The following is a 72,089-nucleotide window of genomic DNA, read 5'->3' on the forward strand; positions in this document are numbered from 1 at the left end:
TTCTGACAGCCTCTTTGACTGACAGGCAGCTGTAGCTGCTAGCTGTCTGCTAGTCTTCACCTCAGCTAATTGGAGTCCCTGACCTGGAGCTCTGGACCGTGTTTGTGCTGTTGGAGCCTTTTTTAATGGAATTATCTGACCAATAATCTGGCTGCTGTGAGATTAATTAAACTAAGAGACCATCAAAGCAGTCTGAGCTCCAGTTTTGGGACTTTATTTAGATTCTACTGAGCGTTAAATCATCAGGTATGTGTGTCTGTTTGATGCTCCCATACAGTCTGTAGGTTAGGCAGCAGTCAAAATGCTAAGTCGAGTCTTCAAAATGAACAGCCCCTAAACAGTGGGTGGCATCATGGTGACAACATCAATCCATTTATATGCAGTCTATGACCGTGATCTATATTTAGCCCCCACTGTGTTGACTTTTACCTCTCTTCTACCCGCGTGGAGCCATTTCTGCCCTCGTTTCAGGAGGGATTTACATAGAGTTGTAAGGTGATAGGTTGCAACTATCAGTCACTAGTTATTAAATGACTTTTGTCTTAGTTTTTCACATGTCTGTGGGTCAGAGGTGGATTGTGAGTAAGTTGTCACTCAGGTTGTTTGAATTTTCTCACGCCGAACTGTAATCTGCACCACAAAGAACTGAAGACTATTTATAGAGCAGCTCTGCTCGAGTTTATATTAGGAGGTGCAGCCAGGTCTGTACAGCCTGTACATTATCACACACACACACACAAGTGCGCGTGCGCTGGTTCATGTGTGGAATGCGGCCCTGTGTGTATTTTTAGCGTGTCGTCGTCTCTTTGGCAGACGGCGGAGCAGCAGTTGTTGTTCTCAGCGTCAGGATAACTTTCCATCCAACAACAGCTGCTTCACTCTGCGCCATCTTCTCAGGCTCCGCCCATCAGAGACAGCACCGCAGACTGCCTCCATCGCTCGCCATCAAACACCTGAACACCAGCGAAACACATTTCTAAGACCCGGTGTCTGAGAAAGGCTCACAATCACATCTAACAACGTAAAAATAATTTCATGCCTCTCTGTGACCTCTGATTATGAGTTTACCAACAGGTAAACGATACCTGAGGTCCTGACTTGTCCCTCCTCAGTCTGGAAAAGCTTCAGGAGGAGCTGGAAAATATTGCACAGCTGCTAAACTCCTGAGTTGGCTTCCACTGAGCTTCCACATAAACAAACAACAAACGTTAAGTAAAGAGACTTTGTTACGTTTAGGGAAGATATCACAGTTTTTTAATATCTGAAGCATAAAACACGTTTTAAATACAGTTTAAATGCGAGGCTTGTTAAGCCACACCTTACAAACATCACCAAGACAGCAGCACAGACTGTGTGTCTCTGCGCACCTATTCATCTGTGATGGACAGAATGCTGTTCAACTTGTCTCTGAGTCTTACAGAAAACATGATCAGTCAATAACATTATTTCAGTTTGATCTGCAGACAACCTGAAGCGATTTCCACGTCTCCTTTACCAGGTTGTCGGACAGAAGGCTTGAATGTTTAAATGGATCCAGTTTGAGCGCACTTTTTTGAATTAACATGTTTATTGCTCTGTGCACTAAATCACCATATTAATGAGTTTCTGCAGCATTAATCTCTGATGTTATTTATTGTTATATTTTTGTGTTCCCTGTGAGTCACTCATAGTCACATGACGCACAAAACCTGCTTTTTACTTGAACGTGCTCAGAGCCTAAAGGGTCAGGTTCTAGTGTCAGAAGTTGAGGGACTCGAGTTAAACTACATTTGACCACCCATCACGGGTGGAGCCATGTGACACTGGTGCATCTGTATGTGGTCACATAAGAGAGGGGAACTGGTTATGGAAAAAAAATGGACAAAGACACCTATGGACCACAAAAAGAAACAAACAACTTCTAAAAGTGGTCGATTTGATCTTAAAGTATACTCAGACATGTGGTGATGACTCATTTAAGAAGGTTGTTATTAAAAGCCACCGTAAAGACGTCACACAACCAGAGTGACCTGAGCCTATCATTAACCAGCTTCTTGTCATGTAAATCAGTGAGTTAGTTAACTTTGCCTGCTTCCTGTGGATGTGAGATTATAAAGATCTGTTAAACAGGTCCTGTCATTTGTTTTCAGCAGCATCATCTGAGCTTCCTGTTTCTAGTGATTCTATTAAGAGCTTAATGCTGATTGGCTGAGATCATAGTTAGTGAGGCTGTTAATCTGAGCCGGATTAGATTAACCGTGTGTCCAGGTGTCTACCTACTGGCATTTTAAGATGTAGGCAAACAAAATTATTTTAAAAACGTATCTTTATTTAACACAGCCCTGCCATGAGAATCCTGATTTTGTCAGTGACTTTGAATAAGGTCATAGAAAAACTTCAGTTCACCATAAAAAGTACAAATTTTCTATAAAGAGGGCCGAAATTAAAAAAAGGTGTCACGATAGCGTACGATTACACTCAGGTATGATTGTGCTAACAACAATTTAGGAAAAAAGCAGCTACACTGCATCAATTCAGTGATCTTGTTTCAGAAAGTCAAAACATTAGCTGAAAGAGAAATTTAAAAATGTCAATTTAAGTTACCAGATCCAGAATTTACATGTATTTGCCGACCATCTCCAGAAAGTATTTTGCTACCTGAGACAACTTATATAGAGTTTGCTAACGTTAGCCAGATAAAAAGACACCTCAGGGACGAACGGGATGTTGACGACCAAATGATCCCATCATGTCCTGAATGTCCTGCTGATGTTGACCACCTAAGGTCCCCAGCCTGGTTGGCTTCATTACATAAAAATAGATATTTTGCTGGCTAGCATTAGCTAACATTAGTTTACTTACTGACAGAGCTAATCATAGCTAGCTTGCTCGCTAATGTTGTTTCTAGAGCTGCAACTATTCATTGAGTAATTCAAATAATTTGATTTGACACAAATTCTTGACTTCAATGATTTGTTTAATGCACAGCTCTGCAGCATGGCGATGTGTTAAATGATGTAAATGGGAGTGCTTCAGACACGTTTATGACTAAAAACAGACCCGCAGTACAAATGTATTTAGGAGCAGCGTGTGAATAAAAACTCAGATATCAATAAGGCCACACAGCTCTCAGTTTAAAACAAAAATACTGAAACAAAAACACCTAACACAACAGCAGCAGTGATGATGACGCTGGCACCTTTTAACATAGAGGCGGAGTCTATTTACACACCACAAAGGGCAAAGAGTGAGGTCAGGCAGAGTGAAAACAAACAGCAGCTCTGTTCCTGTGATCAACATTAAAACACTTTATTGGGAAAAAGCTGCGGGAGTCCTTCATCAAAGCACCTGATCAACAAACTCCGACAACTAGAAAAGTGAAATTTGTAGCTGCTCCATCCACCGCCATTTGTCTTACATGGCAGAAGAATCTGCAGTAAAGCTCCACGGAAAAAACAGAATCCAATGAGTCGTTTATTGTAAAAGACCTGTGTTTTTTCTCTTTTGAATGTTTATGATTGCTCATTAATAAGACAAAAGTATTTTTTATCCGTTTACTAGATTAATCGATGGAATAATCGATAGATTACTTGATTACTGAAATAATCTATAGTTACAGCCCTACTTGTCCATTCGTCCATCCTTCGCTACCGCTTATCCTTTTCAGGGTCGCGGGGGGTGCTGGAGCCAATCCCAGCTGTCATAGGGCGAGAGGCGCGGTACACCCTGGACAGGTCGCCAGTCTGTCGCAGGGCTAACACACAAGGACAGACAATCATTCATACTCACATTCACTCGCACATTCACACATCCAGACCTGATTGTGTTATTGTCTTTTTCCCTGCCATGTTCTGAATCACTGACTTCACGTGTTTCACGTGTTTGAGTTGAACAAGAATGACTCAGGAAGTTCAGAAGATAAAGGAGGACATGAGGAAATAAGGGAACACTGGAAACTTACTGTTATTTTTTGATTTCATTATATTCAGGATATGTTTTTAGAGTTGGTGCTGAGGACTTTTTCTTTTTCTGATATCTGGAGAAAAAGATGGCCCACAAGTTCAAGGACCCATAAAGTATGATATCAAAACCTGTAATTATTAAAATGGGATTCTCTTTGGTCACATTTAAAGCTCAAAAGTGTTTTAACAGAAACACACAGCTGGCACATGTCCTAAGTGAGTTTCAGAGCTTTACAAGCTTTGCGTTTTGCTCGTATAATGGTCATAAAACAGGAGCAGGGTTTCACTGCCGAGCTGCAGTTAAACCCCAAAAACCTCATCCAGCCAAACAGCCGCTGACTCTCTGAATTTAGGCTTTTTGTAATCTCTAACAGAAATACATCCACTCCTGTAGACCAGGTTACCACCAAATATATGGTCTTATTTGCTTTGATGACTAAAATAAACACATTATACAAAATTTAGTGTTGTGTTAGTTGGAAAAAGGAATTTGGAAAGCTAGCTAACTAGCATTCCCATTCAGATGTGATTTTTGTAGCTATAATGTTAGCAAGCGACATGGTCAGGCAGCTAGCTGTAACTTAGTTATGCTGCGCAATTATACTGATAATTATTTTGCACCACTAGCTGATAAAGAATTTCAAAAATATTTACTAGCAGTTTAAGTGAATGACTGTCTCTACTTTAAATGTGTTTACCTAGTTAAAATAGTTAGAACTAGTCCTCATTTGTGTCATTATCAAGAAAATGGGTGAGGTAATTTGGAAAATTAGCCAACTAGCATTACCTCTCTGATATGATTTTGCTAGTGATAAAGCTTGCAATCAAGTTATACTTAGCCCACTAGCTGTATTTTTCTATGCTAGTCTGATGGCTATAATAATACTAACTGATGATGTAATTTATCAGCTTCCAGGATTGATAAGTTCTCATATCAGGGCAGCGAGTTTGGATAAGTTGGTATTTGATTGTATCCACTAAAACCAGCCATTTAAAATGACACAGACTGCCATTTGTCTGTGTTAGCAGGCATGCTAGTGCTTGCTAATATAGAACTAGTTAGACCAGCGGTCCCCAACCCCAGTACCAGTCCATGAGTCGTTTGGTACCAGGCCGCGAGAGTTGAGCTCGGGTGTGAAATTTATGGTTTTCGGGGTTTTAATCAGTTTTTATAGTTATTTTTCTTAATCGTTTTTATTGTTAACCGGTTTCCCTGGGTCTTTTCCCATGTGTCTGGTTTTATTTTGTTGTATTTATCTGTGACACCTTAAAGGCCTGTCTGTGAAACTATTGACGGACATAAACCAGCCCGTGGCGCAAAGAAGGTTGGAGACTGCTGAGTTAGACCAGCTGACTAACCTTAGCTTGTACTGTAATGTTGTCTCTGTTTAAACCCTGTATGAAGACATGTGAGTGTTGGTTTTTGTCCTCGTGTCGCACCTGGGTTGTGCTTGTTTAGTGAAGTTATTGATATTTGATTTCTAAGCTAAAATTAGCTAGCATTGCTCACTGTTTTCTTCTCCTATGTTTATCTCATACCTCAGTGATAAACTCATAAGTAAAAACATATGTCAGTGTGGAACAATAAAGCATTGTGTAAGTAGCATGCACTATGCTGGTTATATATTTTTATTTTGAATAACTGTGAATGATCTGAGAAGTTTTTCCTGATCACACCAATAACATCATCTTCCTAAACCCTAAAGAGAGTCAGACTTAGCATTTACATACCTCACACACACACACACACACACACACACACACACACACACACACACACACACACACACACACACACACCCTTGACCATGACATCAGCTGATAGAAATGCTGTAATTCAAGCAGACACCACCCTGAAAGCTCAGCTGCGGGTCAGAGCAGTGACAGTATTGACACTATTGCTGCAGCTGACAATAAGATGACAGTAGTTGACATGGACGAGTAGGGAAAGTCTCCTTGTTAATGACTACAAGGGCCTGCAGAAGATACTACTGTATCTGCAGTCATCTGGACACAGCTTAACCACAGACTGTAGGTAAAGGAAGGACTTTGTGACATCATCAGTGCAAACAGTGCAGAGGTCCACTTCAGCTGAGGTGAAGCCGAGCAGGCCACGCCCCCACCCTCATTAGCTAGTCCCATCTTCTTTGTCGTTCACTTCGTACATCTCAAATTTTCTGTGTAACACAGATGTCAGAAGGCTGGACAGGCTAACGCACAAGGCTGGTCAGAATCTGAAGCAGTCAGTGAAAGTCAGGACTCAGGAGGTCATTATGAAGAACCAGTCTCAGCTGCACCACTCCACAGAGGCAGCAGAGCTCCTTCTCCACAGACTGATTCAGTCCCACTGATCATTCCTGCTCTTCTCTGTCTATTTTATAGCCTGTGGCACATTTAAACATCATAAGTTGACTTAAAGTTATTCAAAGGAGGCACATTTACATTCCATCTCTTTCTAAAAAAAAAAAAAAGTTCAATATACACGATAAGCTAAAAGGAAATAAAAAAAATGGCACTGGTCTTTAGATTGTATTCAGAATTTTCAAATGGATGATGATTTATGAATCATGACACACTGCTCTCCCCTACACCTTCCTTTGTAGAGTAAAATTACTGGTATTCTATTGGTATCTGAAATACTGGCCCTGTATTTGCTTGGTATTTGGACAGATACCAAAATAGTGGATGAATGGTAAAAAGATGTTTGATATTATATTGTCTTTATCTAACTTATCAAGATGACTTCTGATAAAAAACCTTTCTAACTAATCTAGGTTTCTCTGGCAGCAGATAACGTTTATAACTTAACACCATTGCAAAGATTAAATACAATAAAAAAGTTATTTGCGCTACATTAATTTACCGTGACTAACTAAATATTTACTTTTATCTGACACCTTTCTGCGTGAAACTCTGCAGCTCGTGAACCAAAATAGCCGTTTGTGTGAATTTTCCACCTGGAAATTATTATTATTATTATTATGTTTAAATTATTATTATTTTGACATCCACAGTAACATATTCTACATACTTTTTTTTCAAGATGTGAAGTAATTTAAGGTCCAGAGGGCGTTTCAGAGCCATTACACCCTCACTTTATGTTGAAATTCAGATTACTCATAGATTATCTGGTGCTCTCAGATTAATTTTGTTGTGTAGGAGTTTCCTCAGGATGAAATAAACCGCTGAGCGGGGGGTGGGGGTTAAGGCCTTACACACGAGTTTTCTGCATTACCATAACGGTTCCCATAGACAATAGAGTCGCTACTGCGCATGTCACAGTTTTGATATGCGGCTACTTTCAAACGCTGTGGGAAAATAGAACTGCGATGCTACAGCCGTGACAGGAGTGTGAAAGATTTCTGAAGTCTTACAAGCTGGTATTAAAGTGATGTGTAAATTTACTGTCCAGACTTTAGTACAGTGTGGAGGAAATGCAGTCTGAAGATTTATGTTCTTACTGTTCAGATGTGAAGCTGGACTTATTTGCAAGAATAATATTATATGAAAACAAAATAAAATGTTATCCACTGAATAAAATAAATAATAAAATATATTAGATTTATATATTATTTATATTCTATATAGATAATAAATATATTCGTTTTGGGATGTTTTGGGATTTTTGACCTTTTCAGAAATTTGGATGTAACAGAAAATAAGTCCGAATGCTAAATTGTTGTAAACAATGTAGTGTCTGAATTCTTTTGCCTTCTGAGTGGAGAAAATTATTTTTCTTTTTTGTGTGTAGTCAAATGTTAATTTGAATAGTGGAGGTGGGAAAAAAGTTCGGACATTTCCCTTTTTTTAAAGAGATGATTGTGGAAAGAGTTCCTGATTGTCCCTGAAGGCAGCAAAGGTAAGCCCTGCCCTCCTAGCCGGCTGCTGTAGCGGTGCGTTCATGCGACTTTTTCCGGAGTGTTTGAAAGTTGTCAACAGAGAAGCAGAAGAAGGAGCAGGAGATCAGCGGCTTTAACGGGACTGCGGAGCTCGGAGGAGGAGGAATGGGCTGCACTCAGAGCAAGGTGAGACACACGGCCAGGAGACACTCGCGGACCCCGCCGGCACAGCTCTGCTTTGTCTTCTGTTTTTCTGCCGCCGGAGGTTCATTAACAGGCGGTCGGCGGCGGCGAGACGTGCCGGGAATGAGCGGCGGGGAGCGGACTGTATGTTTGCGGCACAGGCATCGTCTTTACCCAAGTTTAACCGAGTCACAAACACGGCGGCAAGTGGAGATTTGGCGCTAAAATGTGGGGAAAAACAGCGTTTTCCTCGTCCTGAACATCTGTTTCTAATCTTGAGTTTGAGTTTTCCCACGATGCTCCTTTCTAAGAAGTGACCTCAGACACATTCATTTAGAAACTTCTCTGAAATCCTCCAGTGTGCAGATAAAGTGAGTTTATTTACGAGCTTAAAGCAGCTTTAAGCTTTTAGCACCAAAACGTGCTGCAGTGAGCTCGACTTCCCTCTGTGAGCCTCACTCAGCTGAGAGGTTTGATTTAAAAGGAGAAGTTCTCATCAGTTTAAACCAGCTGTGCTCACGGGCCACAAACGGTGGCTCAATCCAGCACAAACCAGAGCACAAAATGCTAAAAACACCTTTCTGCTCATGGTTTTATCGCTGCACTCTGATAGAATTGCTCTGCATCACTCACAGTTCAATTTAATGCTTATTTATCACTCCCTGGGCCTCTGAATTCATCCTTTCTTCTGATTGGCTGCCCCTCATAAGCAAAAAGTTTGAAGAGTTGGAGTGGGACTAATGTGCCTGAGATGACCACATTGGTCATAAGATGATACTTCTTACAGGAAATGGCAGTGAAAACTCCAAACATTGTTCCGTCTTTCTTTGCAGAACCTTTGTTCGGGTCGTGTCGGACTCTCGGTCGGGATGTTTCTGAGTTTGCGGCTGCAGTTTTTACACTTTCTGAGCTGTCGACCTGTTCACCTCCATGTGCGGCTCAGCTGTTGGTGCTTAATACGTCTCTGCTCTGTGTGTGAATCTGCGGAGTTCGCCCGTCTTGTGGCTGTAATTCTGCCCCACTCAGGGGTAAAAGTGAAGTTTGCCAGCTGTTGTCTTCCACTGGTTATTGATAGAAAGTGACAGCGCCACTAAAACTTCACACAGTGCCCGAAAGGAGGTCCGGGGCCTCTTGTTGTCCCGCCGGCTTGGACTTTGATATCACTGAAGCTGAATCCTCTCTGATCCTTTCAGCGAGCAGGTTGCAGCATTTTTCTGAAACTGAGAGAAAGTTTATCAGCATTTTGCTTTCTGCAGAGATTCAGAGAAAAAGGTTTCCAGCTCCGTACTTTTGATTTTGGACTGTGTTAGAGTAACTTTGCACAATTTAAAGTTACCCTTATTTATCCTATACTGGCCCTTGATGCATCCTTTACTTCGGGTAAAGGATGCATCAAGGGCAAGATGTTTTAGCTCCTCCCCTTTAAGGATTGACTCAATTTATGTGGCACAATGATGTTAACTGCTAATTCTGAGATGGGACATGCACATTTTTTTGTCACATGTCACATATGCCCGTCTTTTATTTACAGTCTGTGCTCATGTCCACCTACAATCGTAGAAACGCCGACACTTTTTATAGCATCGAGTAATCAACAGGAAATGTGATGACATCATATATTTCCCAAACTTCATGTGGTATCTGCTAATGTGGGGACCACCGGACCGCCCCAGCTGCTGTTGGACAGTACAGATGTTTTGGCTTTATCTACCTTTGCATTTTGTGTTTAGTGTGACTGATTGACCAGCTGAGACATTTAGACTTTTCCATCCGATTGATCCGGCTAATGGAGCTCCTGGTATCGACGAGCTGCAGCTGAAGCCTTCGGTTGGAGCTTCAGAGTGATAACGCTGAAGTTGATGGATAATTTGATGTTGATCCTGGTTTAAATACCTGCCTCGGGCACATTGCTCCATCACAGAGGCGGCTGAAGATGCTGTTGCATAACACAAAGCCGAGTAAATCTTTGATTAGCTCAGAATAGAAAGAGGCGTGTCAGAGAGGCTCGGAGCCTGAGAAGGAAATCCACACTCACACTGACGGCTTTAATAGCATTTCAGATTAAAGTAGACTTATTTACACTGCTGCTCAAATACCACCTTCCCCACTAACATCCACAATGATTTATGAATGATTCCTATAACTGTTGTCAGTCGCAACATTTCTGCTTATTTTAATATTTTTTTTAAATAAAAATGAAATGGATTTTCTATCAGCAGTTAAAATTGTGAACACACACAGCAAAATCTCCAGTGTTAAATTAACACTAGAGAGTGTCTATATGGGTCCACACCTCTGAGTGTTAAATTAACACTTTTGACAGTGTTATATGTTTAAAAGTAACCTAGTCAGATTTGAAGATAAACAATGGCTAACACTGAGCAGTGCTGATTTTCTAACACTGGAAAATAACTCAAAATGTTAGAAATATTTCAGTGTTAGAAAATCAGCACTGCTCAGTGTTAGGAGATGTTTCTAAAGAAGTTGGATACAAAGTAACCACTGAGCCTTTTAATCGACTCGTTGTAGCCTCGGACACAGAGAAGAGATCTGATGCATGTAAAGGTGGCTGATTAAACCAGAGTGCTTCTGCCTGACAACAGTAAAGTTGAATGTGTTTATTGGTTTGTGATGGGTGGTGGAGGGAAACAGCTGAAAGGACATTTTTCTGGACCTTTGAGCTTGTTGATCAGGTGATTTTGATTATTTATTTATTTATTTTCTTTGACCTGTAAAGGTTTTTATAACAGTAATGAGTGCCGCTCCTCGCTGTGGGTCAGAGAGGCTTCTCAGACTGAATCTTATAAAATCTTTAATCCTAAACACGCGTGAAGGCCTCGTGGTGAATCCACAGCTGTGATTGTTGGAAACATGTCAGTAGCTGTTGCAGCTCTATTCAAATATATTCAAACCTCTGACTATTAACGCCGCTCGTGTTGCTGCTCTGCTTGCGTGCAGTTTGTTTCTCACCTTTGGTCTTCTCGTTCGCACCCGTCCAGTTGTTTCTACCAACAGATGGTGTGGCGGTTCTCAGAGGTTACAGTTTTCCACCGTCTGGACTCCAGACAGAGCAGACGGTCTGTTTTAAAGATGACAGGAGAAGAGTAACGTGGGTGGAGGAAGATGTTTTGGAAATAAGAGTTGGCAGGACTCGAAGCTTAAAACTCGAATACCTGAACGGACTTCTGCTTGTTCGGTTTCTGCTCCCCCTCTGTGTAACCTCTGTGCAGTAAAACTATCAGTTCACCACATGAGTTAAAATAACAGGAACTAATGAATACTGATGAATTCAGCTTTGAACCACTGGTAGAAATGTCAGAAGGAATAACAAATATCTGGATTCTGTTTTTATCTACACAGAATTTAAACATCTTCTCTTTTTCCCAGAAAACCCCACAAAATAAACCGTTATAAGTGATCTAAAAAGAATTTTGTGAAGTTACGAAATACTCTGGCTGTGTCTTAATTGGATGAGTTGTTGTCACTTCTGTCTCTCAAAACAGATGCTGCGCTTTAGTAGCGTGTTACCGCGGTGCTCTGTAAGAAAAAGCCGATAGAGGGCAGTATGTACGGGAAGTAGTAAACAAAGTATAACTAGTAAACTGTTCAGGAGTACTTTGAGGTGTGGGGTCCAGGTTTTAGGAGGCACCTCTGAACTCCTCTCCCTGTTTCTAAACTACGCCAACCGCCAGAGGAAGTTGATGTCATCTGCTTTCATCCACAACCTCATTCTCCTGGTTACTACCAGTGACATCAAACCTGCATCACTGCTAACACTGCAACCACCTGCCGCTCCACCTCTCGCTGTGTGAGCAGGAGCAGCTCCATCCTGACCTCCAGCTGACTTATCTTTTAAATGGAGACCTTTCATCTGCTCTCACTTGTTCTAAGCACACACCACGCTACACCGCCACGTGGTGATGAAAGTTTACCCAGAATGCACTTTTTAAAGTTTGCTCCAGTGATTTATCAGAGATCAGATCAAACACCCTGCTCTGATGGATCCTTCGTGCTGATGCTCAGAGTCGGTGTCAAAAAACAGAAACCAGGTTTAGTGTTTAGAGTGGACGTGAACCTGGTTTTAGCAGAGCTTAAATGTGTTCTAGTCTTATAAATATCATGTAGGCTTCTTTAGTCTCAGGGAGGCTAAACAAAAAAGCTTTAAAAAGTGTGAAACTTTGAAAGTCTTCACAGCGAGAAGGTAAAGTTTTGCTCGGCTTCACTGAATAAACTAAAATTCGTTTTTAGAAAACAGCTGATTCTGAGGATGTCCGGTGGGATTGTTCATGGCACAGAGACCATTTCAGCATTTCATCGTTTACTCGCTCGGCTGTTCAGTTGCTGCAGTTTAACCCAAACTTGTTAATCAGTGTTTTTTCCTCGCGGTGGAGGTTTCGGGAGCAGAGTCTGGTCTCTGCTCCGTGAAACCAGGCCTCTGTTTCTCTGCAGGCAGGTTTTTCTCCGAGGTGAAGTGTTGTTTAAACACAGGAGAGGAATCTCGCTTCTGATTTATGGCCATTTTAAAAAGTGAGGGCCTCCACAACGCCTGCAGGAACATATGCTTCTCCTCACCACCACCTTCCTCCTCCTCCTCAGGTTGAGTCCACGTCGACGTGTTTGAGCCAGAGATATTTATTGTTTCTGCTCCGAGTTTAAATAAAGAGGGTGTCCAGTTTGCAGAGCAGAGTTTGAAGTGTTTATATAGCGTGTGTGTGTGTGTGTTTGTGTTAGGGCGTGATTGTTTGGCCTCAGTGTTTGAGCAATAAGATGGTGTGAGGCAATACAGTAAGCATTTCAGTGTGTGTTTGGATACACGCCTAACTTATGCAAGAGTTTGTTTGTGTGTGTGTGTTGCTGGGATTGAACAATGCTGGTTAAGTAATGAGTTGCGTGTATCCTGATCGATATTTTTCTTTCTTTAATGGGATAAACGAGTTTTCGGCGTTCCTTTTTTTCCCCTCTCGCTGAAGTGATGCTGGCTTCCTGTGAGCTGCTGAAAGATTTACGGCGGTTTACGTTGACAGATCCAGTGATGACTGTCATACAGATGCTGCGGGAAAACAGGGGTTCAGTATTTGCATACAGATGCTTCAAAACAGGGAAAGTCTTTTTAATGGACCTTAAGAAAAAAAACAAAGATTTACAGCCAGATTGTGAAGGCACACATGCACCTTCACCTGCAGGTGACTGTTTCCACAGTTCATGCTGGACGTGATGTCACAGCGTGTCTTCCTCCCATCACCACTGGGTCGTGGCAGATGGCCGCCCCTCCCTTCTGCCAGAGTATTCTTCCTGTTGTAAGGGAGTTTTTCCTTCCCGCTGTCGCCAAAATGCTTGGTCAGGGCGGACGTCTGATTGTTGGGGCTTTCTCTGTTTCTCTGTATTATTGTAGAGTCTTTACCTCATAAAGCGCCCTAAGGCAGCTGTTGTGAATTGAATTTCTCAAGTTGCGCGTTTCTGCGATCGCCATCCAAAAACCAAATGTGATTGCGAAGGCTGGCTCTGACTGTTAGCTAATGACTGGTGATGAGTACTTGGTGTTTCCATACCACAGATAATCTTGTATTTTGAAACGGGTTTAAACAAGATTTACAAAACGTATATATTTTTTTAAAATTCAGTATGACTTGAAACGAGTGGCGGAGTCCGTAAACTCAGCAGGGGCGTGTTTACAGAGTCTGTCGCCATCTGGTGGCCTTCAGATAAAAAGCATGTTTAAGTCACTTCTACGCTGGCTTCTTTTTTCCCATCTAGAAGCAACATCTGTTTTTTTTTTTTATTTTTATTTATTACATCTTTGCTCCTCTCGCTGTAAACCCAGACTCACTTGGCCCCACCGCCACTCTCCCTCTGAAGCCCCTCCCACAACCTTCCTGCACCCCAGCCCGGCTCTCAAAGCTCTCCTCTAGTATGGAGGGAGACATTGAAATTAGAATAATAACTTGAAGTTTAGTCGTAATAATAATGGGCAGAAGAACAGCTAGAAGCTTGTCAGTGTAATTATTCCATAGTCAGAACATGCGTTTATCTATTTTATATCAGCTTATGTCTTGTTGGATTAAGCTCTACTTCAGTTATCTTAAGTGCGTAATAAAAGCCTTTATTGTCCTCTCATGGTTTCATACTTCAGAGGGTAGAACAGTCAAACTGGTTTAAGTTAGATTATGTTCTTTTTAAGAAGTTTTTAAGAAGGCTTTCAGTAAATCACTTGATCCTTTTGTTTGTCTGCTCCACCTTTTCCAGGTGCAGCTGCAGGTTTTTACATTAAAAGCACTTCATTCGTGTTAATGTTGAATCGTTTGTTATATTTTTGTAGCTCCTCACCCAACACCTTGTCACAATCTGAAGTCTTTTTAATCTTTCTTTTGGGATTCAGACCTGCCCCAGGTGGTGGATCGTCTCTGTGCAGGCCCCGAGCGGCTGCAGGTCGTTTGGTTTTCAGCAGCAGGAACAGCCGTCTGTTGTCCTGCAGCAGCTGAAGTTATGTAACACACAAAGAAAAGAGGGAAAGTTTCAGCGCCAGTCATGTGGACACTAACGAGACGCTTTCATAACAAACTCCCTGCTCCAGTTAGTTACCTGGACTCGGTCAGATCGTAACACTTCACTTCATGTCTAATTATTATGGGATGTTATCAAAGCTCATCTCTGGACAGGTGGTAGTGTACATCAAAAGCTCAAACCTTCCCTGACTCGGGTTTCTTTAAACTCAAAGTGTTTCAGATCTTCCTTTCTCATGAGTTGCTCAGCATTTCTCTTCCACCTCACCATCATGTGGTCAGAGGCGTTCACACCAGTGACCTGCTGGAGGTCATTTTGTAGCTCTGGCGGTGCTCATTAGGGCTGAAGGATTATGGAAAATAATCTAATTGCGATTTTTTTGCCCCAATATTGCGATTGCGATGCGATTATTTTTTAAGGTCTTTGTCTTCTGTATTATTAAACAAAGACAAGCAATACATCATATAGTATGGCCAATACTATATTACATTAATTTTAAACTGTTCTTTCCTGGAAGACAGACCTCTGTTATGATGACATGAGGTGATGCATGAATTGATGACTGACATTTTTATTTAACTTCTTCAATCACAACAGTATATTTGAACATACACAATAGTTTATTTTTAGCTTACAAACATCTGAGCATAAAGTGCTGACAAGGAACCCTGGTGTAAACATTAAAATGAAAGTCAGTACAATGTGCAGATTGCAGAAATATACATAAAAAAAATCAGTGGCTTTACCACACTCAGTTTTTCGACATCTGTGAACTACTAGACAGTCATTCAATTAAAAAAATAATATTAAATAAATAAAACTAATAAATAAAAAATACACACATCTTACTGATCTCTGTAGTCAGTAACATTACACATAAAGTGCAAACATAATAGCAATTGTATAAACACACACACAAACACGCCTTTAAAATTTAAAGGCGTGAAATTGGACGGTCTAGTTCTGATTAGCGTCACCGCTGTCTCGGTGGAGTTTAATAAACTCGGCCGTCTGCTTCTTGCTATCTAAAATATAACCAGACACTGGTGTAAATTCTCGACTGTCTCATACTTCTGTTTAATAAGTTTTCTGTTTGACGTTTAGTCAGCTGTGTGAAAACCAAGGAGGAACCCACCCGGGGGATTAATAAAGTTTTATTTTATCTAATCTAATAACTTTAATCTCAGCCAAACCGATTTACTCACGAACAAACAAAACACTGAAAAAAGCCCAACAATAACATTTTTAGGTTGTCTAAGTGACTTATATATTACGTTTAACCCGAGCAGCGAAACTCCGCGGTGATCTGAAAATGATGTGCCGGGAGTTGTGCCGTTCTCGGCCGCATCAGTAACCCTCGAGCTCCCGGCTAGCTGTCGAGCTGGTGGGTAGCAGACGCCTCTGAAAACGTCGAAGCACTTTTGCAAATATGGGATATCTTGATAAACCGAGCAGATATTCGATGTTTACACAACTACTTTCTCGCCTGAAAATATGTTAAAAGTTTATTTTGTGACCCAGAAAGATTAGTATGAGTAATTTTAAAACTTAGTAGCGGCCGCCATTGCTGGAAACTGGAGTTTGGCTGGGCCGCGCTATGAATTCTGGGATATGGTAGTAATTTGGACAGCCTTCGGTGCGTCGCTGTGACGTAATCGGTCTACAAATGCGGCCTCAGGAGGATGCAGCCCATGAATTTGGACATGTCCAGAGTATAATCGCAGCCTTTGCGGTTAGAAAATTGCACTTGATCATGTCGCGATATTATCGCAAATGCGATATATTGTTCAGCCCTAGTGCTCATCCTGTTGCTCCTCGCACAAAGGAGACATGAGCCCTGCTGATGGGTTTAGGACCTTCTGCCGCTCCTGAGACTGTGCTGGGAGGCACACCTGTTAATGACATGTGGAGATGGACTACCTGTGTAACCCCTGCAGGGTGCAGGTATCGCCTCATGCTATCAGTAGCTACACTGACACTTCCCAAATGCAAAACTAGGGGAAAAGAAGTCACACAATGTTAGCTGGGAGAAGATGTGAGTGGGCTCCAGCTGTGAAATCATTCCTGTTTTGGGGGTTCCCGTTCTTGCCCGTCTAGTGCAGCTGAAACTGCTACTTAAGTCAGTATCCCAGAGGTTTGATGCCATTCTCTGATTATTTTTAATAATACATGTTCATTAAGAGGAATTTGAACCTCTGTTTATTTACTGCAACGTCTCCTTTTTGTCTTATCAGAAGAAAAGCAAAGGCAAGAAAGGAGAGAAGACTCAGAAGGCGAACATCCGCCAGGATGATGAAGGTGAGTATATTTTGTGCTGCAGACTGGTTTCCTCTTCACTCTTCTTTCGCTTCCTGTTTGCTTCTCTTGTTTTTCTGAACCTAATGTCATGAGAATCAGTCTGACTGATGATGAGAGGTTTCACTTTCACTCTGCTGTAATGTGGCTGTGGTTGCGTAGTCATACTTCATATTTTAGTAGTACAGAGACTCCTTTTTTTCTGAGGAAAAAGGCCCGACCTCTTCCTCTCTGAGTGATGTCACAGAATTGTTTCTATAGAAGTTCTCGTTTCTGTTTTTGGTGGGATAAATGCATGTGTGATAATTACAGCGTGTTCTTCTCCGTAAATGGGCTGGTATTTAGATGGTGACACAGATTTTTGTAATTCTGCTTCTGTACACTTCCAGTGAAAATAAGCAGCTGATATATGACTGGTTTCATCCTCTTTTTTTTCTAAAAAAATAAATAAGGTTCGCTTAGAAAGAGGGTGAGGAACTTGGTCATTCGGGAGGAGGTCAGAGTAGATCCCATGCTCACCTGTACTGCGCGGTGTTTTGGGCTTGTCCCCAGGCCACAGCCAGGACACTCCTGGAACGGGAAAACCTTCGAGTCACCTCAGAACTTGCTGGAAAAGAGCTCTGACCATTTCATACATAACAAACTGCCATCTTAGTTTATGCTAAGGCTTTTTTTAATGAGCCATCAAGCTGCCAGGCGCTGCAGACGAAAATGAGCCTGTGCGCAGATAAATCTGTTGCATGACAGACGAAAGAAGTCATGCTTCCTGGCCTTTCCTAAATAAACAGAAACTGAAGTGACATCATCACCAGAACGTTACAGGTGTCTGTTCACACCTGTTAGGACACCTTTATCTCCCTCTAACAGAACACGTCTTACAGTTTTACCTGTTCAGGTTTTTTACCTGACAGTTTAAAGGTCGAATGCTAACGGAGCCTTTAGCATAGCATTGATTTTATGCTACTGTGTTTCTTTTTCCTTATTTGGGTCGAAGGTTTAGGCTAGTTCTGTTTATGCAGGACAGATGTCTCCACCTCAGACACATCCATCAGTTGGAGCAGATTATTAACATTTTTCTTGCTTTCGCTGCCTCGTAGCCGGACACTTAGCCTGTTAGTCTTAGCCTCGCGTTTATTTTATGTAAGCGTTATTATACGCTTCAGTAACAGGGAATCTAAACATGCTTGTCACCAATGAAAAAAGCATCCATAAAACAAGTTCATGGATGTTTTTTTTTTTTTTTATATAAGAGTTTTCAAAAAGTTCTCTTTAAACCCAGACTTATTGTCAGTCATCTATTTTCTTCCATTTATCCAGTTCAGGGTTCAGGGAGATCCCATCATAGGGCAAGAAGTTGGGTACACCCTGGAGTACATTGCAGATCAGCAGTGAGAATTTATCTGATAGCACTTTTAACGCAGAGTTCAGAGGGCTAAACAACAATTTAAAGTAAATTAAAAAGAAGAAAAGTCATTCACAAATTTAAAATACTTACATGGACAAAAGAGTACATCAAATTTAATTAAAAACAATCCGCTAGTAAAGAAAAAACCCCAAAATAAATAGAATAAAGACAGTTTGCCCAATATATTCACCAATATTAAGTCTTGCCGTATCAGTTTTAATAATGGCTGATGAATGAAAATGAAAAATGTAAGTAGAGACTGTAGAAACACCCTTCAAAACCTGTTACAAGTGATGCTGCATAGTTTGGAGCAAACAACAACCAGCTGGTTGGAGTAAACAAGTAATCCACAATTTCTTTAAACTGCATTACCATTTTATATTAAGGGCTTACAAATGATTACACATAACAAATATGTTTTATGCTAAATATTGGCCCATATATCTGACTTTGAATGAGTTAAATATTATTGGTACTAGCCTTAAAAATCCTGCATCGGTCAGCCAGATAAAATGTCACAAAAAAGGCAGAATCATCTTAAATAGAATCAAATCCATAGAAATGGATGTAATAATGCAGTAACAGGAAAAAAGTGACCTTTTTAACAGAAAAATGAAATTAATCTACGTCAAATAACAAAGCTCGACTTATTCATTATTCTTGTTTTAGGTTTATTAAATATTTTTATGTTATTAATGAAAAGATTTAAAACTATGAAATGGAATAAAACTACAGAGTTTAACATGACGTAGTGCCATATGTCTCATGTTTCAGTTCAGCTTTCCAGTGTGTGGCTTTACTCAGCCAAATCATGTGACGGTCCTATGAAAACAGACAATATTCACATTTTTACGAGCTCCAGTTTCCCAGCAGTGACAAACGAGCTCTGAACGATCATCCTCACACTGTTTTTATCAGAGTGACTGAATCAAGCAGCTGCTTTGAAGGTTTGACTCACCGCTGACGCTCGCTGCACCCTCATTTCCTCCTGTTTACGAGCCGCTCGTTTAAACTGCAGCGATGGAGGAAGACGTGTCGTCATCCTGTGAATCACTAGCTGGAAGTTCACCTTAAAAACAGCATATTTGCACATTTATTCATTCATTCATTTATTCATGTTTTTTTTTGTTGTTGAAAATTTCACTGTTTCAGCTCTCTGAGTTTTAGTTTAAATCTTCTCTTCCTCTCATGTTAAATTATCTCCACGTGGATTTTAAAGCTTTAAAAATGCGACTTTATTGCTCTGAACTCCGTCGGGTCTCATTTTTCTGTGTTTACATGCTGCTGCAGGACCTTGTGAATAAACTCAAATCAAAGTAAAGCTGGTCTTTGTCTAAACATCAGACAGGCTCCGACCTGTTTGCGCCTGAATTTGAACTGGGATTATTAGAAAAATACAGATATTAAGTAAGGCCTGAAAGCCCCGTTGGCTCCTGGTATTAAAATATGTGGCAGCTTGTTTTTGACTGTTTTGTTAATGATAACCTTCGTTGTGTTTGTGACAGCTGAAATGTGATCGGGTTTATCCAAACTGAAGACGTCACTGAAACTGAATGAACAGATCGTGTGTCTGCACGTCCGTGCTGTAATCAACGGGTTGAAATAAGAATTGTAGTGAGAAACACTTCCTGCATACAGGTGTGATTCATGACCGTGTGTTCTTGCAAGGATGAACTTCAGCTTTAGACCTTGAGAGAACATTTTTTCATGATTCCCACGGTCATTAAAAAGTATGAAATTAAAGTCAAGAAAAGTGAAGTTTAGAAGGCCTGAAAAACGTTACAATATTTTTCATAAAAACAAATTTGCAAAGTGCTTCACAGCTTCAGTAACACATTAACAAACAGGACATACAAACTATGAACTTAGTGTGGCTTTTCCAACGCAGATTCTGATTAATCGTAAGGAGATTGATAGGTAAAAATAGTAGAAACGAAAAAAAATTTCTTCAGTCTTTCTATTGAAATATTTTTTTTAATATAAAATTCATCATAAAAGCTGGGAAAATGCTGTCACGGCAGCCAAAACATTAGTCAACCTATAATGCCTGTAGTTCCGCTCTCTGCCTGAAGAGGGCGGTGTGTTTTTAGTTCCACTCTCTACCTGAACATGGTGGTGTGTCTGTAGTTCCACTCTCTGCCTGAAGAGGGCGGTGTGCTTCATCTACTACTTTGCGTTTGTGTGGGAGCCCCGTCAAAACCCTGTCCATTAAGCTAGCAGTGTCCAAGCATTCTTTTTTTTCTTTTTTTTTTCTTTTCATACCGCGCCCCCCTGCAATGACTGCGCTCCCCCCCCCTCCCTAGGGGGCGGGCCCCACACTTTGGGAACCTCTGCTCTAAAGCATGTTTGTAACTTAAGGTCATGTTTTTGTGTCGGTTGGCAGGTAAACGTGCGTCAGGTGAGCCGGACGTCTGTCTGGAGAAGCAGTTGGAGCGGTTTGAGTGGCAGCTGAGGATTTTAAGGGAGGCCAATCGGAACCCAGAGAGGGTGGAGTTACTGAAAGACCATGGTGATGAAGAACTGTGTGGCCTCGTACTGAGCATCCTCGATAAGGTGAGATGTTCTTCTGATTACTGACCTGATTATCTGGAATCACTGATTTTCATTGTTGATTGAAAATAAACAGTGTTCTCTGTTTTGGGTTGTTTTTTTTTTTTTTTTTTTTTTTTACCATCCAGAAATTAACAGCCGAAGAGGTTTTTCAGTGAGTAGGAACTCTTAGGTACAGCAGGTAGTACTGTCATCTGCATACAGAGTGATACTGAATATGGTGCTTATGAAATATAGACTCAAAGTGTTGTGATGCTGAAAATAATGAGGACCAAAAATAGTGCCTTGAGGGATGCCATCTTTAATAAGGTGGCATCCCTCAAGAACACGTTTCTGTGTTCTGCCAAAGAAGATTTTAAAAAAGAAGAAAACTAGTGAATAGACTTTTTAAAAAGATGTCAGTGATTAAAAGAGCACAGAAACCAGTCAAGTTTCTTTGTAAAACACAGCAGGTTTTTGGGACTTCATGTGTCCTGTTTTATTGACGCCTGCCCTCCAACTGTCTCATTATTTTCCTCTTTATTAAACTGAATCTGTCCTGACTTCCAGGTGAAAACGGAGACGACGGCCGATTTGAACATCCTGCATGAACAGAAGAGTAAATCTGCTACTGAGGAGCACGAGAGGCACGTGGAAGGTAATGCACAGCAGATGGCTGGAGAGTCAACACTTATATCTGCTGTATTTGTTTAACGAGTTGTGATTATGGGACCACAGACTTCCCCTCCTGCAGAGAGACCCCCAGGATCAAAGAAGCGGGAAATGACTAAGAAGCAGACTGGATTCTCTTTTCTTTTGTCACCCTGAAGTCATTTTTAGTCTCCTTTTGGTCATTTTATGTGTCTTTGTGGTTGTTTTTGTCTCTTTTTTCTTGTCTAATTAGAATATCTGTTATAGATAAAAGAACCCGACAAACACAAGTGAAGCCACTTTTAAAAAGTAATCCTGTATGAGTCTTGTTAGATGTTAAAAACATTTCGCCAAACTTCTTAGCTATGGTCTACATGTGCCTGTTTGAGGTCATGTGATGCTGGGACTATAAACCGAGTTTGTGTTGTTTCCTGCAGAGCTGCAGAGGAGAAACGAGCACGAGAAAAATCAACTGACAGAAAAGTTTCAGGCGGCTGAAAACGTTCTCAAGGTAAACGTGGAAACGACGAGCAGTGTTTTTGTGTCTGTTAATACAGTCTGAAAATCAGCCGAGAATGTAAATGAAATTCTGTATTTAACGACTAGATTTAATTTCATTCTTGATTTATCTCACAAAGTCTGCGTTTCCTGTTTGTGTGTGAGTAATTTTGTTTTGTTTTACCCATTAATTATTAAGTGTTAGTGAAGCTCTTATAACAGTCTACATTTTAAAAGATATGGTTCCCACAGTTGATGCACTTGGTAAAAGCGGTAATTGTAATTTCAAGTATTTGTAGCTGATGAAAAGAACAAATATGTGAAGTAACGGTGAGAGCGGAGATCGTTTGTATGATACAGACCTCAGTTTCACTAATTCGAGCTTAAAGTTAAAGACGTAGCCTGTATATAAAAGATTCCATGTTTGTCTGTATATATTAGACTCTGTGTTTGGAAGCCTCGGTATGAGCTTAGCTTTTAGTGCTAAGTCATCAAATAACGTCAGTTAGCTTGGTTATTAAACTGCATAAACTGTATGGGAGAACCACACAGGCACCTGCTAATGGCAATGAGCTGAATGAGTGTTTTTATTTGATTTTTTTAAAACACTGAATCCAGTTTGTTCTAGGGGGAAAAAAGAGAAACAGCAGTAAATTACAACAGTAATAATCTGTTTAATAATTCTGGTGATCCTTTTAAATTGTGTGAATTTGAGGCTTCAAAGGTTTTGCATGGACATATTTGAGTATATTTTGCCCCTTCTGGGACTGAAGGTATTGAATTAGTTTCTGTAAGCAGCAGTGTTAAACATACCTACAGAAACCCTCGGAGAACTCCAGTAGGGGGCGCTGTTCTGGATGTTAGCGTGTTGATGTTTCATGTATTCAGTAACCAGGAAGAAGCTGAATTAAGTGTTTTTGTTTTGTTTTTGCAGGCTAAAGTGGAGGAGCTGAAGGCAGAGCTGCAGGTTTACAACGAGCTGAAGAGACGAGTCGAAGAATCGATGTTTAAGAAGGACCTGCAGAGGAATATACAGGTGTGTGTGTGTGTGTTTACATAAAATTAAAGTTAAACTTGTGTTTGAAGTTAAATCAATTTAAACCACCTGTAACTACAATATTAAAACTCTTTAATATCCTGTTTAGGCTCACGGGAGCCCAGGTGCATTCTGGGAGTCTGAGCAGGAGTCCCTGGTGTTTGTGATTGAGATGAAGAGTGAGCGCGTGCAGGAGCAGAACAGGAAGCTGCAGCAGATGGACACGCTGGTACGTGATGATGTTTAAAGAGTTTCTGCAGGCGTGAAGCTTTTACGTCACCTGTCCGTACGATGACGCCGAAGCTGATGTGGACGTGATGAAGCTACAGACACCAGATACATGCTGAGTGTTAGAGCGAGCTGTGTTTCATGGGAAATGATCTGAGTTTTCTCAGATGTGCAGGAGCTGCTCTTCTTTTTTATTGTCAGCTATAGTTTTTGTATCCGTTCAGAAGGTTTTATATAAAATATATAATAGCAGCTGAAAGCTGCAGGCTTTAGAGAGGCCTGTGGATATCAGAGAAAACCATTTACCTTAAATCTTTAAGTTCTAGACCCATGCTGTTTAAAAACAACTCTGAATAATTAATTAATGCACCTCCTCAGTAAGATAATCGGTAAATGAGCTTTTTAAAATCCTGAGTCCAGAGTTTGCAGAGAAAATGCAAAAAAACTTTTAGTACAAAGACATCTCTTTGTAGTAACTGTGATGTTACAAGACTTTAAAAGTTTGACTTCATGTGCTGAACACTGCAGAAAACCTGAACTTTGACCTCAAACTCCATTTCATTCCTGTTCAGTTACATTTAATGTCTTTACGTTTCCTTGTGTTTGTGGGGCTCGTTCTTTCCGCGACGTTCTTCGTCTTCATGCTCGTCTCATGATTTTCAGGTGGAGAAGAATTTGGCTTTGGAGGACCAGATCGTTCACACCATGCAGCAGAACGAGGACCTGAGGGTCCGGATAGACAACTGCCAGACTCTCATTCAGTACGTGCCTGAATATTTAATAGAGTGAAGAAAGCAGAGCAGAGGCATGAGTGTGCTGCCACCTGCTGGACGGAACATCTTCCTGCAGGAGCGCTTCAGTCAAAATGGGCTGGTGTTAGAACAGTTTAATATAAGGAGGTGCATTTCTTGAAGCTAAAGGAGCAACACATTTTGATTTAGTGATAGTAACTGATCTAACTTCAGATTCAACCCTCAGAAAAACCTCATTAATATTAGAGAAGAGTAATTTCTTATAAAACCAGACAAACCTGAGCAAAGTTCCCACCTGACCCTCTCAGAATCAGCTGATCTCTGTTTACATTAACTTTACTTTATGCTGAAGTACTGCAGGTTTCAGCTTTCAGAGCTACGAAATGTGTTTACATCCACTCCAAGTGTCACAAGCTAAAGAAGATTTGTTCTAAAAACAACTTTGAGCACCAGTTTAAAATCTGTGAGGCAGAGCAGCCGAAACAAATCAGTATCCTTGGATCAGTGCAGTCTGTTGCTCCGTTTTCTAGGAAACATAAAGACGTAACAGAGGTCCCCAACCACCTTGTCCTTTCTCAAATAATTTTCCCTTTCCTCCTGTTCTCAGGCAGCTATCGAAGGAGCAGCAAGACCTGAAGGTGGCGCTGGAGAGGCAGGTAGCATCCAACCAGAAGCTTTCTCAGGAAAAAGAGCAGCTGATGTTCAAGCTGAGACACAGGGACTCGTGCCCGCCCATCCACCTGCCCACCGTGATGCCGGAGGTCACGCCAAGATGACCGACTGCGAGTCTGACCCTGGATCTTTTTCCGACTAGCAGCCCGTCTGGTTTCATTAACTGAGCAAAAGAGTCAAACAGAAAGAGTGGCCAACCCTCCGAGTTCACGTTAGAGACTCTGGAGCTCTGACTCTGCCTACATTAATGCTGATCAACGAGAACATCAGTTTCACTGCAGCCAGCGGATCTTCTGCAGTCGATGAGGTTTACTGAACAACTCTGGATCCTCTGAGATCACAGAAAGCTTTGAGCGTTTACCGCTGTATGCACGAACTGTTTGGAGCCAGAGAGACATGTTTATTTTTGTTTTTCTGGCATTTTCTAATGACGATCATCGGTTTGATGGCGGTTTAAATGCTACAGAAAGCATGAAACTGAGATACTAGGAACAGAGTTTTATTTTATTGCAGAGCAAAAACGGACTGATGAGCGTGGCAGCACAGAAATGCTCGTTCTGTCCGTAACATCACGTTATCAGTTAACTTCACTCCACTACTTGACTCAATCTTGAGTTCAAGTCCAAGAACTCCTGGTGGCACCATAAAACCTGCATCATATGCTGCGATGCTTCGTCAGGTGTGCCTTTTCAGGTCTAGGCCTTCAGCTATTAATGACTTTCCTTTTTGAATTAAACCTTCAGCCCATTATCAGTCTAGAATTTATTTCATAAATTACATCCAATAACAGGCAATTTTCGTGTGACAAAAGCCATAAAACTTGACTAATTTGATTTCTTTTGCTGACTAACTATTACTCCAGTCACTGTATCCGTAGGTATTACGGTTCTGGAAATTCCAAATGCCAATGCCAAAGTGCCTCCCATCAGGACGCCGAAGTGCTGATCAAAGATCTCATGAGCGTCTTTGCTGAAGTTGGAGCCTTGCTGAGTTGAACAGTATTTGATGCACGTGAAGTAGCTGAAGGTTCAAATGTATTAAACTTTCTCCAAGGACTCTGCTGGGAACCAGGTTTGTTGATGGTACCAGAAAGTCTGAGACCTCTGAGGTTTCAAGGGTTGTAACAAAGGCCTGTTTTACTTGGATGGTTAATGCATTTGATGAGCTTCCTGAGGATCCTAAAGAAAAAATATGACTAGTACTTGATAGCTTTCCAGTTTATTAGTGTTTTAGCATTTACCTTTGTGCCTTTTCTAACTGCAGGGACTGTTTTTCCACTTCTTTTATCCTTTTTGTTTCCAACTTGCTCCTTTCACTAATAGTCCACAAAATTAAAAAACAAAAACAAAAACAGGGATATCTCTAGAAACAACAGACCTGCTGGCTCTGTCTGGAATTATTTTTTTCTTTTCACGTAAATCACCCCAGTTTCTACTGGTAACTTTCGGCTGTGGGTTATTTTTCACGAGGTAGTATTTTATAACACCAGTAGTAAACATAAAAGTGAGCAGAGGTTTAAACCCTGAAAGGACTAGTACAGTTATCGATGTAGGGTGGAGCAATGGAAATAGAAAGGTAAATACTGACACCAGTTCACACCTACCCTGTGCTGGAACAGTCCTTAGTGCTTTGTAGGGAAGTCTTTCAGGTTTTTCTCTCATTACAAACTTCTGCTTGAAGGTTCAGATCTTTTTTTTTTTTTTTTTTTACACTGTAGTTGGTTCTCTCAGTTCTTTCCAAGCACTTCTATTTTTTTTGATGTTCAATTGAGATCACACTTTTCATTGTACAGCATCAGTAATTGAGTATTTAGGAGCCAAAAAACAAACTGCATTAAAGGTTATTAAAGCATTAAATGGGCTTTCAGATCAACAGCCATAGTTTTATTCGTTAAAAAAAAATTACACGCTATATATGGTACGCTAACATAATATCTCTTGCTATTGTCTTTTGGTTGGAAAGCGTTGCAATAATATTAAGATATGTTAGCTGAATGTTAAAACCTAGCACCAGAGCTTCAGTGAACACCTCTGTAAGAGCTATCAGTGCTGGTTGTTATTGTCAATTAGGGATTAGCAGTAAATTATTAGCATGTTAGTCGTGTGTTTACCCGTTAGTATATTAATATCCCCAGGAAAAAAGGTACATGCCAGAGTGCTAGCACACAATACTTAATAAAACACACATTCATATCTTAACCTTAGCAAGCAGAATGGTTTAAAGGGTGAGGTTTATTTTATTTTATTTTTTTCAACCAACTGACTCTGCTCTATTAGTCCGTGAGCTATTGTGGCAGGTAGGCTAACTGCTAACATGTTGGCTGGCTCCAGTAATTAGCTGTGTAGGCTTAGCCAGATTGTTCTGGTTGTGTTCATAATATATTAGAGTGAGCATGCTTATCATGTTCTTGATATATTTACTGCTTTTATATAACCATTTTATCATGTGTATTTGTTAAAGCAGTTTAACCACAGAACATCAGTACTTTTCCTTTCTACATCTCTTTGTTAGTCAGTTAATCTATCCTTTTAGCTGTGTTATCTAATATGCAAGCTAGCCACAGTAGCTCACAAATATTAGCAGACAGGCTGTTTGGGTGTTTATTGTTTTAAGTTATTCAGTGATGTGATGTAAACATTGAGCTAAATTCTGCGACCACTTAAAATAGTTATCTAAATCACATAAATCTGAAGTGTCCTTTTCCATGCATCTTTGTGAAGCTGTTAGTCATTTAGCAGACAACGAAATGCTAACATGCTGGCATCTGCCATTTTGCAGGATTCCTAAAATGTCTATTTCAGTAACAGGCACATTTAAAGCTTGAAAAGTTTAATTTTCACAAGTAAATACTTAAGAACAGTCACAGAAATCTAATCACTGCATACAGTCTTTGAGTCAGTTGATGAATTTTTTTTTCCTTTGTAAGATTTGAAAAATATTGTTATCTTGTCCTTTTTTTTTCTCCTTTTTTTTTTTTTTTTTTTTGCATGATGTAAGTTTGTATTGCCAAAAAACAATGTCAGTGTTGTTACAGCTCTGTATTTTGCACCAGCACTTTGACCGCTATTTTTACCAGGCATTTATAGAGATTTACATATTGTACAGTTTAGAATTTTTTTCTTCTCTTTCCTACATGTAAAGAAAAAAAGTAGTATGTCTTTTTGCAGTCAAATGGAAGTCAAGCGGTTTGCTTTCACAGCGTGATGTAAATACACTCAAATGTTTTCTTTGTTTTGTTTTTGACTTGTTGAAATAAAAATCTGTAACTGAGTTTGACTGCTGTTAATAATTTCATCTGAGATTACATTTTTACTTACATTTGGATTTGATCAAGATGTAATATCGTACAGAGAATGAAAATACTTTAAAAAACAGTTTGTATGTAATGTTAAACTCCCTAATAAACTTAAAGATAAAGTATAAATTCCTAATCTTAAATATTAAGAAGAAAATGGGCAGGGGGAGGGGGGGACTTTCAGTGGGTAACAGGAATATTATATATATTTTAGTGAGGAATTTGAACTAAAATTCTTAAGTACACAATAAAAATAACAAAAAAGACACTAAGAACAAGGAGAACGAGCAGAAAATTGTTACTAAATGATAAAGATTGAGTTGTGTAATGCTGATCTGTGACCACGAGGGGGCAGCAGAAACCAGCCACTGGAATACAACCTGTGAATGTGATCACCACCACAGGCTTTCCCAAAGACATTACATCACTAGCTGATGTCACTGGGAGCTAATGCTAACATTAAACTAATGCTCAGCAGAGGACCATATACTAAACAGTCTTATTCTGAACTGAGAGATCCTTGGCTGCTTTCAGGACGTTTACATATTTAAGTCATAAGAATATTCCAGGAAATATAATTCACAAATAGGAGCTGTATTTAGCTGTACACTGGAGTTGTACTTGGAGGCACCTTGGCTATGGGTTAAAAAAATAGTTCCTGCAGTGTTGGTTTTTTTTATTTGTTTTTTTTTTTAATTATTAACTGGTCTCTGGATATCACATCTGTAGCAATGTTATATACAAATATAGGGTATATCTTTTGTTTATTTTTGCAAATAAATCTTGTTTCTTCATAGTGTTTTCATTTGCCTTTTCTTTGTTGCTTTAAAGAAAAACCTAAAATTTCCACCAACATCTTTTTCTAATCACTTCCTTGATGATAAATTAGATTAAGGAAAGATGTGAAGGAGAATTCAAAACCCTATGTGTTCTTAACATGTTGTTTTATAAATGTTGGAGAACTCTGATAAATAATCTCGACATCCTTCAGTTTATTTTAATGAAACACATTCTCTTTATTTGTGAAGCCACATTACAGAAAGTGCTTCATACAGGAAAAAACTTTATAACAAGCAGATTTGAATAAAGTTTTGGGTTTAAGAAACTGTTACTGAAGCTTTAGTAATTTACATGATGATCAGCTTCACTTGTTGGTTGATCATTTCGTTTGATTGCACATAACTATGGACTGTTGAATGGCATTATCTCCTTTTATACCAGCTCTTATTATGGCTACAGGTACTTCAGGGTCATCAAAGGGTTGTTTTTTTTTTAACCTCTAGCCTGGTTTTCCATTTGTGAGCATTAACTGGGGATGTCGCTAACCAGTGTTTCCGGACCAACCCAGGTCATTGTCTCTCACAGTCAAGTTTAGATGTGTTTTAGTTTATAAGTTGAGGAAATACAGAGATAAGAGCTGCCATCTTTACGAGAAGACGAGAGGAAATGTTTTCATGTCCTCTAAGTCTTTTAGCTAAGCTCTGGATGGCTTTGATCAGTCTTTCAGTGATCGGGGCTGTAAGAAATCCTAAATCCAGTAACCGTGCATCATCTTAGACAGCAGGTCAATAAACTGCTACGGTACAAGTCAACCAGCACACCTCAGCCAGTGTCCACCAGGGTTAGCATTTGGTTTCAGCCACAAGCTAAAAGATTCTCAAACTAGAAGTCTCCTTTCAAATCAAATCTCTCACATGCATTCTGTCATAAAATGCCAATAATGATCTAGTTACAGCCTAACCCTGAGCCTGCACTGGTGGACAGCAACCTGAGGGATGGTGAGAGATCAACAGTCCTCACAAAAAGGCGTCCTCACATGTGAGAAATCCACAACATGGTGCCGAGTCAATCAGAAATCGAACGAACTTAAAAAGAGCAACTTGCGTGGCTGAAAATCCACCGACCACAGGTATGGATCCAGGTTAGTTTGTGATATATTTATGAAAACATCAAGAACACATCTCACACATATTTATGAGAATATGAGATCAGGGTCAACTCCAAAAGTTGTAAGTTGGGCCAAGAATACTGCTCATATAAATATTTTTATTAAACCTTAACAAAACTGGTAATACTGATTAAAAAAAGCAACAACTAGAAAACGGTCTGAACAAACCATAAAACCCCCTCGATGACGGGAGAAATTAAAAGCCACCAAAACCAATGGCGTGTCCAGCGGGGTGGCCTGGGGGGGCACAGGCCACCCCCCAAACCAGACTGGCCACCCCAGGTGCCACCCCAAAGGCAAAACAATAAAATTCAATCAAATATGAAATGTCCGATTATGTTTTCACGGTGACGCTCAGATATCCGAGTGTAAGTGAATGCAGCATCGCTTCTGCGCTATGCGCATCACGTTAGCAAAGGTAGGAGAGCCAAGCGCGAAAGACGGCACTGCAGGAAACAATTTTTCGGTGAAAGAAAATGAGGACAGAATAAATGTCCCGGTAAGTAATATCAAGTTTGTTGAGTTTAGTAAACTTCGGTGAAATTAGAATCCCAAGGAAAAAAATAACACTTAAAGAATTATTGCAGCTGTGGAATATTTCAGACAGTATGCTACTGAGGGCAGCTAACATAAGAGTTATGAGTTATAAGATATAATCTAAGTCGTAACATTGCTGTATGGAGCTGCAGATTTGGTTGCAGGTTAACATAGCTGGACTGGCCATCGGGCATACCGGGCATATCCCCAGTGACTTATTTTTTTATTTTTTTTGTAATGGCATGAACAATGAGAGGTGGTGGATTGGCCAGATGCAGGTCGATGTGTAGAAATAACTCCGTTGTTTGGTGGTGGCTATGACGGGGCTTCCACAGAGGCAACAGGTGGATGAGGGAAGGGGAGGCAGGAGGAGAGACCCGAAGCAGCCACCAGTCCGAGTGTCAGGTGAACTGAACTTCAGGTAAGAAGTTATGACCTGCAGTCTATCTGGGTCAGATATAAACCAAGTTTAGGTGGAGTTTATTTTCATGTTGCTGACTTTTTACTGTCAGTTGCAATAACTCATACTGCGTTCTAGCCAGTTTGACGGAGTTTTTATACAGCTGGGTGGGTGCTATGATGTTACTGATAGTGAACTTTATTTTATTCATAAGGTTAGTAGAGTTGCCAACGGCTCCTTAAAAAAATGGAATGGTCCCTCATTCAGAGAAAATATTACACGTTTCGTATTGAGCTGAGAAGAGACGCAGTTTGTCCCGGACTTTAGCTAGAATGGAAAAAAGACACAAAGCTGGATTTATTCTGTCTTTATGCTGCACAGCTGCCTCTTCTTCTCTCATTCTCTCCCCTCTCCCTCTCCTGTTTCTACTTCAATCATGAAACTGATCAATGATCAGCTGATCGGCTTTTCTCTCTTGTTTATCGCCCACTTTGCGCCAGAAAGAGGAAACCAGCGGATATTGCGCTAAACAACAGCAGCACGTTTAAGCTTGATCAGCTGTTGTTAGAATTTATTTAATATTAATTTCTAGTATCAGCTGATGTTTGCTGGAGCCACAGCTGTAAAGCTGCTGGTCATGATGTCTGTTTAGATATGTGGTGAGAGGGAAACATGAAGATGAAACCAGGAGATGTCCTTACTGAACCATCAGAGCTGAACAGGTGATGGAGAAACAGGTTTACCTTTTAGGTGACATGAATGAGTTGAAGTTATCAACTGTTTCTGAGAGATAAATAACACCAGGATCCTTTTTTATGTAGCTGACAGCTGGTAACTGTGCAGGGGCGGGTCTAGCAAAGTTTTGCCAGGGGGCCAGGTAGGGCATTAACAGGGAAAGGTGGGCACAAAGAAATACTTTTCTTTCTTATTCTCATTTAAAATACCTAGTTTTTATTAAATAATTATCTAAATCTTACAACCAAAGTTTTTATCTAACGTAAAATGTATAGAAATCATACATATACCAACAAGACTGTACATCACTGTCACAACAGCATTTGTTTTCATTCAAAGTCTTTATGGCTTTAATACCTGGTGGGTCGGTCTGTAGTAAAAATGCCCAATTTTTTTGTCCCAGTCCAGCCCTGCAGGTTAATACTGGCAGTGTCACCATGCCAGCTGACTGTATTTTATCATCAGCCAGTGTTGTTCTTTATCAATATTACCAAAGTTTACCATAAGGCAGCATAGAAAGTATTTACTTGCTTTCAGGTTTTATTCAAATGTTAGTCTTTTCATTTGTTTCCCCACTTTTTTCCTGTTTCAAAATCAAACACCAGTTTGTGAGAAGATTATCTTCTTTTTTTAACAGGCAGATAAAGTTTTGCATTGGCATTGGCTAATTTGTCAATTGTTTGTTACAAATGTTCGTATTTTAATTTTCAAAAATGTTTTTGCCCAAAACATATGTGCACTATATGTCAGTAAAAATACTATGCAAATATTGATGTCCTTGAATGCTGAGTAAGCACTGACAAAGCACTGATTGTATCTCTTGTACTTTATCAACGCAGTATCTAAAAACTTTGCACCGTAGTGGTTAAAATCTCATTCTAATAAGAGTTAAAAGTGCATTTGGTTATTAGGTTTATAGGATTATTGAATTATGGTTAAGGGTTGGTAGAATTTTTTTTTAAACATTATCTGCCAATTAAATATGCCACCCTTCTCCAAATCTGTGCCCCTACCTGGCCCCCCCAACAAAAATTTTCTAGACACGCCACTGACCAAAACCGCTAACACTGACGGAAAAAATAAACTCCAGCTGACCACTCATACTCAAATCTGCCTGTAGGGGGCAGCAGTCAGGTGAGCCACAGACGTCACTTCATACACGAATTTATGTTTGTTTGTTTAGAAAGTCCTTGTCTTCCTGATGACATCACGCAGGTCATGAAAGACAATGCGCTGTGATTGGTTGGGGACTGGCCTGCTGTCTGTCTCTCTATGTTGAGGCCCAGGAAGATGGAGACCTTTGACCTGCAGAGAGCGTGAAGTGCTGAACGGATGTGAAGGGATCAGCGTGTCAGTGGCTGTTTGATGAGCTGAGACAAAACCTGAAACCTGCAGGTCGACACCCCCAAAAGCACCCCCACCCCTCCAACCACAGAGTGTGTGCGCTTCTTTTGCTGACATTATGGGGACCCTGTTTTTGGGGAGCAACAGCAGGTCCCCATGAGGTAGATTTGATTCTGAAGGCTTGGTTTAAGGTTGTTTAGGTGCATCTACAGTAAATGAGTCCATGTAAAATCCTCTGCAAAGATGAAAACACACCTGTGCCTGTGTGTGTGTCAGCTACGGGTCACAGACTCTGCTGCCATGTCACAGGTTTCCCATGACACCTCACCGCCACCTGGGAACACCTGGAGCCCAGGGCAAAGTGTGTGAAGAGGAGTTTTATAGAAAAGGGAAAAGGATGAAGAAGTGTTAGTCAGCTCAGACAGTAAAAACACAGGTTGTAATAATAAATATAACAAGGAAAATACACATTTAACACCTTCATCTGACTTAAGAGCTGAAAAAAACTACATCAGACTATGAGAGACAGATTTTAACAGCTCTCACATGGGAACAAAGGGACTATACTCAGATCCCCAACAGCCACAGTTCATCCATCGCCTCTGTTTTTGGCAGTTTTAATTACTTACAAATCTTAATTGTATCAATATGAATAGTAGCTAAATTTCCAGTCTGTCCTGTGGGAAAAGCCTTTGTCAAAATACAGGTAAATAATATTAATCTGGTCAGAAAATATTCACCAGTGTGTCAATCTGTCCTCATTTTATTTAAAACCTAATTAGTCCTCTAATTAGGTTTTAAATAAAAATTCTGCCACCAACTTTTTTACCAGTCAGTTCTCCGAAATTTTAAAAACTGTCCCATGATATGTTCAAATAAGTTTCATTAAACGAGAGAGTTTTAAAAAATCTCTTCCTTAATGTTTTAATCAGTCCTGGCCCCAGACTGTCAGTGGTGTTCTGTCTGGGCAAGCAAGTCGAGCACCGCTTGCCCAGTGAAAGCTGAAAATAATTATCAATCAAAACCAAAGTGAAATGGCCTCACTCTTTCCATCTCTAACACCATTCTCTTATTAAAAATTCCTTGCCTGTTTGCCTGTACACACTCAAAACGTTCAATTCCGCTGTAATTTTTAAATTGATATATTTTAATGTACTTTTTAAATCAAGCTATTTGTCTGTTTCTGCATTCATTAAACCTGTTCATTGAAAGGACAGTCACTACAAACATTTTTTATAAAATATTTCCAGTTTTATAGAACAACAGTTGCATCAAGATGATCACAAGTTAAAGACCGAACAATAATACAGAGAAAACATCTACTGAGCTAAACCTTGAACATCTGCAGCAGTAAAACTGATCCATACATAACTCTGAAAAATAAAAGTATTCTGCAGAAAAATGTTCCCAATCAAACTTTATATATAACCTGCCAATAAATCAATTTGAATGTGTAGTTGAAGCGTCTTTATAGTGTTTTGCAAAAGGAAAGGTTCTTAAAAATTCATCCACCACTCATCAAGTATAGAAATAAAGATGTTTCACAGTTCTTTAGGAGTCCATCGAGCGGACAATCCTGTCAGCATGTAACAAAAGGCATGAAGAACAAAATCATACAATGGTATGTTTTAATCAGGTCCTATAAAAGCTGCTGCACACCACTGTTTCCATGTATCATCAGACGCATTATATGCCGTCTGAAGTTTGTCAGCCATTTTTTTTTGCAGTTTTCTTTTTCAGACTACTTCGTGCTCTGTGGCGTTCTTAAGAACCACCTCAGCCATGTTCGACGGTCCTGCAGCTGCTCCTCCTCGCCCAATTAAACCTGATGAAAGTGACAGGCATCAGCAGGACAACTGTATCATCGCTGTTTGGCCACGTCGCTTGCACTCCACTTTCCCTCTTTTACATTTTTTAAGTGTCCTTTTCATGCGGGTCATGAACAGGAACGATTAAAAGTGGAGAAAAAGAAATTTGCAGTTATTTCCTGTTAATATCTTTCCCTTGTTGGGGTCTAATGAGAGGAGTCGCCCCTTCACTTTCAAGAGGGCTTAGCAGCAGTTAGCTGGCTCCAGGCTGCGGGGACAATAATCACACTTTAACTCAGCCTCACAATGACTCACACCACTTAATTCCCTCTTTCAGAGCCGGCGATAAAACGCCAGAGGCAAAATTAATAGATGCTAATGGCCGCCTTCAATCAAAGCCGAGCGGGATCCAAATCTGCCAGTAAGGCCTATTAATTAACATGTGGAGCGGGTGGGGGGAGCACGGGGAGGCGGAGGCTGCCATACTGAGGCAGGATGGGGAGGAAAAAGGGGCTCTGCGGTTCACACGGGCCTCTGCAGGGCAGCCCATTGAAGGTGGAGGCAGGGGGGCTTTGTGGAGCTTCCCGGGCCACAATTAGAGCCTCCTGAATGGGCTGGCATTTGTCCTCCAGGTCCCAAAGCTGCACAGGAAAGGCCGAGTCTGGGCCACATGGGTCGAACCAGGCGTGCAAGTGGTGTCCGAGGCTGAGGACACGAGGCACGAAAACACACCCTTTCTTCTTCTATTTTTTGTAAATGCAAGATCAGTCCTCCTCCTCCTTTAAACTGCAACAATATGTTTGCCATAAATTTCATGTTTTCAGCTGTTAAAACTTCATTATGATCATCAAAAACCTTTGAAACCCTCTAATGATTCATTACAACTGATAAACTTCATATACTAACGGTAGCTTAGAATATTTGAATATTTCCATTAACCACAGAAAAATTATTTGTTCTCACAGAATTTAAAAAATCAAGCTTTACCCTTAAAACTGATTAACCCAGTGACGTTCCAGAAGGTAACATGTAGGCATCACTGTAATGGACTCCCCCGACATGTTTAAGTGCAAGTTTTCACAAAGCGTGAACATTTTAATTTGCTTTTGATGGTAATGAGCAGGATCAGGGAGAACCTGTGGTGTTCAATATTGGCAAAGTTAAACTCTGGAATAAAACTGAATGTGAAATAGAAAAGCCTGTATGAGACCACTTCACAAAGGTGGCCTGAGCATACAGAGTATTAGGATGTTTGCCAGAAGTGGATCAAGAATGTTAACCAAAGGATTTTGTCCCCAGTAACAGCACTGATGAGATTTGTTGGTTTATATGCACCTGCCTAGTATAGGCTCGTTTTATAATACATTTTTAACGTATTAAAAATGTATTATTGTCATTATCTGAATATATTACAAAATAATGGACGGATTTCTGCGAGAAGGTAACACCAGCTAACACTAACTGGCTAGCTACTATTAGCTTAGAAATACAGTCCACTTATCTCTAACATCCCCAAATGACTGGCTCGACACAGATTACAACAGAAACTACACATGACAACAGAAACTAACCCTGATGTGGCTTCAGATTTTATTCTACTTATGATATCATGAGCAAGCAAGGCACATTTTATGAAACCTGACAATATTTTTTCTGACATTCAGTCAAACCGGATGCAGCTCAAAAAGATAATAAAAAACCAAAACCAATTATAATCAACATTAACTTGCCTGCTAATATGGACAAACTGTAACTTACCTACAAAGCAAAATACAGGTTTAAGCTGATGACGATGGCTAATTTATCTAAATCCCCAAGGCTAATCTGGTAAGCTAGCACGTCACTTTCACATTACTTTCTAAGCTAACATTATAAACAGCAGCTAGCTGGCTGTCATCACTATTAAAATAATATCTGAATGGAAAAGCTAGTCTGCTAGATTGCCTGAATACCTTACAATCTAATGTAATCCATGTCACTCAACTTATACATAACAGTCTTATTTTAGCTATCAGTAAATCTGGTTTGAAGCAAAGCAAAGATAAATAATATTTACTTTGTACTGTAACAATCAACGTGGGAGCATTTAGTCAACTAACTGCAACTTTGGCAGAATAGTTAACTTAGTCAGTCCTGCCTGACTAAGCCTTAATTATGCTTCTGTGTTGAATCTACAATGTAAATCATGCAAAAGGCCAATGTCATTAGCAGCGCTTATACTTGTGTGGCCTGTATTGGTCCACGTCAGGTTACAACGTGGGGTATTCAGACGTTTCTGTGGCTACGAGGGATTCATACAGAAAAGTATAAATCTAGTGTTAGCACGTAGCTGCTACAGTATTCGTAGCGCCATGAGAAGCCAGAACACGCAAATCAGTTGTTGTAGTGATCTAGTTGCAGCCTACTTAAAAAAACTGAAATTCTGAATCTTACATTTTCTAACGATTTAAGATTCGAATAAAAATACAACAGAAGTGACGGATTTCCTTGAAATATTTATTTAAAAAAACACAAACAACACAGGCTGTTAGCTATAAATAGCTAATGCTACCCAGTCACATGCAAAGTGTTAAGGCAGTGCAAAGAATAATATCACATTTCCTTTTACTTTTTTTTAAAATTAATAAATACATTTATATAAATATACGGTATAACTGGAGATACTTGTAATTTCAAACTGTTATTACTATGGGCCACACTTTGGGAATCACTGATCTAGCCTGTATATCAATGACTTGTTTAATAAATTTTTTTTATCCCAAAACTGTTTATTATTTGTCTTATATTTTCATGTTGGAGTAATTTACATTACACATACAGTCAATGGCTCAGGTGTCGTCTTCACTTGACGTGATTTTCCAGGGTTTTTTTTGCTCTCTACAAAATTAAGCTCAGCACTATATTGCTATGAATCATTAGAAAAACAAACATTTCATTTATTTACTTTATAAAAATTCATCTCCAGGTGTTACTAACGATGGAAAAAGCAGATCTCTGTGTAGTCATTTAACTGATTTTTATTCTGTTATTTTTTACTTTATGTGATTTTTCTTTTTAAATAGTTTAATTTACATAAAATAAAACTTCAGCTGAATAAATGTCCAATCAGCTGATGAGCATACACTTCCCATCATGCACTGCATTAAGGCGATGATACCAGAGATCCCTCGATTTCACTGAATTTTGATTTTGATGGACGTGTTTATCGCCTCGGTCACAACATGAGAGCAGAGGACGTCTCGCTGCCTGCAGGACAAAACACATAAAAGAGGGAGTTTTCCTCTGACCTTTGACCTCCAGGGTCAATTGTCTTGTTCTGAGTCAATTAAAGTGTCACTCAGAGACACAGGGAGACCTGTGTTTTCATCACTTCAGAGGACATCACACTGGCTTTTATTCACTTCCTGGAGACTCACCTCACAATAAAATGTAATGACTGAAGTTCAGAACCCGAGTGTGTGCGAACACACTTCAGTGTGTGAGTGACGCACAAAGCAGTGAGGTCCACGGTCACGCTTCACAGTTTGGACCTGAAGCTCTTTGTTCGTGGTCACAGAGAATACTGTGAAATTAGCGTCAAAGGTGTTCTTACGCCAGAAAAAAAGGAACTTTGGGGGAATTTTTCAATTCTTTTTATGGATTTCAGGAAACTAAACCTAAACATATGACAACAAATCATTGACAAAAATACACACAAGCTAGTTTTTAGAATAGAATAGAATAGAATAGAATTCAACTTTATTGTCATTGCACATGCACAGGTACAGGGCAACGAAATTATACAATCTCAGAACAAATCAGGGGCGTTTATGCAGCAGCATATAGATGCGCCATGTTGACAGGAAGTTGTAATAAACTCACAGTTGTTACTGTGACTTCACATCATACACATTCAGGTAGATCAGCAGGTGGCTGCCACCCCGAAGCCCCTCAATAGAAACAGTTTTAGACTAATTTTTAATTTTTCTCTTCCTCCTCATCAAAAAATAAAAACAGAGGCACGGAACAGCTAAAGTAGCCACAAATAGTCTTCAGAGTTTAAATATTGTCTCATTCCTTCATTTAATTAGTTTTGTGTCCTCGTTTATGTCACTATATAAACAGAAAGAGACAAAAATAATTAGAGAGATGGACAAAACGGCTCCACGGGCCTCTTTAGCCTCATTTTCTGTCTTATTTATTCGTTTTTTTTCTTTTTGTTTGCTTCAAAAATTAAAAATAATTACTAAGATGCGCAAACTGTCTCTTAATCCGCCCACACACACCGGGGTCAACTGTTTGTCACATTTCCACGATAAATAAATTTCTTTAAGCACATTTCCCTCTCACTAAACGAACATTAGAAGATAACCAGATGATGATTTTTAATTAGACAGCTCATATTAATCATCTCTGCTATGACCTCATCACTCTCATCATCATCCTCCTCTTAATCATCCTCTTCATCACTGTCAGTCATTATCATCATCACCTTTAACATTCCTCCTCCTCCTCACCGTCATCCTCTCCATCAACAAAATGGCTGTCGGGGCGGCTGCCTGTGCGCATGCTCGGCGCACACCTCTGGCAGAGAGGGCAGGTATCAGTGCCGAGGCTCCTGACTGACTGACACTCCCGGCTCGACTCACACATCAGCGCGCGGCGGCACGAGGCAGGAGGACACGCGGCCGAGGATCACCCGGAGCCTCTGAGCCTCTGAGCACTATCACCCCGACAGCGGAGCCCACCCCGGGCACAGGTGAGAGGAAACTTCGGCCCCTTCCCGGTGCGGAGTGTCCGGATTTGCGCTTTTACGCACAGCGGAGAGTCACCATGGGGGGAGTGGGAGTGTGAGCTCCCCGAGTCCGCGGACCTGGACTGACTGGACGGCGGGTCGTTGAAGAGTTGAGCGCTCGGTCTGCAGCGGTGCTCACGATGTTCCAGCACGGCGGAAACAAGAAGTGCTTCACCATCGAGTCTCTGGTCGGGAAGGACGGAAGCAATCACGGCGGCGGCTCCGGGGAGGAGCCCATCCGGCCCACGGCGCTGCGCTTCCCGGACTCCCTGCACCCGGCCGCTGCCGCCGGAGTGTTCGGCTCCTGCTTCCAGGGGAGCAACGGGAGGACTTTGTTCCCGGACATGGTGCTGCAGGAGCCCGGCACACACGCACAGGGCCCCGGCGGGCTGCCGCTGCACCCGCTGCAGATCCCCCCGCAGAGCTTCTTCAGCCCGCAGCACCGGGACGCGCTCAGCTTCTACCCGTGGGTGCTGCGGAGCCGGTACCTGGGACACCGCTTCCAAGGTAAGCCGGGAGGAGGAAGGGTGGCGGGACCCTCGCACTTACTCCCGTGGTTTCTGTCGCGTTTTAAACGCTTCCAGGCTCTTTTGGGGTCACACCCGGTCTCTCCACACTCCGTGGGTCTTTTCTCTAACGTGAGCGCGTGCGCTGTCTTAAAATAAACGGGTTCAGTGAGCAGAGAGCGCACCAAACTCTCTGAGTCTTCCTCTTAGTTTGACATTTAATTGTTCTCTGGTATTATTATTATTATTATTATTATTATTATTTTAAACGGTAGTTTTGATTGGTTTAATTTCAGTTTGGGTTGAGAAAGAAATACTCTGCACTCTGCAGATTCAGAGCTAACAGGATTTTGTAGTAACAGACTGAGTCACTGTCAGAGTTCAGAATAACACACACAATAATTTGATGTCATTTGGATGTTTTCCAGACTCTAAAAACCAAAAAAGTATCGATGAACTTTCACTGTTTCCCCTCACACACACACACACACACACACACACACACACACACACACACACACACACACACACACACACACTATAAATCAGAATTTGCTCCTGTGTAAGTATGAAACTCCCACCTGTAATATCAATAATGTTATTATTTAATTATCTGCGTTAATCTCGTCTTTCTGTCGGTTTTTCTGTTTTTTAACGATGTTGAATTTTTTGCTCCTCCAAACTTTTCTCATTTTTTTTCATTTTTTCCCGCAGACAAAAACTTTTTAATTTTAAAGCTTAGGTGAGATCGACGCGCGCCGATTAAAGCGGCAACATGTCACCGTTTTATGCTCAGGTGATTTATGTGTTATTGATGAAGGTGATTATGGATCCAAACTTTCAACTTTTCTAAAAACAAAACAAATCAAAACAACAACAAAAAGAGATAAAAAAACCCCCCCACAATTTCCTTTGTGAACTAAATATTCAGAGTCTCGTTTAAAGAGTCATTTCGTTTTTCAGGAAACTTTTTTTTTTTTTTTTTTAAAGAAATTGATTATTGGGAGCTGCTCTTTGATTGGTGATCGGAAAAAGCGCAGCAGCTAAAATCAGGCCGCAGAAATTTTTAAAATATCAATAAAAAAATCTGATCAGCTCAAGTAACGAAATGTTTTTCTATCCTAAACACGGACATTTATTTAACTAATTTATTCAGTGAAGCCATATAAATGGGTCAGGTGTCTAATAATAATAATAATAACAACAACAATAATAATAACAATAATAATAATAATAATAATAATAATAATAATATGAAGAAGATGGCCATAACAGGACAAAAATAAAACAATAATATTTTTTTAATTCATTTTTTGTCTTTTTTATTTCCATTAACCATAAAACAAGAAACAAAACAAAAAATCTTATTTAATCATGCTACTCGAGAAATAAAATAAATGAAAAAGAAAAGGAAAATAGTAAATAAAACAAACATTTTGTATATTAGCTAAACATATGTAACATACACTAAACAAAGAATACAAAATTGATAAACTCAGTTATTGGCAGTCATAAAACGTCTAATGAAATCATTTAAAAAAATCAAAATGTTGTGTAAATGAATTTGTCTCACAATTTAAAAAAACAATTTTATTTGATCTGGTTATGTTTGTAACATTACATTTTTTTTCATTAAAAGCAAAAAAAGCAAATTTCTTCAGGTTAGTTAACAGAAAACACAAAAAAAGTAAAATTTTAAAGCCTGGAATAAAAGTGTGAAAACAAACAGGGGAAAAACAGTTGTTGAGAATCAGTTCAAATATGAAACAAAACAATTTTATTAAATAAAAGAAATTAAAATAATAGGGTTTTTGGAAAATAACCAAAAACACACATGCATGTTAGCTCACAAACTCAAATAAATAAATAAATAAATAAATAAATAATCCTAACACTGAACAGGCGAGATTCACCTGACAGGCTGAACCTGAGCTGAGCTGCAGCTCGGTCATGTTTGGTTCACAGGTTTCACAGAAGTTTCACTAACGTTGTCGTCTCTCGGTTTAACTCTTAAATCCAGTTTCTCCGTGACATCACGTCTCAACGTTTTTATGAATCACTGCTGTTAAAAATATATATATAATTTATGAGAAAAAATTGAAACCATAAAGTAAACTCAGATTGTGTCAAATAAAAACCTAAGTGTTAGCCCGCTTTGTGATATCTACACATTTATTTATACAGTTATCTATGTTAGGAATATTTGTAAGATTTCTGTAGCCTGTTTTTGTTTTTTCAGTCCCATTACAACAACTTTATTTACATTCACGACTGGATCCAGTCATCATTTTTAAAGAAGAGACTCAGAAATCTCTGTTTCAGCTTCAGTTTACAGCTGATTTATGAGAGGAAACATTTTATCCATACTATTTTTTTTAAATTATACAATTAAATATCTACGTAATTGTGGGGACTTAAGGAAAAAATACATTTTGCTTTAAACCCTTTTGTAAATTTTCAACCAAAGGTAAACAAAAATAAATCTTTTCAGAGTTCAGTGATTAAAACAAGATAATCTGCTGCTTTTCTTCTATGACTGTTATTTTTATTTTCAATTGAATTAATATTTTTAGAGTTTTAAACATTCCAAGGAAGTTTTGGTAATTTGTTTAACCTTTTTTTGCCCAAGTTAATCAATTAATCACCAAAATGTAAATTCTATTTTTTCTCAGTTATAAATCAGCATTTTCAGAATTCACTGCCCAGAGAGAGAAAATATTTTTTCTGATCCAGATGTGTCCTTCAGCTTAGTACATCTTCGGATTTGAAACAAAAATAAACATCCCAAACACTTCAAGTTCAAAAGGACCGCAGCTTTGGGATTATTTTCAGCAGCGGATCGATATAATGAACATTTGTGGCAACACGTGTGTGTGTGTGTGTGTGAGAGAGAGAGAGTGTAAATAGAGTTAAACTGCAGAGTTACCTTTCCCTCAGGTGAACTGATTAACCTCCCCCCCGGCACACACACACACACACACACACACACACACACACACACACACACACACACACACACACACACACACACACACACACACACACATGCTTCAGCTCAAACTTCCTTTTTTTCCGTCCAAACAGATTTTTGATTTCTGGCTCATCACATTTCTGCATTTCATCAAAATCGAGCAGAAACTCTTTCATAAATTTATTTTTGGTTGTAGTTCGAAGCGTTGTTTTCTCGCTCCTGCCCGCCGTTTATCTACTCTTTGAGAGTTTGAATCTTTTTGTTGTAATCTTTAGTCCTGTTGAGTTCTGCTCTGGTTCTTTGTGACTCCTTGTGGCAGTTTTTGTATTTTTGTGTAGTTTAGAGTTTTTGTGGTTGTTTCCTTTGTTGCAGATCTTAAGTTGTTTTGAGTTTTTCGTTTTGTGTCCCTCTGCGATCGTGTTTTCGACTCTTTGCCTGACGTAACTTTACAATAAGATGAAACTAAGTCGACGTGTTTGGAAAAAACCCAAAAATCAAACGAGTCAGGTTATTTATTTATTTTTACATTTCTTAATACTTCTGCTGATTGTCTGTGAGCGCCTGTGAACCATCAGTTTTTGGTTCTTCTATGATTCCTTTTGTTGTTTTTGCTCAGGCCTTCTGTTTGGTAACGGCAGCCAATCAGAAGAAGGTTGTATTAAAAGGGGGAGGAGCTAAAACTGCTTTTGTCAGACTGAGGATGAACTGAGAGGCCCAGGCTGAGATACTGGAGGATTATGGAAATGAGCAGTATGGGTCGCCGTACTGCTCATTTTTTATTTATTTATTCTCAGAAAAGTGAAATCTGCGTTTTAAAGACCGTTAACCTTCAAACATGGCGGCGTGTGCCATGACCCATTTCCTGTTTATTACAGACTAAAACCTGAACTCTGGTGATGTTCAGCATCTGTTTCAGTGCAGATGTGCAGATGTGACATACCCGTGACATGTTTCCTGCTTCCTGAAGCACTTTAATCATCATTAATCAGACATTTATATTCACACATCTAAAGGCTTAAAAAGACTTAACTGACAAAATAATCATCAGCCCACAAAAATACTTTGTTTTTTCAAGCTGAAATATGAAACTGCTGGAGATGGATGCTCTGATTTTTTTTAATGAACTATTATTTAAGTTCAGCCAGAAAATCGTCTATTTATTTTTTTCAGAAACTTCAGCCGATAATTGATTGTAATGATTCACGATCGATGGAGCTCACCAAGGGACATTAAAATTGATCTCAAAAACAAAGAGAAGTTGTTTTACATTTCTTTGTCACTGTAAGCTAAGTTTTTAGCTCGAGGCTTCGTCTTGAGCTCCAGTTTGGATGTTTAGCTGCAGTCTCTTTAAGCTTTTCTACAAACCACGCAGGTGTCATTAAAGACGACCCTCACGGGCGTCTTTAGTTGTTCTTACTTCAGTTTGATGAGCGACAGTTCACCAGTTTCATCCTGTCTCTCAGCTCCAGAGAAACTTTTCATGTAAACCTGTTTGACTGAAATCATGAAAGTTTGAATAATCCTGCTGACAGACCGGACCGGTCACATGACCTGCTTCTCTCCCTCTCGGAGGTGAAAACCCCCCAGCGAGGCTGCAGGTGTTGGTTCTGCTGCGTGAAGCTGATGATGATGGTGTTTTTGAGGGTGCGTTAGCTTCAGTCTTGCTGTGGGCGCGCTTCTTTATTTATGTGAAGCTATTCAGCCTCCTCCAGATGTGCGATTCAGTGTCGGAGTTCAGGTTTCTGGCTGATTTTGTGTCTTTTCTTTTCGGAAGTGACCTAATTAAATGTTCTTCTTCACATCTGACAGAAATTTTAAACAGAACATGAATGTGTGCACAGTGTTTTCTACATTTTAGAAGATTTTACAGTTTATTTGACGTCACAAACTCCTGGACTTCTCTAGTTCTCTATGAAATAATCGTGTTTAATATAATAATTTCACATTTCCTCGTTTATTTATCTGAACATTTATTGGAGCGTATCTTTTCCCAGTCAGGGTTAGTGCAATGAAAGTAAAACTACAACTAGGTGATAAAAATATTTCAGGTAACAGGTTAAAAAAATAAAAGTAACATAACTGCATTCTATGCTTAAATAAAAAGCTAATAAATAAATAATAAAGTGTAGGGTAATGTGTTCAGTTTTAGTCTTTGTGCGTAAACGGGTGAAGAGCTTTGCAAGGCAAATCAAGGTAACACTGAAACTGATAAAAACTCAAACAAACAATTAAAAAAAACAAACAAACCGCAGTGAGTCTGCAGGCGCTGACTTTGTCGTATTTTTGTGTTTTGCTGGTGTTTCTGGGCTGTTTTCCAGCCTTCAGCTGCTTGTCTTTGTTCTACTCGCTCGCCTTCCCTCGGACTCTCACGCGTGACGGGGACAGCCCGACTGTAAATTGTGTGTGGTGTATGTGGTGGAGACGGCGGCGTTCGCCCTGATTCCACTGCAGAGTATGAAACTTCAGGTGGAGGCGGGAAACAAAAGAAACAAGCAGAAGCTTTTAGTCTGGAATCTGAAACCATGTTTTTCTGAAACCTGTGTTTTTACACGGGGACGTTACATTTGAGCTCGAGTCGGTCACGCTTTACCTCTGCTAGCTGTTCCAGATGTTTATGGAGCTTCATTGTGAAAAAAGGACTAAACGATCTTTTCATGTGGCGCCTTTTCTGCTGGGTTTTTAACTTTTGATCTGGAGGTTATAAATTATTCTCAAAGCTTAACATGATCTACTTTTTCCTGAATTTCCCATTTTTATCAGCTTTTTGTGCAGTACATTAGGAGGTTGGTTGTTTAATGAAGGACTCACAGTTCATTTTTTCTCTTAATGGTCAACGTGTCGCTCGTGTGACGTAGATGCAGCTGAGAGACGTGAAACTGACCTGATGAAGGCCGCCCGCTGAAACGCGTGGGTCAAGTCTTTATACTGAAATGTCGCTGACGCCTAAACTTCTCCTTGTTCTCTCTGGACCTTTGAAGAGGATGAAGTTGTGTCATTTCTGTTTTCAGAAATGTTCATGAAGTTCGGACGTTTCGATGTCACGTTTTTATTTTATTTTAGAGTAAAATTCATAAACGGACTTTTATTATTTGTTAAAAATTGAAATTTAAAAATTTAAATCCTGCCAACCGACTAACACGTTCTTCTTCTTGTGTTTCAACCTTTCCAGTGCGCTCGCCGCTGATTTTTCCCGCCATGAAGCTGCCGCCTCGGAGCTTCGCGACCTTTGACCTGCCTGAAAATCTCACTGTTGTTACATTAAAACATCATTTGATACTCAACAGAACTATTTGCAAGGCGAGGCGGCCATGAGTCACGCCACCCGAGTCCGCGTTTGCATATGAATGTCGCTTTAGAGACGCTAAGGTGGGATAAAAGGCGTGAGAACGTGTCGTCAATTGTCCTCCTCGCCTCCACGAAGCTGCCACCGTTTTTGCGTAACGCACATCGTCCTCGGGCAGAAGTCGGATTTGTTTTTATGTAAAATATTAAGAAAGATATTTCCGTGCGATTTTAATAAACGGTCAGAAAACGAGTCACACAAAGAGAAGCGGCGGCGACGCTCTCGCTCAGATTTCTTTCACCGCGCGCGTCTCATAAACAAATGAGCGTCTCGTTTTCAGCCTGTGATCGGTAAAACGATGATTCACCGCAGTAAAATCTGACCGCAGATCAGATTTAAGCGCGTGTTAGCTGGAAAATTAACTTCATCATCTTCGTTTCACGTAGCTAATTTACATTTCTGTGGCTGACGTCTGAAACTGAACTCGCTTCTGTTCGGCCAGTTTCTCAGATTTGCACAAAAGAAGATGTGACCCGGTCAAAAATGAGTCCCGGCCGTCGTCTTCAGACGTCCCGTTTTGTTCAGAGAAAGAAAAATATTCATTCAAAGCTTTAAACTGATGCTTTTTCTAAAACTCAACCGTTCGCCTCACGTTCTTCGTTGGTCAGCAGCACATTCGTCTCTTTGTTCAGGATTTGAACTGGCGAACGTCTCCTGACGGTGATTGGAAATATGGACGTTTCACCTCAAATCTATGCAATTCAGTTCAGTTTCCTTTATGCAGCGCCAAATCACAGCAACAGTCACCTCAAAGTCCAAAACAGACGGCGGAGAGTTTGTTTAAACTCAAGGTGGCATCGTCCTCTTTGACCCGCTGTTATCTGTCGTCACCTCTCCAGCGTTTGTTTGTAGACCTGAAGAAGCCTCTTGGATGTGAGCGGAAACGTCTTCAGACACTTACAGAAGTCCAGTCGTTTTCTTTTCAGCCTCTCAAGTCTGCCATGACCTCTATAACTGAGAACTGACACGAGCGGCACATTTTCACATCCACGTTAGAGTCACACTGAAATTTAGATTTTTTACCTGTTTGCTGTTGCTAAGGATCTAAATCTGATAACGGGAACGAACGCCTTTTAGGAACGTGGGTAAAATCCACCCTGACACTGGTGACCTGCTGGTGGTCTGACGGATGTTTGCAGGTTGAGTGAAGACAGGAAGTTTGCACTGAGTTTGCCTGACAGCTGGAAGGATCTGACGTAAAGACAAAGGCGGACAGTTTCAGCTCCCTGCTGTCATTTTTAGATGATTTTCTAGCATCTCTAAAAAAAAATCTTAGGGACTGTTTTTAAATTGCATTATGTAGAAAACGTGCTGACCTCGGTCCTTCATGTGTTGTAAAGTAAATATCTGATCCTGTGGCTCTATGAATGTCAAACATTCACATCAGGAAGATGAAGGAGAACCGAAACCTGCTGTTTCTAAAACAGTTGATCTGAATTTGGTGCATGGTGTCATACCTGGGTTTAATCTGTGTGAAAGCCTTCAGCTGGTTTTAAAGAATAAGCTGTACGTTGTTTACGAGAAACTAGAAATTAAAGTCTACAGACCTCCAAATATTTCAGGGACTTGAAGCGTCTGTCGTTCTGTGCATCCCTGAGCTCCAGGCTCACAGCTGTGGCAGCAGACATTTACCCTCAAACATCCCGAAGACCGAGCTCTGGGAGTTTTTTGAAAATCGAATTTTAAAACATGAAAGATGTTTGAGGGGTTTTTTTAATTTATTTTTTTATCTCTGACCAAAACCAACACCCAAAACATTTTTTATTTCATTTTTAAAGCTTTAATAGAAAAAGTAATCACATATGCTCCCGAAACTTGACTACTTGTTCTCACAACACCGTCATTTAGGACCAAAGTAACCTGAAAGTTGGCAGTTCTGACCCAGATGTGGCCCACATCTGTAGTTTTCTTTAGGCCTCCGCTCGTCCACAGGTCCTACTTAAACGAGCACGGCAGGTGTGCTTGCTGATGCCCAGACGTGTCCGTCGCCTGTGTTTTAATGTTTGTTTCCCCTCATTTTCAAATTCCTGCCTTATTTTATCTAATCTCGCATTTTTTCTTTGGGCTCCAGATTTTGCTGCTTTGCATTTCCGTGAAGCTCTTTGTGACATTTGTCTATAAAAGCTGCTTCTGTTTTGGACTAAAGCAGCGAAATAATTTCCCAGTTTAAATCCTGCCACATGTTCACTTTTCATTTCCTGGTTTATAGATTTTAGTCCCACAAACTCCTGTATAAACTTATAAATGATATCCAGACCTCTGACATTTACCTGGGCGCAAATTAAAGAGAAAACGGAAGCGATATTCAGATTTCTGTTCTGGAAAATCATCCAAATGAGTGGCGATTTCAGCAGATAAAGCTTCATTTGTATATTTAAAATTAACATTTCAGAAAAAATGAAACACAAAACGTCATTCGCGGGATTCAACTGGGAAAGTTTGAAGGTGCAGGCTGTGGTCAAGCTGCACATCCAGATGCAAATGTCAAACAGACGAGGTGTTTGTTCAGATTAGCCAGAGCAAACACACACACACACACACACACACACACACACACACACACACACACACACACACACACACACACACACACACACACACACACACACACCGTGCTATAACAATGATGAGCTGTGCTGCTGCACATTCCTGTCTCTGTGAGGATCAGTGTGCGATTGCTACCCAGAAAAAAAATCCCACATTAGACTTTACTATTTCAGGAGTAATTGATCACTTTGCCTGCTTACTGCTTGTAAAAAGTAATTCAAGCCACTTACTCCAAAATGTCACCAATGTAGTTGTCATCTATTAATGCAGCACTACACTTTTCATGTCATGAAATAAAATGAAGATCTGAGAGCAGAATTTGGTGAAAGAGAGTCAACATAAAAATGTTGGTGAGTCACGCAGTAGCCTGAAATGATTCCCACTGATCTCCAGATGAGTTAGTAATTTCACAGCCTGCTGTGCCCTGGATTTTGCCTTTAAGGCCACAAACAGTCCAGCTATGAGCCTGCAGGCTCCGCTTGGGGTATTTTAATCAGAAAATAAAACGTTTGTGAGTGTTTGTGTGTATTCAGACTTCCAGTCAAAGAGGGCAGCTTTGCATGATTCACGATTCAAAATAATCCTTCTTTATGTCACACTGAACCGTGACCAAGCTTCTCCCTTCATCCTGCCTGGAATGAGCTCCTCCTCCTTACACCAGCTTTCCTCTAATTGGCTCTCCCTCAGGGGGGATATGCCCCCCCCCCCCCCCCCCCCAATGACATCACAAGTATCCAAGATTAGAAAAAACTGACAAACTGAGTGGTCGGAGCAGCAGGGATCACTGAACATACACTAAACTTATTTTTACAAACTAACTCAGCTCTCTGTGTGTGTGTGTGTGTGTGTGTGTGTGTGTGTTCAGGTGAGGACAGCAGTCCGGAGAACCTGCTGCTTCACGGTCCATTCTCCAGGAAACCCAAACGGATCCGGACGGCGTTCTCGCCTTCGCAGCTGCTCCGCCTTGAGCGAGCCTTTGAGAAAAATCACTATGTGGTCGGAGCGGAGAGGAAGCAGCTGGCCAGCGGGCTGTGCCTGACCGAGACGCAGGTAGGCATCATGGGAAACCGAGCAGGAGGAGCAAGGCATGATGGGAGGAGAAGGCGGATTTAGCAGAGAAAATGATGATTTCACAGTTTAGCGGAGAATAAAAAAAACTTCTCAAAAACCGCAGGGTGAATTTAAACGAGATGAATGGATGAAAATGTAAAAAAGCGTCAAAACATGAAAACGTGAGTGAATACATGAATCAAAAGCAAATTATTTAAAAAAAAAAGAATCTATTGGACTCTAATTTGAATGAAAAGTGATCAATGAATGGATGAATAAACAATGAAACACTTACATGAGTCATAAGTTTCTTCAAAATTAAAACATTTTTGGAAAATATGAATGAATGAAAGTTAAGATTAAATCTTCCACCTAAAATATTAGTGAATGGATGATTAATAGAGGCATGAACAAGTGAATAATAACAGTCTACAGTGAAACAACCCCCCCCATTTATAAAAAATTAATGAACTCAATAAAATAAAAACATTGAAACAGTGAAAATTCTGAAAACACATGAATGAATGAATAATAATAATAATAAACTTTATTTATAAAGCACACTAAAAACCAAGGGTATACCAAGGTGTTTGAAAAAAAAATAAAAATAAAAATAAAATAGGAAAAAGGAGATGGGAGGGAAAAGAGAAAGGACCTGGCATATCAATTATAAAACCTTGACAATCATAATACATAAAAGTAGTTAACAAAGCGTAACGGATAAAAATGTATCAACGCACACCAAATATTAGCTTGGTGGAAAAGCAAGATTAAATAAATAAGTCTTCAGCCGTGATTTAAACAATGGCATAGAGTCAGACGCCCTGATAGCAACAGGAAGATTGTTCCATAAGACCGGGACAGCTACAGCAAACGCACGGTCGCCGCGAGACTTCAGCCGAGAACGAGGTTGCTCCAGAAGAAGTTGGGCAGCAGATCTAAGTGCTCTGACAGGGGTGTGTAAGCTAAGAAGCTCACTGACGTAGCTCGGTGCCAAATTATTGATAATTTTGTATGTGAAAAGTAGTATTTTAAATTGAATACGGTATTAAACTGGCAGCCAGTGCAAGCCAGCAAGAACAGGAGTGATGGAAGAAAATTTCCTGCTAGCTGTCAAAAGGCGTGCTGGACAGTTCTGGACAGTCTGCAATCTAAGGAGAAGGGAGGAGGAAAGGCCAATGTAAAGAGAGTTGCAGTAGTCCAACCTGGAAGTCACGAATACGTGAATACGTTTTTCCAGGTCATTATGCGGAATATAGCACTTAGTCTTAGAAATGAGGCGCAGCTGATTAAAACTAGACCTCACAACAGCAGACACTTGCTTGTCAAATGTAAACGAGCTATCCAGTAAGATGCCCAAATTACTGTCATAATCAGAAGGGGAGCTAGCAAAAGGCATCAGAGCAGCACACAATTGGTCACGGGGGATTTTACTATCGAACACCACGATCTCCGTTTTCTTTTCGTTCAGGACAAGAGAATTACTCTTGAACCAATCTTTAACCTCACGCATGCATTCACGAAAATAGTGAAAAGACATAGCAAGATCGTCAGTAATCTCAAACTAAATCTGTATATCATCAGCATAGCAATGTAACGCAATATTATACTTCTCAAAAATTGCTCCAAGAGGGAGCAGATATAGTGAGAAGAGAATAGAGCCTAATACAGATCCTTGAGGCACACCACAGGGTACAGGTACCAAGCAAGATGAGAAGTTCCCCAAATTAACCAAGAATGACCTGTCAGCGAGATAAGATTTAAACCAGTTAAGGGCAGTGACTCTTATACCCACAGTATGCTCAAGTCTTAGTAGAAGAATGTTATGATCCACCATATCAAACGCAGAGGAAAGGTCCAATAAAACCAGGACCACAGAGCGTCCAGAATCAGTGCTTTTTACTACTCTGTCTATGAACGGATGACCTAAAACAGAGAAATGTCTTTTAGATGAAAGCATGAATGCATCAATTAAATAAAGTACTCAAATGGTACCAAAAAAATCATCTTTGGATAAAAAAAATGAAGAAAAACTTAAAAAAAGAGTTTTTTGAATGCTAAATGGAGAACAAAGATTTCATTCAGAATGGATGGATGAATGGATGACTGGGTGGATGAATGGAAGAGTGGTGGATGGATGAATGGATGAGTGGATGAATGGATGAGTGGGTGAATTAATGGATGAGTGGATGAATGGATGGATGGATGAGTGGAAGAATGAATAGATGAGGGGGTGGATGAATGGATGAGTGGAAGGATGAATGGATGAGTGGGAGGATGAATGGATGTATCGGTGGATGGATGAGGATAAACTGCCCATAAAGAACAATATTTTAGGCAAAAACCAAAGACTGAATAAAAATACAAAATACAGCGTGAGAATAAGAAGAGGTGAATGAGTGAATCTCTTAAATAAAAACACTCACAGTGTGTGTTTGGGATTTGAACCTGTAACCCTACCTGTGTTGGTGCCTTGCTCGCCGGGCTCCTTGCCATCCGTCAGGATGATGCTCTGTCTGGCGTCAGGCTGCTGGCTGGGATCCAGCCTGGAGGAATGGCGGGGGGAGGAGTGAGTCGACGGTTAGTCAGCTCCCGCTGCCTTTTCTCAGGGCTGATCAACAGTGTTTGTCATCGGGTCGGTGCGGTGATATGCGCCCTGACGCCAGTGATTCACACACCTTTTTTTATGAGCTAATTTCACAGCAGAGGACAGGAAGACAGGCAGTGAGTGATCCATCAATCAGCTGGGAATCAGCCAGCAGCGGTTATTAATCGCACATAAATCACAGCTCTTTGCAGTAACGATCGAGTCGCTCCTGCAGGACGTCTCAGGGCTTTCCCAAAACATCAGCTTCAATCATTAAACAGCCATCACTGGAAGGCCAGTGGGGGGGGGGGGGGGGGGGGGCGATGAGGGGCCACAGTAGGAGTATCGCTTACAGTGACAGCACCTCGAGGGCATGTTGGTCTAACACAGCGGTTTCAAACATCCGGCCCGTGGGCCACATCAGGCCCGCGGTGTAATTGTATTCGGCCTGTCAGTATGCGGGAGCCAAATCTTCAGCCCTGCAGAGAATCCATGCAGGCAGGGGCGGGACTTTATTTTGAAACGGAAAACCATGCAGCCAATCACATGCAGACAATAGTGGTACAGGCCAAGTACACAGAGAGGCGGGGAGTCTGATTTAAAAAAAAAAAATCAGGAAAAAGTGAAGAGATGGGTGAAAACGTAAAATGAGCAGCATCTGGCTGCATTTCAATGGTTTTGGTAAGCTGAGTGTAGAATTTATAAAATTAGGATCTGGATGAAGTCATACGCGTTTTTAGTTTCAGTTATTTCCCATCACGGAGGACAAAAGGTTTCAAACCTCATGTGTGTTCTCACTGCTAGTAGTGAATCCATATAAGCTTTTATGAAAACACTGGATAAAAAATGGCTTCCTTGAAAAAGATTAAATTTACAGTCCAGTGTTCAATATTACATAAAATAAAGTGTGTTTGAATGGCAGAGATGTGTGCATGTGGCCTGAATGTGCGCCTGAAGCCATTTATTATTATAATTTATAATTCTTGTCTTGTTTGTTCTGCTGCTCATTGCAAACAAGCACAAGCAGACATTAAACTTTTAATTGTATTTTTACAGCTTTTCCTACTGATAAAAACCTCCCTCATGGCCATTCATACCACACAAAGTAATTAAGCAACAAACAATTAAATTACAGAGAAGTTTTCTTTTCACTTTCTATGGTAGAAATTTCTGAAAACAAAAAATTGGACCGTGGACGATGAGCTACCACAACTTTTTCTGTAATTTTGCTGACAAATTTCTTTCTTTGTCTTTATCGTGTCGAAACAGTTAAATAAAGGGGAGTTTCACTGGTCCACTGATCAAAGTGGGCTGTATGTTGCCCTCCATGTAAAACGAGTTTGACAGCCCTGCTCTAACATTTGCAGGATCCAGCCTCGGAGCAGTTTATTGGTCGATCTATGTGAGAGTGAGGACATCCTCCGTCTAGAGTTTAAAAAATGAGCAATGTTTTATTCACTGAGGCTCCAAACCAACGACTGAGGTCATTAACTCATCAGGAAGGTGCTCACTGAGGTCACAGGTCATGGCAGACTTCTATATAACCTGAACATTTGTCTAACAAGTGGCCATGGTGGCCATCACAAAGAAAGCAGGGTTAAGGCACCTCTGCACCGGCTTCACTTTTCAGACCTGGACGGTGCTGTCTCTGGATCTAGATGTTCCAGCGGCATTTTCCAGTTCCTGCTGGTGAAGCTCGAGATATTCCCGGACTAGGTGGGATATATAATCTAGCCCAGCACCTCCAAAGACCTCCGAAAACATGATCTGAAAAACAGGAAGAGCTTGGTTATCCTGTTGTTCAGATCATGGAAGTGATATCGGACAGAGCTGGAAAAAGCTGACGTGCTGCTGGAGAAGCTGATTTGGGTAGTTAGTATCCAACACCTCATTCTTAGGAATGGAAGACAGATAGAGTGACTGGTTAAATAACAGCTTTGGTTAAAGTCCAGCCCCTCACTCTGGGGCTACAACTCTCTCCCACACAGGTTAGTCATGTTTAACTGAGGCAGATTTGTTGTTTTCAGTCCTGAGGCTCTGAGAGGAGCCTGATAATCACTTTCCTTTGCTTCATCTGGAGACTAATGAGCTCCTGACTCTTCATTTAGTTTGAGAGTGACGAGTGTGACCTGTGGTGCAAGAACCCAGCAGGAAAATCCTATCTTTAACTGCCTTCTCATTGAGAGCTCGAAGATCTGATATTATTAAAGTGTCACCCGAGGCCTTGGGGAACGATGTGTTTCTATCATGTCTATCTGTATCCTGCCATCCAGATTTACTGTCGATTCAGTCGGCAGATTGTGCAACGTGAGCTCGCTGCAAGCTCGACGAGTTTTAACAGTTCTGCGTGTCACAGCCGTGTTTTACCAGCGTAGAGGTTTTAAATCACTGCGAGGCTCGCACACGTGTATCATCAGCACTGACGGCAGCACAGGATTCCAAAGAGTAGCTCTCAGAGTTCTCGGGTGTTTATTTAAGTAATACTTGTGTACTCGTCACATGTGCAGAATAAACACACCTTCACTTTGTTGTGCAGTACCTCAACGTCTTCAAGTCTTCTTGGGAATATGATCTTCCATCTTTAAATACTCTGCTGTTCTCTGTGCCACTTATGGACTTCCATCGTCATTTCAGCTCTGTCGGGTCTGACGAGCAACCCCACAGCATGATCATAACTCCACCGTGGAAGATAAAAACTAAAAACTAAAGCTAGATGTGAGAAAAGAAAACCATTAAAAAATGGACATTTGTGTGTTTGTAAAACATCTAGAAAATCAGTTTTGTGAAGATTTTTCTGTGTGAAAAGAATCCAGTTCACAAACAGTTTCTAAAGGTTTAAGATGGTTGGACTGTTCAGTCTGATTCTTGCATAAGCCTCGAGGGAATAATAAACGGTACATATTTATTTCACTTTATACTGACAACTGAGGTCAGTTTAATTCAAACTAAATGTGACGGAGAGAAGAGCTGTTTAAATTCAGAAATCTAAAAGATCTTCTTCACACCAGCTGTAGGGTTTGTTCTGGTTGTTCATACATTTATGGACAAGAAATAAAATATGAATAATTTTAATTAAATCTAAAACAATAAAAGAGGCTCTTAAACGAGTCTAAGAGACGGAAATTAGTTTTAGTTGAAATCTTTTCTCCCTGCACCACAGATTGAATAATGTCTTTATTCAGGTGTACTCAGCCCTACGTGTGTCTCTGTGTGCAGGTGAAGGTGTGGTTTCAGAACCGCAGGACGAAGCACAAGCGTCAGAAGTTGGAGGAAGAGTCTCCTGAAGCTCAGCAGAAGAGGAAGGGCAGCCAGCACGTGAGCCGCTGGAGAGCTGCGACGCAGCAGGCCAGCGGCGAGGACGTGGACGTCATTAGCGAGGACTAGAGCGCAGCGATCGCACCGTCACGAAGCTGTTGATACACAGAAACACACACATACATACACAAACACAGAAACTGCCCCTGGGTCAGGATAGCTTGAAGACACCTGCAGGACTTTAAGGTGTGTTCAGGCACCTCATAAGGCACACAGCTTTTATTTTGAAAGGCACTCCAGTTCAGTTCTTTACATGAGGTGAAATATCAGCATCAGAACAATCAAATCTGCTTTTCAGATTGTTTACCAGGATGTAAATAAGTTCACTTTTAATGTGATTTAAAGTCACATGAGATTTTTCATCCAGGTAAAATAAACTGGCCGGAAGCGCCAAAGCTTTCAGTCGGATGTCAAAACCAAACTGAAGCAGCTTCAGTTCAAATGGAGCACAGTGCATCCTTATGTCCGAGAGCCTGGACAGTGACAGTGGCCCTCCTCAGCCCTCCTCAGCCCTCAGTGTCTGAGGTGCAAAGTTAATTATTCTTAATCTGATAGAATGACTGAGGACGATCCCCATGATCTTATTTTGGAAGTTCACTAAATGCTAACTCGCTCGTCCCGCTTCTTCCTGTAAATCACTGCGTTTTTCAAAATTTTAGAGACCCAATAATATTTAATCGCTGTGAAGGCTTTTTTTTTTTTTTCCACCACAATATTATCTGGACTCATGGCGCGCGCGCGCACGCACACACACACACACACACACACACACACACACACACACACTGACAGCTTACCTTTCCAAGGACTCACGGACTTCCCTGGATGGCGCCCGGACATTTTTCCTTTCAGAGTTGAACTTTGATGTTTCTGAGAAGCAAAACTAAAAAAGTAGAAATGTGGTCACAGCTGCTGACTGAACACTTGGCGGTGCCAAACGAAGCCGCCGTCCTGAAATTAAAAAAAAGAAAAAGAGACTAACGTGAGAGGAGGCGCTGCCGGGATGAAGGCTTCTGAGTGTATGTCTGCGACAGAAGGCAGCCGCTCGCTCGGGTGGAGGAAATCCACCAAGCTGAACGAGGGCAAAGCAGAGAGACGAGGTTCGTCCAGGAGGCAGACAGGAGGGGGTTTATGATGACGAGGGCAGGGATACCATGTTAAAGGGGTTTGTGTCAGTCTTTACATTCCAGACTTTAACTCGGGGCTGAGAGCCAAAAAAGGTCACACATTTACACCCATAACGGGTCAGTCATTAAAAATCAGTTTTCAAAAACGAATTCCGCATGTTCTCATGGAAAAAACCTTTAAAATGAGAGTCTCAGAGGATTCTGGAAACACCCTCAGACGTAAATCTGGGTCATCAAAAGATGGCGTTTTTGGCTTTTTTGTGCTCTGGGGATAAAAATAAGTAAGACACATTAAAATTTTTACATTTCATCATCACCCCTGGTTTTTATCTTTGTGATAACCGGAGACTGAGGAACAAACTTAGTCTGCAGAGAGGCGTTCAGGTGTCTGCAGATGAAGTTTAACAGATGTGCCCAGCATCGGCAGACAGGGTGTAATCACAGACTGAGGCTAACATCCTGCTGGACGAACCGTTGTCTCCTGTTTTTATAGTAACCCCCTGAAGGAAAACCTGAGCAGAGTTTAAACATCTGCAAATATTAAATGTTTTTCTTATTGTCAACAAATCTGATCAGCTTGAGCTCCGAGTTTATCCTGAGCCTTTGACAACACGACACAAACACTCATTAATGAGTTGGAGGTCACGCACACTGATGGGTAACCTTTGTTTAATTGAATGAGTCTGCATTTGACTGGGTTTATCAAACCAATTCAAACATTTAGATATTACTCCACAAACTTTTCTTTCTGCTCTGTTGTGAAAAAAATGTAAACATCAACTGAAGATTAAAATACATTTTTTCCTCAGTAGTTTTTAAATCTTTAGATTAAAACAATCTAAAAATTGTTATAAAAGCAAATTCCTCAGGCAGAAAAGGTAAATTCTTAGGGACTATTTTCAGCGGTGGATTAATCCAGATTTGTAAAAATGACTCAGACTCTTATTTTTGGGTGTTTAGTTACACAAAAAATATTTATTCATGAACTTAACTGGTGTGAAATCTGTGAACAAAACTTAACAAGGTTTTATCCCTGCACTTTTAGGTCTTCATGTTGGGAAAAGTCAATTGAAAACATAAAATTTTAGGTATAGAAGAATCTAAGATAATAACAGTGTGAAGACATATTTATTTCTTGTCTTCTTTTTTAATTTAAAAAAAGACAAGAAATAGTGAAATTGTCAAAATGACTATTTTCAGCAGTGGATTAATCCATTTCATTATGTTGACTAAGATCTAAAGTCTTCTCTGTTATAAGTCAAGTTATTACCTAAACAAAAACAAAAAAACAAAAACAAAGCAATGAAACTTGGAAATTAGTTTTATTTAAAAAACAAAAACAGGAAGTAGTTATCCACCTAAAGCAGAAGAAAAGCGAAGCACTTGTTCAGGATTAATCTACATTTTGTGAGTTTTTGTGGCAGCAGGACTCAAACGAGGTCATAAACATGTTTGGTGGTGCGTGTTTGAAATATGTCAGGCTCATTTTAAAGAGATGTGGTGACAATGAGAAAAATAAAGTTTGATTCAAACTCCTGCAGGAACATTTTGGCAGCTTTCCAGAGCGGCGGCGCAGGAAGCAGCTGATCCCGGAGCAGTTTGTTTTGCTTTTCATTCTAATGGTAGTTTTTGTCTTTGTGGGGAAAAATGTAGGTATTTATGTAAAAAAGGGGGAAAAAAAGAAGAAAAAAAGGATTTGAAAGTATTCTATGCATCTGACGTGTACATAATGATAATAATATTAATAACGTGTGGACTGTTTGTTTGTTCGTTTCTCTCACTGCATCAGTTCATCTGTTGGTTTCTTCTTCCTGGACAGATTTACCTCATCATCTCCTTATGTAGCAGCACTTCTTCTTAGATCTATTTTTTCATCAGTTTAGGATCGAATGCACTAACTGTACAACTCATTTCCTCTGAAAAGGGGAAGGAAAAAAAATGACAGAAGCTTTGTACTGCCTGTGTTCAGATTTGGAAAAAAAATATAAATAAAAATGAACGAAATTTAAAATGTTTTCTTCATGTGTTGACAGTTTGCTCAAATATTTATTAACATTTAAATAGATTTTAACAATCTGAAAAATGGGACCTTAAAAGCTGCTACAGCTCTGTTTGGTCTGTTGGTCACATGAGTGTCACCGAACTGAGAAGGAAAAATGGATTTTATATTAAAATAAAGATGAAAAATGGGAGTGACTGTATAGAAGTCTGGGTCCCCTGCACAGGTCAGGTTGTCACTGTATTCAATATTTAGGTGGTTGCATAAGATGACATCATAATGTGTGATATAGACGAGAACCTCCAGGGGCTAAGATGTACCTGTATGCCAGGTGTGGTCACTCAACTACTGATTGAGTGGGAGGAGTTATGAAGAGACAGGTTTGGTGTACTGCAGTAATAGTATACATTACAGTTCTTATATAGATTTATTTATATCTATACACATTTTTATATAGTCAAAATATTGGGTTTTTTTTGGTAGTATAGATTTTAGTTATTGTAATTGCTGCTACACGTGTGCTATTACATGGATTATTTGGTCTTTTACTACTTTAATGTACTGTAAATAATTATTCTTTTTATTTTAAAATAAATATTTATTTAAACATGTGATTATTATATACAGTTAGGCTGACAAATACTTGGGCTGAGACAACTTTTTTTTCAGATTTTGGTTCTGCACATCACAACAATGAATTTTAAATGAAACAGCTCAGATGCAGTTGAAGTGCAGCTTTGATTCAGTGGGCTGAACAAACACATTTCATAAAATGTGAGGAACTAAAACATTTTTTAACACATTCTCTTCACTTCACGGGCTCAAAAGTAATTAGACAAATTACATAACTGAAAATAAAATGTTAATTTCTAACACCCTCTGCTGGCAATGACAGCCTGAAGTCTTGACCTCATGGACATCACCAGATGCTGGGTTTCCTCCTTTTTAATGCTTGGCCAGCAGCTTTCAGGTACTTTTTGTTTGTGGGTCTTTCTGTCTGAAGTTTAGTCTTCAACAAGTGAAATGCTCAGTTGGGTCAAGATCAGGTGACTGATTTGGTCATTCAAGAATATTCCACTTTCTTGCTTTGGCTGAATGCTTTAGGTCATTGTTCATCTGTATTATAAAATATCAGACAGTATATCTCTGATTACCGCCGAATTCATTCTGTGTCACATCATCAATAAACACTGGTGTCCCACTGGCAGCTGAAGCCATCTCACTGCCTCTGCTGTGTTTTACAGATGTTCACATTCACACGCATGGGCAATTTAGAATTACCAATTAACCTAACCCCATGTCTTTGGACTGTGGAGAAAGCTGGAGTACCCGGACAGAACCCATGCAAACACGGGGTTCTGGTAGAGGTTGATCTTGGTTTCATCTGCCCAAAGAAGGTTTTTCCCAGAACTGTGCTGGCTTCTTTTTAGATGGTTTAAAATCCAATCTAGCCTTTCTATTCTTGAGGCTCATGAGTGGCTTGTACCTTGCAGTGAACCCTCTGTATATTCTTTCATGCAGTCTCCTCTTTATCTTCTTCTCTTCTCTTTTTGGATATATCAATACACCTACCTCCTGGAAAGTGTAGTTCACTTGGTCAGCTGTTGTGAAGCAGTTTCTCATCAAAATGGAAATTATTCTGCGATCATCCACCACTGTCGTCTTCCATGGTCGTCCAGGTCTTTTTGCATTGCTGAGTTCACCAGTTCTATCTTTCTTTCTCAGGATGTACTAAACTGTAGATTTTGCCACTCCTAATTTTTCAGATGGGGTTTTTCTGTTTTCACAGCTTAAGGACGGTTTGTTTTACCTGCATGAAGAGCTCCTTTCACCACATGTTGCCTGTTCACAGCAAAATCTTCCAAATGCAAGCACCACACCTCAACTCCAGGTCTTTTATCTGTTTAACTGATAATGCCCATGAAATAACCTTTGACTGAATTGTCCAACTACTTTTACTTTCCCTTTAAAAAGAGGGTGGCACATGTTAAGAAGTTGAAACTCTTAAACCCTTTATCCAATCTGAATGTGGATACCTTCAAATTAAAATGTAAGAGTCTACACATTACGTCCATGTCCATTATATAACTGTAATGGGAATATATATATATATATATATATATATGGACCCAACTGACCTAAAACACAGTATTTTGCTTTGAGGAGAAATGTTTTATTAATACTAGTAGTGAGTTTATATTGCAGTTGCATATTCTATCATTTGGAAACATTCACTTTTCTTTTAGCCAGCACTATTTTAAAAATGCAATGGCACGAGATTCCTGTGGATCAGGGCTTTAAAAATGTTTGTGAGGTTTTTTTCTGACTCTTTGATGGTCACATGAATGACTGGATGGTTTTGTAGGAGCAGCTGTCAGACCTGTGACAGGGTGAAGCTCATCCTTGGCTGATGGAGTCCTGCTCCTTTTTCAAGCTATGACATCATTGCTGCTGTGAAAAAAAAAAAAACAGGATGACACGCTGCACGTCAGAAACACGATGAATGTAAACATGACGTGTAAATGCTTCCAGGGGTAAGATTTTTCAGCCATCATCTGCACTGCTGCATCACTGTGAATGATCCCAGTCAGGAGAGTGTGCAGCCACGGTGGAGGCTCTGTCATGGGTTGGGCAGCTGCTCAGCCATTGCTGTTGGAGATCATTGTTAATACTGATGAAACTATGAACACAGAAAAGTACCGTCATATTTTGATCCACTATGCAAAACCACCTGGAAAGCATCTGATTGGCTACACCCTTTTTCACTTTTCCTGCAACATACGAAGAAATGAGGGGTGGATCAAGACTTTTGCACAGTGCTTTAACAACGACATCCTCTAACAGTGTGTCAGTCCCTGTAAACCAGCTTACAGCTGAAATAAACAATTAGTTTTATTTTCACATCTTGCCTGAGATATAAACTCAGGAAGGGCTAACGTAGGTTACAGATTAAGTGCAGGTTTAGAAGGCTACCAAAAAACTCTATTGTAAGACATATTAGATTCTCAACTCAGTAATCAAAAAACAAGTATGATCAAGAAATATACTTTTATGTCACCATATCGCAGCAGAAGTACATCTGAAAATTAGCAGCACCTTCTTGTAATGAGGTTTCTTAACCGGAAGCACTAATTGACCTTGTTTAACTACATATGACGTCTGAGGTACATCTAAGTAAGGAGATGCCCTAATTACAGGAGAAAAGCCCAAAGAAGTCAGCGACAAAACTGCTTCGAAAACACAACAAATAACGAGCAGAGTGTGACTATGATGGAGATGCAAGAAAAGCTGCATCCTCCTCCTCCAGGCGCTGCTACCTGCCTGTATGTTGCTGTTGTTGCCATGGAAATGTTTCAATATTCACATCGGGAGGCTGAAATGAAATAACAGATGGTGGGATGCATGTAGGTGCACGACCGGCAGAAACAAATTATCACTTCTCGTTATCTCCTCAGAGTGTGCCGGCGGTTTCAAACGAGTCCAGCTGAACCACGGTGCTTATTGAGGGTTTTTAGATTCAATTACAAACGCAGAGAAGAGACAGCAGGTGGATTAAAAAACTGAAGATATGTTTGGATATTTGAGGCTCCTGCTGTGCTCGTTTTTTTTTTTTTTTAAATGAGAGGAGCTCGCAGGATTTTCATATTTATTTTCAAATGTGTTAACCTGATGTAAAAACTTCCAGGAAATACCAGAGAGAAACAACAACAGCCCTTCACAGTTTCAGTGGTTTATCAGTAAAGAGTCATCTTATCGTGTTTGGTTTCATACCATCAAGCAGAAGCAAGACTGTTTTAGAAGCCATTTTGAAATACCTGCAATAATTTACCTTATTAGGGGCGTGGCCTTTTTTGACTGACAGGTGGATAGCGACATCTCAGTTGAGTCCCTAAACTGGACCTCTGGGTTGTGTTTGTGCTGTTGGAGCCTTCTGGAGCATTTTTATTAACATGATCTGAACAACTGAACAATACAATGGTTGCTGTGAGGTTACTGTACTAACAGACCGTCCAAGAAGCCTCAGCTCCACTTTTGGTGAGGGGAAATTCTAATTTGGATGTTAATGAGTACTAATTAGCAGCTATCCGTTCCTGTGTGATGCTATCGCACAGTCTATGGATGTAGTTTGATAAGCAAGTTAGCTAGCATTAGCTACTTAGGACTCCATCCTCTTGTGCAAATATAGTCCAAATACAGTCAGCGATGGACACCAACAGCTAAAATGCTAATGCAAAGTTCACAGTGTGGATATCTATTATCTGTTTACATAGCAGTCCATGGAGCAGATATAAAGTATTTATAAAATACTATATTGAGAGGCTCCAACACACTGCAGATTTGAACCGTATCCTGCAGGAATCGATGGTTTTACCCTCTTTGTGCTGTTGGACCCTCTGCTTTGTTTTTCGTAAAGTTTGTTCAACACTTGTTGAGCTTTTTGCTCTCCAATCAGCTGAGTGCTGCAATTAACGTCAATCATGCACCACCTCTGCATCAGTGGGGCTCAGCGGCTCTATAATGTTAATCAAAGTATTTATCCAAACAAGACAAATTAACCCAGCCTCTCGTTATCGAACCCCCTCATCAACCAAATCAACTTAATTGCTGTAAATGAAAGCAATTAACATCAGAGCCTGTCGTTATCCGCTCCGCTGCTTTAAAGCTGCAGCTCTCCCTCGGGCTCAAGATCAAGTATCTGCTGCCACACTCACACTGCTGCCACTGTTTATGATGATGAAGTGTTTTGTATAAATTTTATTAGCCTCTGTGTATTTACATCAGGTCCGGTATTTACATGCTCGTACATGACCGAACAAAGGCATGACAGTAAGTCCTTTCAGCTACTGCGATGGGCGGACATTTAATGCACACCTCATTGAAGCGAGGTTCCACAGTGGGAATTGGTGTGACCACAAACTTCCCATGTGGGAAGTAAACTAGCTGACGCTACTATGAAAGAAATTCCTCTTAAAACCTTTGTTTAACTACAAATACATAATGAATGTGATGAAAGGTTCAGGTAGTAAAATGAAAACGAGTGTATAATTAAAGTCCTGAATGGCAGGAGCTCTTATCATGGTCTTCTTAAGACTGCTGTCAGAAATCTAAAGCAGAGTTGTGTAATGAGGTCGGTCAACTTGTGATGTTAAAGACTTATTTATTTATTTCCAAATTGGATCTTAATGGTAATTCTATACATGCAATTTTTATGTCTCAGAAACCAGTGAAATTAAATTTACTGCTTTCCATTTTTGTAGATTTAAGCATAAAAAACATTTTGTCTTCAGACTTTGGACTTGTTTTCAGACTGGCTTTAAGTTTTTATTAACTTTGTTCTTGGACTTTGTTTCTGATGATTTGGGACACGTTTTAGACAGTTTGTGAGGTACGTAATTAAAATGTATTTACAAAGCAATTTTCACAGTCACAAAGCACTGAACAAAAATAAACCTAGCAAAATAAATTTGAAAAAGGTTTGGGGTGCTGTTTTAGACTGGATAGTTCAGGAGAGGTTTCAAACTGGTTTGGACTGATGACTTGTTTTTGACTTCTTTACGACAGTTTCTGTTTTTTTTTTTATGAAGTGCCAGGTTTGGGTTTTGGACATGATTTTGAATGGTGTGGGTACTGTTTTGAGTTGGGGTCTGAAATGGTTTTAGACCAGTTTTTGCTTTGGACATGATCTTGATAACTGAGTTAGCTCTTAAAGTTGGTCTTAGATTTCATTGTTGATGGTATTGGACCTAGCTTGATGTTCATTCAGGACTTTTTAAAATATATTTTGACTGAACGTCTTCTTTAATTCTGAATTTGGGTCTGGATTGGTCTTAGATGGCTGTGGAGCATCGTGGGGAACTTTTGTCTAAATCATACTTACATACAGTTCTGGGAAGCATTTATTTGTCAAGGCCTAAACATTTAGCTGAGTAAATAGTATGAATTTGTTTTAGTCTTCAGTTGTTGCCTGGGGAGACGTTGTGTTCATTTAAATGGTAAATGGACTGGTTCTTATATAGCGCTTTTCTACTCATCTGAGCACTCAAAGCGCTTTACACAACTTGTGCATTCCCCCATTTGTACAAGCACATTTTTCTAAGTGCTTTGTAGCTAACATTCACACACATTCATACTCCAATGGATGCATCGGAGAGCAATTCTTGCCCAAGGATATTTGGCACGTAGACTAGGGGAAGCCAGGAATCGAACCACCAACCTTCCGACCAGTGGATGACCTGCTCTATCACCTGAGCTACAGCCACCCCAGATTAACTGACTATTGTTATCAGTAGAAGTCTATTCAATCAGCCAGCAGTAATCATTCCACGGCTGCAGACATACGTTTGACACTTGGTAAGTTTTTTTCAGTCTGATTCAGCGACCAAAGAGAAACAAAGGATTTCATCATATGGTGTCAGCTCATAACAACAGTCGCCCCAAGGCACTTATACAAATAAAAACACAGTAAATTTAACTTTCAACGTGACTTGCTCCAAAGAATATAAATAAAAATGAACGGAACATCTATAAAAGCCAGTGATTCACATCCATTGCTATGTACAGCATTTATTGACTGCTCCACCTCGCTAACTGGCAGCTCAACGTCTTCGTTTACAAACAGCCAGTTGATGGATGAGCTAACGTTCTTCCCTAATGCACCAGATACTTCAAGAAGGCGTTCCCAAGGAAAAACACTTGTGCGTACATGCGATTTTCACATGAAATAGCGAACGGTTGTTCTGTAGATTTGCCACCATCAACAACCCAGAACACCTCATTTGACTGAAATTCTGGCAAACTTTCTCCAAGCTCCCCCCCAACGTGCTATGACAACAGAGCCCATTGGAGTGATTTACAACCACCATGACAGGCTAATGATGGGTTTTTGCCATTGAGCTGCGTTTATAGACTGGAAGAGCTGGTCTGGCAGATCAGTTTTACCCACACAGAGGACAGAGACCAGCAGAAGGAAGAGCAGATCCTGAATCAGCGCCCGCAGGCAACCTTCCCCTACTGAGCCTTTCCTACGCCACCACCTGGATGGGCTGCTGCGACTGGCTGACAGGAGCTCGGGGGAAAATGATTGGCTGCCTCTAGCCCCGGAGCTCGGCCTTTAAACGATTCACTGAAAGAGCTGTAATTAAGTGTAATGACATCTGAAAGGCACTATGAGTGTGCAGAACAATGATTGAGATAATTACACTTAATCATACAGAAAAATAACATCTGAGTTGGATGTGAATGCAGCAGTCCAGACTGCACTCACTGCCATTCACATCACGGCTTTATTTCCAAAGATAAATAAACTTTTTAATAATTTCATATGAACTTTTATTAAGGAGGCAGATATCGGTTATTACTAATACCTGTTTGTCCCGTAAGGAAAAATGAGGATGGTTTACCCTCTATGGATGCATTATGATAACAGTTAACAAAAATACTGGCGGTGGCCGTTGGTACCCCTCAGCCTCCAAGTAACAGATCTAAAATCCTACATTGTTTTGTTCTTGAGTTATCGCAGTCACAAACTCAGGTGTCCACATCACCCTGCTGGTAGCGTGACAACAGTACCTCATCAGACTGAGAGGTAAAAAAGTTTTTATTTTTATTTTTACTTGGTCATTTACTTGTGCAAGTTTTTTAGCCCTCACTCGGTTTGTTATGTTTTGGCTCCACAGAGCCAGATTATTAATGAATTATTAAATTTTTAACATTTTTTTAACATCCATGAATCATTCAAGGATAAAAAGAAACCTGGTGCTGTGAAGAAATGCCAGATGAGATAACACAATGTGACAGGCATAAAGCCATAATCTGAAAACTTGGCATATCGTAGCACAGTGTGCAAAATTTTAGGAAAACTGGACATATTGAGAATTTTTTTTAAAAAGTGGCAGGCAGGCATGGAGAGTATGGTTTGATTATGAACCGTATCTGTTCATAATGTTAGCTAACAATAGCTCACCTGCGTTGGCTCTATCTAAAGCCCGTGTAAGGCCAAATCAGTGTTAGTTTTGTCTTTGTGTGGAGTTTGTGTTATGCTTAAGGCCGGTAGTTTAGTGATGTTACTGCTTCCTGTGTCCTTCACAAACAAATCAGTCTGCAGGTTGTTGGAGGAAAACATACCCCATAAAGACACTGGCTATAAAGAGCATTCAATACAACAAAAACAAACATAAATAAATACATTTAAAAACTCTTTTTTAGCTATTTTTTTTCTGATAAAAGATTCTGTGGTTACACTTTAGAGTGTAAAATAACACGTTACCTTCATGAACCGTATTCATTCTACAGTCTGATATTTGATATTTATTAAAATTTGAATAAAATACGTCACAGTGGTCATTAAAAATATGTTGTCACCTCATGTTTAAAATGATGTCTTTTGAAATAGTATTTATTAAAAAAAAAGGTTAATAATTAATAGTTTGTTTTCTGAACGTTACACACCAGAGGTGGGACCAAGTCATTGTTTTGCAAGTCTCAAGTAAGTCTCAAGTCTTTATCCTCAAGTCTCAAGTCAAGTCTCAAGTAATGTCAGGCAAGTCAGAGTCGAGTCTCAAGTCACTGGTGTAAAAGTCCGAGTCAAGTCACAAGTCTGAAACTTTGAATTTCAAGTCCTTTCGAGTCGTTAAAAAAAAAAACGAAAAAAGAATGTTGCAGTTATGCTAAATGTAAATATTAGACCATGTAATTTTTAAATCTGTGTTTTTCTCAACACATGACAAAATAGTGAACTTAGAAAATATACACAAATTGTGAAATTGCACCTCTTTAAAATGCAGCTCAATTAAACCTAGCTCCAAGAATAATTTTCACCGACAGTTCTGAGATAAGCTGCATGTTATTCTTGGATGCGGTTGTAGGACCGGCTTTAAAATCGCATGACAAAAATATCATACATATTAAAAAAAACTGTATCACCAACGTAGCCTGGACAACATTTGCTAGTTAGATGAAGTCATGATCTCATCGTAGCATATTTATATGCATATTTATAATCATACGGTTCTTGGAGTGAGTGCATACACTCATGAAGTTTAGTAACTTCAGGTCACTGCAACAAGCCCAGGTACAGTTTACCGACGGATGGGTACAGGACCTTGAAATGCACCGTGTAGAACGAAAGACCATCGTACGTATCATAAGTTTACCAGTCTCACAAATTGTCGTCATAAATACACATTCATTAACCATTTATTAATAGGACCTTTGAGCTCAACGGGAATTAATTAGCAGTGGAAATAATTTCTGGTAGCATCACAGAAATGTAGCAGTGACAATAATATTGTATGCTGTAATCGTACTGGGCAATTGGTGATACAAAAAACCTGTTTTATCCTGTGAATAAAAGTATATGTTTTTGTCAATGTACCATAATAACAGAAGCGAAACACAATATTGTGTCAGGACAATTCACTATTTATGCACAATAAACAAAGGAGCATAGCGTGACAATTTCAGCGCCAGACTTGCTTGTAACCTATATCACCAATTATGTTATGAAAATGACGTATTAACTACTAAAAAACACTGACCTTCGTGTAAATGCTTGGAGCAGACTAACCTGTGAGCTGGAGTGTTCTGGGACGTTATATTTGATCTTTGAATGGCTGCAATCCAGGCCATCCGTCGCATCTTTGTTACTTCGGAAACATGGCTCGAACAATTTCTCTTCAACGACGTAATCCGATAACAACCGATCTCTTTACCCGTCGGCTTCCCGTGGCTGTCATGTGACCGGCTATTGCAGTTAATAATACAACGGCTTCTTGACATTTTTGTGTTTCTTTTTATCGCTGTGTGACTGATTTCAATTAAAAGCCTGCGTGCGCTAGTACCTCTTGCCACGAGTTCCCAGAATCCTTTGCGGTTTTACCCCTGAATTACATCACATTTTCAATCTCTATATAATATGTATGTTAAATTTTATATTTGGGGTAAAATATCAAGTCTTTTCAAGTAAACCGGTTCAAGTCCAATTCAAGTCCCAGGTCATTGGTGTAAAAGTCCAAGTCAAGTCACAAGTCTTAGAACATTTTTTCAAGTCAAGTCTAAAGTCATAAAATTAATGACTCGAGTCTGACTCGAGTCCAAGTCATGTGACTCGAGTCCACACCTCTGCTACACACACACTGTGTTACTGTGGAAAAAGTTTACATGACTGATGTGCAAAACTAACCTGCCCTGACCTTATTCAAAATAATGCTTGAATGATCTACTGTTTCATGACTGACTGCATGCTACTGTCATTATATCAGGGTTCAGATGTGCCCGTAACAGTGCACAGGCTGCTGTGCCATGTAAGTAACTTTACAGGAATTTATAATCTAATTAAAAGTGGAAATACAGGTTTATGAGGTTGATTTAACACTTAAACTTTATTTATGAATAGTCAGTTTGCTATGTCTCATTTAAGACTAAATCTCCTGTGAGCAGCTGCGTCAATATTCATATATTTTTATTTGTCATCACAGAACAAATACTTAATGATCCAAAAATAACACAACTTTTTTTGTAAGGAGCATCATTTCCTGGTGATTGATTTAACACTCTTAGATTTCTGGAAAAAAGTGTTCATTAGTTTCGTTCTAATGATCAGGAAGAGACGTTTTGGGTGAGTTTCGAGTGCAGGGAGTAATTATGAGCGAGGAAAACGTGTTAGGTCGAGACCACAAAAATAATTATTGTTCTGTGATCAAAAAAAGCTGTGATGTCTTCACGCTTCTGTTAAAAACAATAAAGAAAAGAAAGGTGAAAGAAAGAAAACTCAACACACACCTTACTTGATCACAAACGCACACAGCGGCCCCTTCCTCACACAGGTAACCTCTCAGTGACCCAACCTGTTGTGCAGGTGAGCAGCAGTCAGGGCCACAAAAAACAATCTCATGAATGTTTGGGATTACAAACCGCCGCCAATCATGCTGCTCAAACAGGACGTTGTTTCCAGCTGGCATCTAACGGCGACTATTAAATGTCCCACCTCCATCTGTCAGCAGCCAGAACCTGCTCGCTAAAAGGCTGAGTCGGTGACTTTCAGACTGTCTGCCGAAGAAAAATTTAAAAAACAGAAAAACAGCGCAAGATGTTATGTCTGAACTTGCCGGCACAAAAGTCCCGAAGAATTATACATACGTTCATAATAATGCTTAGTAGTGATAATAACCTGTAATGCAACGTCACTGGAACTGCAGGGAAACGCAGAGGAGTCGATGAACAGAAATCACAAAGAAATTCTCAGGAAATCCCCAATGTGCCGAAACTGATTAATATCCAACAGACTAAATTATCATATTATTAATAGCCCTTCTTTGAAATTTAAAGTTTTGGTCCAAATTTTGTTGTGTGCTTTTTTAACAAAGCAAGAGATTTTCAGCATAGCATCTCTAAACATGCTACTAAAGAAACCATAAAACAGGGGTCCCCAACCCCAGTCCACAAGGGCCAGTGACCCTGCAGGTTTTAGAGCCCACCCTGGGTCAACACACCTGAATCGAATCATTACCAGGCCTCTGGAGAACTTCAAGACATGTTGAGAAGGTAATTTATCCATTTAAATCAGCTTTCATGGATCAAGGACACATCTAAAACCTGCAGGGACATCGGCCCTCGTGGACTGGGATTGGGGACCGCTGCCATAAAATATTTCTATTTGCACAGAATGACAGAATTATTTCAGAAAAACAACATTTACGAGGGTCAACATTAACTCCCTGAAAAACTCATCTTTGTATTGAGCCACAGCCCAAACCACTGCTGTCCAATGATAGTCTTTAACTTTGTTGAGCTCAGAGCTGTAAAATCACGTTCAAACTGAAGGTTTAGCATGAAAGCATCATGCTAATGAAAAAAGAAACAGGTTTAGACTTGAGAAAAAGAATTCTGATGCTCACAAAACAGGAGGTGGATGTACAAAGTTAGCACAGCATTTTCAAGTGTCAAGAACTGGAGTGAGAAGCATCATCAAGAAATTCACACAATACAGAACAAGCCTGGCAGAGCCAGGAAGTGAACGATTTCAGACCCTGAAAGAAAACTAGAAGTGTCTAAACACCACAGAATAACTGCCAAGACACGAGTGAATGACTTGGCTGAGTCGGGAATTAAGAAGACAAGACACTAGAACGCTGCACAGGAATGGTCTGTGAGGTTTTAGACCAAGAAAAATTCCACCCCTGCAGAAGAGACACCTTCACACCACAAATGAGCATGTTTACATACATTTCAGTGTGTTAGAGCCCCGTCTTCAATCCAGGTAGCGAGGCTTGAAGTGAGGAGGAAGAGGATGATATTTCATTAAGATGCCGATGCCGTTGTCTCTTTTCATCGTATTTTTGTTTCTTTATTGAGGGGGAGAGCTTCTCAGAAGATAAAACAATGCTTCATTTCTTGAGTATGAACATGTAGGCATGAATTTAAATGTTGCCTTGACCTTCTCTCCTTCACCTTTGGCGTTGTACAAATGGAGCCGCTCCCTAGCCTAAAATGCAATACGAAAAGAGATCTCCCCTCCCAGCCACTGTAATTAAATATAGTGGGGGAACATGGCGGCTTCCATCACCGCAAAACCGCTCCTATATATTTTTAATATATGAATTAGAAGTTTATAAGGAGGCGTCATTTTGTTGGAAGATGTAACTACACACTATTTTAAGTATATTTGTGATCATTTCTTGGTAGCAGCTTCTCAAATGTAACTAGGCATAGATGTTTTATGTTACCACAATTATAAAAGCCTGTCTCTTCATTTCCCATCATCCCTGGCGGCTCACTGCAGCAGGCTGCAGCTGATTGACAGCTGACGGACCGCGGCGTTCTTGTCATCTTTGTTTGCGGCGTTGACAGTTTTGTGTGTTCAGCGGAGGATTAGAGCTCATTAAGAAAGCGAGGCTGGCGGCTCTTCAACAAACCACACACAGACACCTCGCCCCATCTTTAATAGCACCAACAGGTGAACCACATTTACATCGTTACAGTGGTACCTGCACAGGGCTGAGATAGATCAGGCAGCAGATGAACAGGCAAACGCAGAGGTGTTGGGAGCACTGTTAGATGAACCGAACAAACAACAAAGAAATAGAACAGGGAAATGTGACAAAACATTCGAATCATTGTTATGCTGAACTAAAGTAATCATGAGCTATACAGACACAACACACATATGAATGAAATATAAAGCAGGTTCAAACAGGATGGGACTGATTCACATGTTAAAGTTGTATGTTGGGCTAGCTGGTATATAATGATGCACTACACGGTGGCTAGCTACACA

General features: G+C 40.1%; 2 protein-coding genes across 3 annotated transcripts; both read left to right on the forward strand.

The window, feature by feature from the left end:
• The first annotated feature begins 7,762 nt into the window (after window positions 1-7,762).
• ccdc69 (coiled-coil domain containing 69) lies at window positions 7,763-27,476 on the forward strand. Of its 2 annotated transcripts, XM_026184643.1 has the most exons (9): window positions 7,763-7,966; window positions 16,699-16,762; window positions 20,548-20,717; window positions 21,264-21,351; window positions 21,782-21,855; window positions 22,777-22,878; window positions 22,988-23,107; window positions 23,770-23,867; window positions 24,466-27,476. In XM_026184643.1, the coding sequence occupies exons 1-9, from the start codon at window positions 7,946-7,948 to the stop codon at window positions 24,632-24,634; spliced, it is 906 nt and encodes a 301-aa protein (XP_026040428.1). In that variant the 5' UTR covers window positions 7,763-7,945; the 3' UTR covers window positions 24,635-27,476. The 2 variants fall into 2 exon arrangements, with proteins under 2 accessions (XP_026040428.1, XP_026040436.1); XM_026184651.1 differs by lacking the exon at window positions 23,770-23,867.
• An 11,662-nt stretch (window positions 27,477-39,138) lies between these two features.
• emx3 (empty spiracles homeobox 3) lies at window positions 39,139-57,612 on the forward strand. The gene is made up of 3 exons (XM_026184662.1): window positions 39,139-39,878; window positions 49,604-49,788; window positions 55,592-57,612. Exons 1-3 carry the CDS (start codon window positions 39,512-39,514, stop codon window positions 55,757-55,759), a joined length of 720 nt encoding a protein of 239 aa, XP_026040447.1. The 5' UTR covers window positions 39,139-39,511; the 3' UTR covers window positions 55,760-57,612.
• The last annotated feature ends 14,477 nt before the right edge of the window (window positions 57,613-72,089 follow it).

The sequence above is a fragment of the Astatotilapia calliptera genome, chromosome 2 (genome assembly GCF_900246225.1).
Source record: "Astatotilapia calliptera chromosome 2, fAstCal1.2, whole genome shotgun sequence".
NCBI lineage: Eukaryota > Metazoa > Chordata > Actinopteri > Cichliformes > Cichlidae > Astatotilapia > Astatotilapia calliptera.

Coding starts and splice junctions, on each gene's coding strand:
- ccdc69 (XM_026184643.1), top strand. CDS start 7,946: ATGGGCTGCACTCAGAGCAAG. Junction 16,763..20,547: donor CATCCGCCAGGATGATGAAG/GTGAGTATATTT, acceptor GTCGGTTGGCAG/GTAAACGTGCGTCAGGTGAG. Junction 21,352..21,781: donor GCACGAGAGGCACGTGGAAG/GTAATGCACAGC, acceptor TGTTTCCTGCAG/AGCTGCAGAGGAGAAACGAG.
- emx3 (XM_026184662.1), top strand. CDS start 39,512: ATGTTCCAGCACGGCGGAAACAAGAAGTGCTTCACCATCGAGTCTCTG. Junction 39,879..49,603: donor CCTGGGACACCGCTTCCAAG/GTAAGCCGGGAG, acceptor GTGTGTGTTCAG/GTGAGGACAGCAGTCCGGAG. Junction 49,789..55,591: donor TGTGCCTGACCGAGACGCAG/GTAGGCATCATG, acceptor CTCTGTGTGCAG/GTGAAGGTGTGGTTTCAGAA.